Source organism: Ranitomeya imitator, chromosome 2 (genome assembly GCF_032444005.1).
Source record: "Ranitomeya imitator isolate aRanImi1 chromosome 2, aRanImi1.pri, whole genome shotgun sequence".
Taxonomy (NCBI): domain Eukaryota; kingdom Metazoa; phylum Chordata; class Amphibia; order Anura; family Dendrobatidae; genus Ranitomeya; species Ranitomeya imitator.
The window spans coordinates 507,801,742-507,868,271 of NC_091283.1; the positions used below are offsets into that span (position 1 = coordinate 507,801,742).

General features: G+C 44.1%; 2 protein-coding genes across 3 annotated transcripts; one reads left to right on the plus strand and one right to left on the minus strand.

The window, feature by feature from the left end:
- Positions 1 to 15,174: 15,174 nt before the first annotated feature.
- Positions 15,175 to 34,144, plus strand: PGAP3 (post-GPI attachment to proteins phospholipase 3). Of its 2 annotated transcripts, XM_069751651.1 has the most exons (8): positions 15,175 to 15,372; positions 17,559 to 17,656; positions 20,775 to 20,927; positions 21,002 to 21,064; positions 21,192 to 21,253; positions 23,795 to 23,931; positions 24,032 to 24,236; positions 31,794 to 34,144. In XM_069751651.1, exons 1-8 carry the CDS (start codon positions 15,207 to 15,209, stop codon positions 31,852 to 31,854), a joined length of 945 nt encoding a protein of 314 aa, XP_069607752.1. In that variant the 5' UTR covers positions 15,175 to 15,206; the 3' UTR covers positions 31,855 to 34,144. The 2 variants fall into 2 exon arrangements, with proteins under 2 accessions (XP_069607752.1, XP_069607754.1); XM_069751653.1 differs by lacking the exons at positions 23,795 to 23,931; positions 31,794 to 34,144 and having other exon boundaries at positions 24,032 to 24,162.
- Positions 34,145 to 37,650: 3,506 nt separating this feature from the next.
- PNMT (phenylethanolamine N-methyltransferase) lies at positions 37,651 to 56,537 on the minus strand. Its single transcript, XM_069751654.1, has 3 exons — positions 56,360 to 56,537; positions 54,007 to 54,214; positions 37,651 to 42,889 (listed from the first exon to the last, which is right to left on the minus strand). Exons 1-3 carry the CDS (start codon positions 56,511 to 56,513, stop codon positions 42,457 to 42,459), a joined length of 795 nt encoding a protein of 264 aa, XP_069607755.1. The 5' UTR covers positions 56,514 to 56,537; the 3' UTR covers positions 37,651 to 42,456.
- Between the last annotated feature and the right edge of the window lie 9,993 nt (positions 56,538 to 66,530).

Sequence of the window (66,530 nt, forward strand, 5' to 3'; positions counted from 1 at the left end):
CAGCATACCTTCTACTCCAAGGCAGGTTATGTTCCCATGGTTGCTCAGCTCGCAGGACCTGTGATGACGTCTCGGTCACATGACCGTGACGTCATGGCAGTTCCGACGATAAGCGTAATTGTCGGGCGTTACAAACGGCAAACATGGGTGACTATTTTGAAATAAATAAATGTATTATATTTTTAATATTGATGCGGCATATGCAGTGTCAATATTAAAAATTGGTTAACATTAACGGCGGCAATGGATACCGCCGGCAAAGTTAATTAATGACAGGGGAGTATGCGGGCGACGGGCCTTCACTACGGGGAGTAAGGAGCGGGCATTTTAATCAGGCCTGTCACCCACGCTGATTGGTCGCATCAGCCATGTCAGGCAGCTGGCCGGTTCAATCAGCAAACCGTTACGACTGACTGACTGAACTAACCCTTAACAGTAATAGTGTGTGATGCAATGTTTAGTTTGACACAGGTGGTGACGAATGTGAAATGTTATATTTTGTATACTAATGGTTTCCTTATGTTTTCACAGAACACACAGCAGCACCCGCGAGCCTGTCCGACCCTCTGGAGCGGTCCTTCGTGAATCGCCATCTGACCCGTCACAGCCATCCCACAGCGAGAGCAGGTCTGCACCACCACAATCTGGCGAACCGGCAGCCGGTCCATCAGATGTTCCCCTGGCCGAGGCCTCTGTCGCTCCTTCCTTCGGGTCTTCCCGACAGCGTCAGCGGGCCTCGGACAGGGCGGTCCTGCCCGAATTTTTACATTTGAGCACGGTCTTCCAGAATTGTTTCAAGGCGCTGGGCGATAGAATGGACACAGCTCTGTCCAATATCGACCGGCGTCTTGAAACAATGGAATCGGAGCTCTCGAGGCCGGCCAAACATATTTTTAGTGCCATTGAGAAGGGCATGGTGGAACATCTTAGGCCGGAACTCCAGATTTCGGTGATGCAGGCCTGCAACAATGCATACGTCACTGCTCTGCAGCAGGCTCGGGTCATGCAGTCAGCGACTACAATGCCCGCAGTACCATCGCTGGCTACCATGGCTCCGACTCCTGCTGCACAGCACCAACACAGAGCTCCGCGTGCCGAGGGCCACCGCCGCCGCCACCGCCACCATAGAACAGAGCCCCAAACTTCTGCTCCTGCCAGGCCTTCAAGGGCACAAAGACGGGAAGCCGACCCACACCCAGAGGGAGAGAGGAGGAAAAAAAAGACGACCAGCACTACAACGTCGGCTATGGCTGCTCCAAAAACCAGCACACAAAGAACCCAGCCTGGGTCTACCCGGAGCACACCCAGTACTCAGTCTGGGTCTACCCGGAGCACACCCAGTACTCAGCCTGGGTCTACCCGGAGCAGGAGTAGCCAGCCTAGGACACTGGTTGTCCCTCCTCCCTCACCTCCTGCGTTGGCAGTATCGCCACCGTCTACTGGCTGGATTGATGTCGGCATCCCGTCTAGTGTAATAGAGTATGCTGGTTCCTCCCCCTCGTCCTCCTCCTCGTTCTCCTCAACACACACCCAAAGTGGAGGATATCAATCCCCCTTAATCGCTGACATTAATACCCCATAACCTTACCCATTTTTTATTTTTGTGTCCCCAATAAATTTGTTAATTTGTTCAAAAATACTGAGTTTTTCTTTGTCTAAAATAAAGTTTGCACCAAATCACACCGTGCGCCGTATAAACAAATCTTGTGTTTGTAACACCTGATGTGCAATGTCTGACACTATTTTATTAATATTTTTTTAAATTTTTTTTTAGGGCTGTCGCTCATTGTACTATGAGATGTTACAAACACAAAGAGCATTGCACAATATATCAATTTTAAAAGGTACCATCACACAACGATTTCATTAACGATATAGTTGTTTTTTGTCACTTTGCAACGTTATCTTTTCTGAAATCGTCCAACGATCAGGCCCCTGCTGGGAGATTGTAGGTCTCTGCGAATGATCAGGACCTTTTTTGGGTAACTGATCACACGCTGTCATTGTTGGATCGGCGTGTTTGACACCGATCCAGCGATGTCTTTGCTGTAAACAAGGGAATATCGGGTTACTAGCGCAGTGTTTTAAACAATCAAAAAAGTTAAAAATACCAAAAAATACTACATACTTATTACGGTGTCAACCACGTCCCTCGCCGTCATCTTCCCGCAGTGACTGACACTGTCATTCCCGGCCGTAAAGTAAAGCAGAGCACACCGTTGACTTAATAAACGCTGTGCTGTGCTTTAGGGCTGGCACAGTACGGAAAGCTGACGGCGATGGACGTGTCACACACCGGAATGTAAGGGTATTTTATTTTTTTTTTACATTTACAATGGTAACAGGGAAAACATCGTGAGTGCGGCCATGCGCTTCATAACACAATGTTTACCCAGATTACACGGGGACTTGCTCTTTTTTGGTCGCTGGAGAGCTGTCTGTGTGACAGCTCTCCAGCAACCACGCGACGACTAACAACGATCACGGTCAGGTCGTATCACTGGTCGTGATCGTTGGCTAATCGTTTTATTACGGTACCTTAAGAATATTGGTCAGGTGAGGTGGTAGCAATGTTCACAGTGTCGCCACTATTTGACTCTGGACGTATTCTAGCATCCTGAGTCCAATAGTGTTAACTCAGTAGAGTTTTGCAAACATGATCGTCTCCCTCCTTGTCAAGCCAGGTTCCATATGCAAATAGTCTGCAAGATTAAAAATGGTTGACAAGGTGGGAGCCGATCATGTTATATTTCAAAACTATGGAACACACGGCTGAACAATTTGTTTGTTTTGTCACAGTCAATTTGGGTACTGGTGCTCACATTACTAAATTTTGTGGGACACACATTAGTTTCTAGAACATTGGATTTTAAATTTTGTTTACTTTGGAAAAACATATGGGAGATTTGTTTTGTTAAAACGGAAAGGCACAAGAACTTTATTTCAAAACACAACGCAGTAGAAATTCAGGGGACATTACAACATTTAAATAACATTACATAGGCTGGTAAAATGTCATGGACTCCACAGTGTTTACATGACAGTGTTTTTATTGTATCATACCAAGATGAATTAAACCATTTGATCTTGCCATGAAACACGCCCAACATCTGAAACAAAGTATGCAGCAAATCGGTCCCTCATATGAGCAATGTCCAAAGTTGTCCTCAGAGGATGATCTTGATAATCAGGCAATGGATTTGGTATGGGTTCATCAAGTTCCACGTTGACTCTCTCTTTATCAATAATATAATTGTGGAGAACCACACAAGCCTTCACCACCTCATCCACTGTCTCAATTTTCAAATTTATTGCGGATCCTAAGATACGCCATTTGGAGACAAGGATTCCAAAGGCGCACTCCACAGTTCTTCTGGCCCTGGACAGTCTATAATTAAAAATACTTTTTGTGCAGTCCAACCCCCGACTGGAGTACGGTTTCAGTAGGTTGGCACTCATTTGAAAAGCCTCATCCCCAACCACAACAAATGGCATGGCCGGGCCTTCGGTGTTGGGAAGAGGTCGTGGCTGGGGGAAATTAAAATTGTTCTCGTATAATCTTCGGCCCATGTCAGACTCCTTAAATGTCCGTGAATCATTTGCACGGCCAAACGCTCCAATGTCCACGGCGAGAAACCTGCAGTCCGCACCTGCAATTGCCATGAGCACGGTAGAAAAGTATTTTTTATAATTGAAAAACAGAGATCCACTTCTTGCAGGCTTTGTAATCCTAATGTGCTTCCCATCCACTGCTCCAATACAGTTAGGGAAAGAACACAGTTGTTCAAATTTTTGGGCGTTGGACTCCCATGACGCTGTTGTTGGTATTGGTAAGAATTCCTCCCAGAGGTTGTCCCACAATGCGCGGCATGTGTCGGCAATAATACCAGAAAGTGTGGAGACTCCAATACGAAACTGAAAATGCAGTGATCTCAAGGTCTCTCCGGTAGCCAGGAAACTGACAAGAAGAAAAATAAATAAATTTAATTAATTACATTGTTATAAAATAAATTTTCATTTTTAATTCCAATCCCCCACCCCACAAAACCAAAACACGTTACTTTCAAAAATGGCAAGAACATATAAATCCTTCACATTGCATTACGTACCGTAGAGTCACCAGCAGACGTTCCTCGGGGGAAATTGATTTACGGAGCTGCGTGTCCTGCCTGGAAATGGCTCCTTCCACCAGACGCAGCAGATATCGGAAGCTGTTTTGAGACATCCTGGTGTACTCAAAGTATTTCTCCTGGTTGTCATTTAACTCGCCAAACAAACAATGGTAGGCTCCATGACTCTCTCGGACTTCCACTATAGGGTGTAGCCAAAAACGCCGACGACTCCTTCTCCGTAGTTTTTCTCTTTTCCTCTGTTCATGACAGGCAATAGCGTAAGCAATAGCAATGGCAAAATCCAGCTCCATATTGAGGTAGATACTCTCCATGGGACGCTCCATCTTGATGCTGTATGGTAGGAATTTATCTATGCCGGGGTATATATACCACAATTCCATTATACCCACCCACATCTATCCATTGGTGGCATTATCTAGTGTCTAGACACTAGACCCACCCTCTTCTATTCATTGGTGGTATTATCTAGTGTCTAAACACTTAATTGTGTTGAAAAATGACATCATTGTTTGACAACGCATGCGTTGGAAAACGCTGCGTTTTTCGGAAAAACGCAACAAAAACGCACAAAAAACGCTGCGTTTTACGACGCATCCGTTCGACGCATGCGTCAAAAAGGGTGTGTTTTTGTGTGCGTTTCCGATGCGTCGTGCGTTGCGTCGACGACGCTGCATCGAATGACGCTAATGTGAACGTAGCCTAAGCGCGGCCCTGCGCTTAGTAACCCAATGTTAACCCTGGTTACCAGTGAAGACATCGCTGAATCGGCGTCACACACGCCGATTCAGCGATGTCTGAGGGAGATCCAGCGACGAAATAAAGTTCTGGACTTTCTGCTCCGACCAACGATGTCACAGCAGGATCCAGATCGCTGCTGCGTGTCAAACACAACGATATCGCTATCCAGGACGCTGCAACGTCACGGATCGCTAGCGATATGGTTGTGAAGTTGCTCAGTGTGAAGGTACCTTTAAAGTAAGAAAAACCTACAATGGTCACTGAAATCTCTGGAATCTGACAATAGTAATCTTCAATTTAAATTTACTGAATGTCAGTTAGTGAAAATCTGACATTGCTTTTGATTGTGGTTCAACAAAAAAATTAAATGAAAACAAAAAAACAAACAAATGAAAATGGCTTGGACAAAAATGTTGGTACCCATAGCAATATTTTGTTGCACAATGGATTGAAAAAATCACTGCAACAAAGGATTTTGATAACTTTCAATGAGATTTCTGCACCTGTACGCAAGTATTTTGGCCCATTTCTGCTCTAGCCATCCAAGATGTGAAGGGTGCCTTCTCCAGACTCCATGTTTCAGCTCCTTCCACAGATGTCCATGTTACCCTGTTTGTGTGGGTTTCCTCCAGGTGCTGCAGTTTCGTCCCACACTTCAAAGACATACTGATAACGAATTTGTGAGTTAAAAACCATTTCTGCTCATTTTTCCTTTGGTCTGGTTCTTAAAGGAGTTGTCCCCTACATTCTATAATTCTCCCACCCATTTTTCTTTTGTATAGAAGTATTTTTGTAAATACCTCTTGTTGTCCTCTCTGCCTGTGAGTGGCGCCATTGCTGACCGTTCACTTGGCATCATGTGACCTAGGCTGCAGCCGCCGCTGATGTCACATCAAGTACCAGAATGCCTTGCTTCAACTGGGCGTGACCCAGTTGTGCACACCCCTCTTGATTAACTGGTCTGTGGGCGGAGTACGTCACAGCCCAGTATCCGGCGCGTGCTTGTGACTAATGAAAGCAGAGGAGAGGGGAAGCGTGCTCTGGATACTGGGCTGTGATGCGCGGAGAAACTCGGCGCACAGCCCAATCAGGAGGGGTGCGCTCAAATTGGTCACACCTGGGTTATGCAAGTGATTCTGGAGCTTGACGTGACATCAGCAGATGTCAGGGCAGCTTTATCAGGGGTCACATGATGCCAAGAGAGCAGTCACTGATAGCGCCACTAACAGAGAGGACAGCAAGAGGCATTTACAAAGATACTTCCATACATGGGTTAAATCGGTGGGGGGAGTATTGAGCATCATGTGTGGCCATTATACAGTGTGGAGCATCATGTGTGACCATTACACAGTATGGAGCATCATGTGTGGCCATTATACAGTATGGAGCATCATGTGTGGCCATTATACAGTATGGAGCATCATGTGTGACCATTATACAGTATGGAGCATCATGTGTGACCATTACACAGTATGGAGCATCATGTGTGGCCATTATACAGTATGGAGCATCATGTGTGGCCATTATACAGTATGGAGCACTGTGTGGCCATTATACAGTGTAGAGCATCATGTGTGGCCATTATACAGTATGGAGCATCATGTGTGGCCATTATACAGTATGGAGCACTGTGGCCATTATACAGTATGGAGCACTGTGTGGCCATTATACAGTATGGAGTACTGTGTGGCCATTATACAGTATTGAGCATCATGTGTGGCCATTATACAGTATGGAGCATCATGTGTGGCCATTATACAGAATGGAGCACTGTGTGGCCATTATACAGTATGGAGCACTGTGTGGCCATTATACAGTATGGAGCACTGTTTGGCCATTATACAGGATGGAGCACTGTGTGGCCATTATACAGTATGGAGCATCATGTGTGGCCATTATACAGTATGGAGCATCATGTGTGGCCATTATACAGTATGGAGCACGGTGTGGCCACTATACAGTATGGAGCACTGTGTGGCCATTATATAGTATGGAACATCATGTGTGGCCATTATACAGTATGGAGCATCATGTGTGGCCATCATACAGTATGGAGCACTGTGTGGCCATTATACAGTATAGAGCATCATGTGTGGCCATTATACAGTATGGAGCATCATGTGTGGCCATTATACAGTATGGAGCATCATGTGTGACCATTATACAGTATGGAGCATCATGTGTGGCCATTATACAGTATGGAGCATCATGTGTGACCATTATACAGTATGGAGCATCATGTGTGGCCATTATACAGTATGGAGCACTGTGTGGCCATTATAATGTATGGAGCATCATGTGTGGCCATTATACAGTATGGAGCACTGTGTGACCATTATAATGTATGGAGCATCATGTGTGGCCATTATACAGTATGGAGCATCATGTGTGACCATTATACAGTATGGAGCATCATGTGTGGCCATTATACAGTATGGAGCACTGTGTGGCCATTATAATGTATGGAGCATCATGTGTGGCCATTATACAGTATGGAGCATCATGTGTGACCATTATACAGTATGGAGCATCATGTGTGACCATTACACAGTATGGAGCATCATGTGTGGCCATTATACAGTATGGAGCATCATGTGTGGCCATTATACAGTATGGAGCACTGTGTGGCCATTATAATGTATGGAGCATCATGTGTGGCCATTATACAGTATGGAGCATCATGTGTTACCATTATACAGTATGGAGCATCATGTGTGACCATTACACAGTATGGAGCATCATGTGTGGCCATTATACAGTATGGAGCATCATGTGTGGCCATTATACAGTATGGAGCACTGTGTGGCCATTATACAGTGTAGAGCATCATGTGTGGCCATTATACAGTATGGAGCATCATGTGTGGCCATTATACAGTATGGAGCACTGTGGCCATTATACAGTATGGAGCACTGTGTGGCCATTATACAGTATGGAGTACTGTGTGGCCATTATACAGTATTGAGCATCATGTGTGGCCATTATACAGTATGGAGCATCATGTGTGGCCATTATACAGAATGGAGCACTGTGTGGCCATTATACAGTATGGAGCACTGTGTGGCCATTATACAGTATGGAGCACTGTGTGGCCATTATACAGTATGGAGCATCATGTGTGGCCATTATACAGTATGGAGCATCATGTGTGGCCATTATACAGTATGGACCACGGTGTGGCCACTATACAGTATGGAGCACTGTGTGGCCATTATATAGTATGGAGCATCATGTGTGGCCATTATACAGTATGGAGCATCATGTGTGGCCATCATACAGTATGGAGCACTGTGTGGCCATTATACAGTATAGAGCATCATGTGTGGCCATTATACAGTATGGAGCATCATGTGTGGCCATTATACAGTATGGAGCATCATGTGTGACCATTATACAGTATGGAGCATCATGTGTGGCCATTATACAGAATGGAGCACTGTGTGGCCATTATACAGTATGGAGCACTGTGTGGCCATTATACAGTATGGAGCACTGTTTGGCCATTATACAGGATGGAGCACTGTGTGGCCATTATACAGTATGGAGCATCATGTGTGGCCATTATACAGTATGGAGCATCATGTGTGGCCATTATACAGTATGGAGCACGGTGTGGCCACTATACAGTATGGAGCACTGTGTGGCCATTATATAGTATGGAGCATCATGTGTGGCCATTATACAGTATGGAGCATCATGTGTGGCCATCATACAGTATGGAGCACTGTGTGGCCATTATACAGTATAGAGCATCATGTGTGGCCATTATACAGTATGGAGCATCATGTGTGGCCATTATACAGTATGGAGCATCATGTGTGACCATTATACAGTATGGAGCATCATGTGTGGCCATTATACAGTATGGAGCACTGTGGCCATTTTACAGTATGGAGCACTGTGTGGCCATTATACAGTATGGAGTACTGTGTGGCCATTATACAGTATTGAGCATCATGTGTGGCCATTATACAGTATGGAGCATCATGTGTGGCCATTATACAGAATGGAGCACTGTGTGGCCATTATACAGTATGGAGCACTGTGTGGCCATTATACAGTATTGAGCACTGTTTGGCCATTATACAGGATGGAGCATCATGTGTGGCCATTATACAGTATGGAGCATCATGTGTGGCCATTATACAGTATGGAGCACGGTGTGGCCACTATACAGTATGGAGCACTGTGTGGCCATTATATAGTATGGAGCATCATGTGTGGCCATTATACAGTATGGAGCATCATGTGTGGCCATTATACAGAATGGAGCACTGTGTGGCCATTATACAGTATGGAGCACTGTGTGGCCATTATACAGTATGGAGCACTGTTTGGCCATTATACAGGATGGAGCACTGTGTGGCCATTATACAGTATGGAGCATCATGTGTGGCCATTATACAGTACGGAGCATCATGTGTGGCCATTATACAGTATGGAGCACGGTGTGGCCACTATACAGTATGAAGCACTGTGTGGCCATTATATAGTATGGAGCATCATGTGTGGCCATTATACAGTATGGAGCATCATGTGTGGTCATCATACAGTATGGAGCACTGTGTGGCCATTATACAGTATAGAGCATCATGTGTGGCCATTATACAGTATGGAGCATCATGTGTGGCCATTATACAGTATGGAGCATCATGTGTGACCATTATACAGTATGGAGCACTGTGTGGCCATTATACAGTATGGAGCACTGTTTGGCCATTATACAGTATGGAGCATCATGTGTGGCCATTATACTGTATAGAGCATCATGTGTGGCCATTATACAGTATGGAGCATCATGTGTGGCCATTATACAGTATGGAGCACGGTGTGACCATTATACAGTATGGAGCACTGTGTGGCCATTATATAGTATGGAGCATCATGTGTGGCCATTATACAGTATGGAGCATCATGTGTGGCCATCATACAGTATGGAGCACTGTGTGGCCATTATACAGTATAGAGCATCATGTGTTAGGGCTAGCGGAACGCACCAAATATTAAGACAGATAGAGTATGGTGCGTTCGCAGCCCGGGGTCCACCGTGCAGAGATGGAACCTGCTGCCAAGTAATGATGGACTATATGGCGGTACTCATAAGTATACACACGTGGGTTAAACTTCACCCAGCGTGAAGGAAGTGATCCTGTTGCGTCACAGGACCGCGGTACCGCACATAGAGCGCGAGCAAGTAGTCAGCGAACTCAACCCCAACTAGGATTGAAGTCCGATTAGACCCTTGCTGGCACAACACAGCAACTAGGTGTGTAAGGAAACTATATAACAATATTAAGGCACAAGAGTGCATGCGGTGCCGCACTGACGAACGCCACTAACCACCCAGGCTTGGGTAAGGAAAGCACAGAGGAAGTGCACGGCGCCGTACTGGCGGTCACAGCAACTGGACGCTGTAATGTGTGATTCGTGCTGTAGGATAAGTCGGGCGCTAGATAGCAACCATACACCTTCCGCGAACAGACATTCAATAGGGTAGGGGTATCCAAGGACGACTTGCACTCACAACATACACACATTAACAATTGTACACTAGCGCATGGCTGTGCGGTCATGCGCAGTTTATATAGTTGCAGCACAGGAAGTGGCCACAGAAACTTTGCCCTTCCAAGACCTGCCAAGAGGACCAATGGAATGTGCTGCAGAGCCTGAGCACATGACCCTCGATCTCCAACGGGAGATCTTGCCCTGGGCATGCTCAGTGTGTGCAGACAAGGACTTAGTCCCAGAGAAGTCCGCTCGCTGCTGACCAGCACTGGCTTTAATGGCAGAAGCTGAAGAAGCAGCAGTAACTCTCTGTACAGAGTGAGACTGAGCAAGACGCTGGGACCGACGTCCCTGCTGAGCAGACTCCACTGCGGCTGGATAAGAATGGGAGACCGCAGCGGAGATGGCTCGAGATTCCCCCTGTGCAGAAGCGGGAACTCGAGACCTAACATCATGTGTGGCCATTATACAGTATGGAGCATCATGTGTGGCCATTATACAGTATGGAGCATCATGTGTGACCATTATACAGTATGGAGCACTGTGTGGCCATTATACAGTAAGGAGCACTGTTTGGCCATTATACAGCATGGAGCATCATGTGTGGCCATTATACAGTATAGAGCATCATGTGTGGCCATTATACAGTATGGAGCATCATGTGTGTCCATTATACAGTATGGAGCATCATGTGTGGCCATTATACAGTATGGAGCACTGTGTGGCCATTATACAGTATGGCGCATCATGTGTGGCCATTATACAGTATGGAGCATCATGTGTGGCCATTATGCAGTATGGAGCACTGTGTGGCCATTATACAGTATGGAGCACTGTGTGGCCATTATACAGTACGGAGCATCATGTGTGGCCATTATACAGTATGGAGCATCATGTGTGGCCATTATACAGTATGGAGCACTGTGTGGCCATTATACAATATGGAGCACTGTTTGGCCATTATACAGGATGGAGCACTGTGTGGCCATTATACAGTATGGAGCATCATGTGTGGCCATTATACAGTATGGAGCATCATGTGTGGCCATTATACAGTATGGAGCACTGTGTGGCCATTATACAGTATGGAGCACTGTTTGGCCATTATACAGTATGGAGCATCATGTGTGGCCATTAAAAAGTATAGAGCATCATGTGTGGCCATTATACAGTATGGAGCATCATGTGTGGCCATTATACAGTATGGAGCATCATGTGTGGCCATTATACAGTATGGAGCACTGTGTGGCCATTATACAGTATGGAGCACTGTTTGGCCATTATACAGGATGGAGCACTGTGTGGCCATTATACAGGATGGAGCATCATGTGTGGCCATTATACAGTATGGAGCATCATGTGTGGCCATTATACAGAATGGAGCACTGTGTGGCCATTATACAGTATGGAGCACTGTGTGGCCATTATACAATATGGAGCACTGTTTGGCCATTATACAGGATGGAGCATCATGTGTGGCCATTATACAGTATGGAGCATCATGTGTGGCCATTATACAGTATGGAGCATCATGTGTGGCCATTATACAGTATGGAGCACTGTGTGGCCATTATACAGTATGGAGCACTGTGTGGCCATTATATAGTATGGAGCATCATGTGTGGCCATTATACAGTATGGAGCATCATGTGTGGCCATTATACAGTATAGAGCACTGTGTGGCCATTATACAGTATAGAGCATCATGTGTGGCCATTATACAGTATGGAGCATCATGTGTGGCCATTATACAGTATGGAGCACTGTGGCCATTATACAGTATGGAGCATCATGTGTGACCATTATACAGTATGGAGCACTGTGTGGCCATTATACAGTATGGAGCACTGTGTGGCCATTATACAGTATTGAGCATCATGTGTGGCCATTATACAGTATGGAGCATCATGTGGGGCCATTATACAGTATGGAGCACTGTGTGGCCATTATACAGTATGGAGCACTGTGTGGTCATTATACAGTATGGAGCATCATGTGTGGCCATTATACAGTATGGAGCATCATGTGTGGCCATTATACAGTATGGAGCATCATGTGTGGCCATTATACAGTATGGAGCACTGTGTGGCCATTATACAGTATGGAGCATCATGTGTGGCCATTATACAGTATGGAGCATCATGTGTGGCCATTATCCAGTATGGAGCATCATGTGTGGCCATTATACAGTATGGAGCATCATGTGTGGCCATTATACAGTATGGAGCATGGTGTGGCCATTATACAGTATGGAGCATCATGTGGGGCCATTGTACAGTATGGAGCACTGTGTGGCCATTATACAGTATGGAGCACTGTTTGGCCATTATACAGGATGGAGCACTGTGTGGCCATTATACAGGATGGAGCATCATGTGTGGCCATTATACAGTATGGAGCATCATGTGTGGCCATTATACAGAATGGAGCACTGTGTGGCCATTATACAGTATGGAGCACTGTGTGGCCATTATACAATATGGAGCACTGTTTGGCCATTATACAGGATGGAGCACTGTGTGGCCATTATACAGTATGGAGCATCATGTGTGGCCATTATACAGTATGGAGCATCATGTGTGGCCATTATACAGTATGGAGCACTGTGTGGCCATTATACAGTATGGAGCACTGTGTGGCCATTATATAGTATGGAGCATCATGTGTGGCCATTATACAGTATGGAGCATCATGTGTGGCCATTATACAGTATAGAGCACTGTGTGGCCATTATACAGTATGGAGCATCATGTGTGACCATTATACAGTATGGAGCACTGTGTGGCCATTATACAGTATTGAGCATCATGTGTGGCCATTATACAGTATGGAGCATCATGTGGGGCCATTATACAGTATGGAGCACTGTGTGGCCATTATACAGTATGGAGCACTGTGTGGCCATTATACAGTATGGAGCACTGTGTGGCCATTATACAGTATGGAGCACTGTGTGGCCATTATATAGTATGGAGCATCATGTGTGGCCATTATACAGTATGGAGCACTGTGGCCATTATACAGTATGGAGCATCATGTGTGACCATTATACAGTATGGAGCACTGTGTGGCCATTATACAGTATGGAGCACTGTGTGGCCATTATACAGTATTGAGCATCATGTGTGGCCATTATACAATATGGAGCATCATGTGGGGCCATTATACAGTATGGAGCACTGTGTGGCCATTATACAGTATGGAGCACTGTGTGGTCATTATACAGTATGGAGCATCATGTGTGGCCATTATACAGTATGGAGCATCATGTGTGGCCATTATACAGTATGGAGCATCATGTGTGGCCATTATACAGTATGGAGCACTGTGTGGCCATTATACAGTATGGAGCATCATGTGTGGCCATTATACAGTATGGAGCATCATGTGTGGCCATTATCCAGTATGGAGCATCATGTGTGGCCATTATACAGTATGGAGCATCATGTGTGGCCATTATACAGTATGGAGCATGGTGTGGCCATTATACAGTATGGAGCATCATGTGGGGCCATTGTACAGTATGGAGCACGGTGTGGCCATTATACAGTATGGAGCATCATGTGGGGCCATTGTACAGTATGGAGCACGGTATGGCCATTATACAGTATGGAGCATCATGTGGGGCCATTATACAGTATGGAGCATCATGTGTGACCATTATACAGTATGGAGCACTGTGTGGCCATTATACAGTATGGAGCATCATGTGGGGCCATTGTACAGTATGGAGCACGGTGTGGCCATTATACAGTATGGAGCATCATGTGTGGCCATTGTACAGTATGGAGCACGGTGTGGCCATTATACAGTATGGAGCATCATGTGGGGCCATTATACAGTATGGAGCATCATGTGTGACCATTATACAGTATGGAGCACTGTGTGGCCATTATACAGTATGGAGCATCATGTGGTGCCATTGTACAGTATGGAGCACGGTGTGGCCATTATACAGTATGGAGCATCATGTGGGGCCATTGTACATTATGGAGCACGGTGTGGCCATTATACATTATGGAGCATCATGTGGGGCCATTATACAGTATGGAGTATCATGTGTGACCATTATACAGTATGGAGCACTGTGTGGCCATTATACAGTATGGAGCATCATGTGGGGCCATTGTACAGTATGGAGCACGGTGTGGCCATTATACAGTATGGAGCATCATGTGTGGCCATTATACAGTATGGAGCATCATGTGTGGCCATTATACAGTATGGAGCATCATGTGTGGCCATTATACAGTATGGAGCATCATGTGTGGCCATTATACAGTATGCAGCATCATGTGTGGCCATTATACAGTATTGAGCATCATGTGGGGCCATTATACAGTATGGAGCATCATGTGTGGCCATTATACAGTATGGAGCACTGTGTGGCCATATTTTTTTTTTATAATTATTGTTTATGAAACAGTGTGATCAGCAGTGCTAAATGGCTGTGGTTAGCACGTGGAAATGGGTGTGGTCAGAGGCGTGGCCTAAAATGTGCCCCGCTGCAAACTTTGTCCCTCTTTCCCTCATTCAAAAGTTTAGAGGTATGCTGGTAGTGTTTATAAAGGTGTACTTGTTGTATGCTTAATACATGTTTGTATTTATTCCTCTGATATGAACTATCACATTATTATTACACATGGTATTAGAGTGCGTGCAGTGCTGACACTAATATTAGCGCTTGTGGAGCTGAGGCACTGGTGGCCGCAGTGAGTGCGCTCTGTGCTGCCGGCACCTTTGAGCTGGAGTCTGTTTCCGGGGGACACTGCTGACTGCAGTACACACCACGGAAGTGGCTTCAGAGGCGGAAGTGCCGGTTCCCCGGTCATGGCCCCGTTGCTCGTATTTCTCCTGGCCGGGGTTGCACTTGCTTCTCGGGGTGACCGGGAGCCTGTGTACCGGGAATGTGTGTCTGCCTGCGAGCAAAGGAATTGCACCGGGGCCCGACTGCAGGATTTCCGCGCGGAGCAGCCCCTGTACATGAGGCTGACTGGTGAGAGGAGCTCTAGTGACATCTCCAGGAGGGGAGGGGGCAACTCCAGAGGAGGCTGGCTGCTCTATGTGCTACAGTGCTAGCCACAGTCAGTGCCCCATTACAGCAGTGAGGGGGTGAAGTGCCAGCCACTGAGTCCTTTATAATCGAGATGAATGCCCAAACAGAGCTTTATGCCATTGGCAACCACCTGTGCCCCCATGCCTCGGAGGTGCAGCGGCGTGCCCCCATGCCTCGGAGGTGCAGCGGCGTACCCCCATGCCACGGAGGTGCAGCGCCCTGCCCCATGCCACAGAAAGCTTTGTCTACTTAGGGTTTATTCTTGATGTCTATCTTCAGCTTTTAATATAGTCAACTGGTCTGTTATATAGTGAAAGGAGTGACACACATAGATAGGCAAGGTGGAAGTAATAGCAGTAGGCATGGTGAGAGCTTCCAGAATATAGTCAACTGGTCTGTTATATAGTGAAAGGAGTGACACACACACAGGTAGGCAAGGTGGAAGTAATAGCAGTAGGCATGGTGAGAGCTTCCAGAATATAGTCAACTGGTCTGTTATATAGTGAAAGGAGTGACACACACACAGGTAGGTAAGGTGGAAGTAATAGCAGTAGGCATGGTGAGAGCTTCCAGAATATAGTCAACTGGTCTGTTATATAGTGAAAGGAGTGACACACACACAGGTAGGCAAGGTGGAAGTAATAGCAGTAGGCATGGTGAGAGCTTCCAGAATATAGTCAACTGGTCTGTTATATAGTGAAAGGAGTGACACACACACAGGTAGGTAAGGTGGAAGTAATAGCAGTAGGCATGGTGAGAGCTTCCAGAAGCAGTCGTGAAGGCCATGCAGGAGACAGCAGCTCGCTAAGTGAAGACGCTTTGTAATTGAGAGCTTTATACTATATGAAGGCAAGCTCTGTTCATTGAGATGAGTGCAGTAATCACAGAACAGAAGCATTTTTTTATCTTTCAGTTCAAGATATGTTGCATAAGATATATTCTCCTACTATGGGAGCTTTACTGCTGATTTTGCTGCAATTTAGCCTCTTTATTATATTAATATGCTTGCCAGGTGATGAATGTGAACCAATCACAGGTGGCATTGCTGTTGGAATTTGGTGGGACAGCACGGATGCTCAGTAGTTACCACTGTAGCTTTGTAGTCCTGGGTTCAAATCTCTCCATGGACAACATCTGTAAAGAGTTTGCATGTTTTCTCCTTGTTTGTGTGGGTTTCCTCCGGTTTCTTCTCACACTCCAAAGACATACTGATTGTGAATTTATATTGTGAGCCCCAATGGGGACAGTGATGATGATGGAAATACTTAGAGCAACCTGTGGCCAAATCTGCTAAACTTCTGCATTGCTTTCATCACCAAAGTAGCTCCTGTACCATTCTGTGTGTCCATAACACAATGAAGGGGACTAGCTCACAGGCTCTTTTCATTAGCTAAGCCAGCCCCCTTTCCCTTCACAGCTGATGTAGAGACAAAGGAGACTTGCTTAGCTATTGATGTGACCCAGTCAGCTATATCCCTTCATCATGTCTCTTAACACATTGAGGTGAGGGATGTGAAAGCTGTCTCTGGTGTTGAAACCAATGCTGAAGTGGAGCTGAGAACGGTGCACAAATTTCAACACTGTTCTGTTCTAATATTTAGTAAGAGTAATGTTTTTTTCAATTGAGACACGTCCACAGGCTTTTTTTTTTAGCCAGGATAACCCGTTTAATGCCTGAAATATCTATATTAGTGATGAATGAACATGCTCGGATAACGTGTTATGCGAGCATGCTCGAGTGCCAACCGAGTGTCTTTGGCATTCTCAAATAATATGTTCGCGTCTCTGCGGCTGTTAGACAGCTGTAACACAAATGTGGGGATTGACTAACAAACATACCATCCCCACATGCATTGCATCTGTCTAACAGCCGCAAAATATTCAGTCGCAGGGATTCGAACATACGGTATTATTCGAGCACGCCCAAGATACTCGGCTAACACCAGAGCGTGCTCGGGTAACACATTATCCGAGCATGTTCGCTCATTACTAATCTATACCCATAGTAAGATGGAATGCCTGTCATGTGATGGAAATTTTCTGTAAAATTACCTTTTTACATACATTTTTACTGTGTTCTTATGTTGATTGATTCACTTTTGTTTCTCTATCTCCCATTTTTACAGGATGGGCTTGCTTGGATGACTGCAGGTACGAGTGTATGTGGGACACAGTGTCCCTGTATATCAAAGAAGGGTATGCTGTGCCACAATTTCATGGCAAGGTAAGTTCTAGGACAAGTTTGAAATGTAATTTATGTACTAGACTGGAGCAGAGAATCAGACATGTTTAAAGGGACTCTGTCACCTGAATTTGGAGGGAACAATTTTCAGCCATGGAGGCGGGGTTTTCGGGTGTTTGATTTACCCTTTCCTTACCCGTTGGCTGCATGCTGGCTGCAATATTGGATTGAAGTTCATTCTCTGTCCTCCGTAGTACACGCCTGCGCAAGGCAAGATTGCACTGTGCAGGCGTGTACTACGGAGGACAGAGAATGAACTTCAATCCAATATTGCAGCCAGCATGCAGCCAGCGGGTAAGGAAAGGGTGAATCAAACACCCGAAAACCCCGCCTCTATGGCTGAAAATTGTTCCCTCCAAATTCAGGTGACAGTCCCTTTAAATTAACCACGCCCAATATCTCTATCCCCTGACATGTGCTGTCAAGAAAGAATCAAGAGGCTCCCATAAACATAAGCTGGTCAAAAAATATTTGCATTAGTAGGATGGTCAAAATACCGCTATACACATTGGATAGTCTCCTGACTATGCCAGCCAACATTGTCAAGTTTAAAGGGAACCTGTCACCCCCAAAATCGAAGATGAGCTAAGCCCACCGGCATCAGGGGCTTATCTACAGCATTCTGTAATGCTGTAGATAAGCCCCCGATGTATCCTGAAAGATGAGAAAAAAAGGTTATATTATACTCACCCAGGGGCGGTCTGGTGCGATGGGTGTCGCGGTCTGGCACCTCCCATCTTCATAGGATGACGTCCTCTTGTCTTCACGCTGCGGCTCCGGCACAGGCGTACTTTATCTGTCCTGTTGAGGGCAGAGCAAAGTACTGCAGTGCGCAGGCTCCGGGAAAGGTCAGCACCTGTGCTTTGCAGTACTTTTATTGTTGAGATCTACCTTTTGAAAAGGATTAAATGTTTATTATTACCACTGGTCGTCAACAAATGATTGATGAGCAGAACTACTCGTTACTCGAGTTTGCCTAAGGTGCTCGTGTATGCACCAAGTATCGCAGGTGCTTCAGTGACATGTTTGAGTCCTCACGGCGTGGGAACTCCAACATGTCACTCGAGCATCCGCGATACTCTGTGCAAACTCGAGTAGCGAGCACTTGCGCTCCTCACTACTCATGATGTGTATGTCTCCAACCAACCATGTTAGAACTGCTTGAATCTCTCTCCTTAGTAATTTAGTCATATGGCTGTCTGGGGCAGTACGCCCTGATATTTCAGGGAAAATACCTCTGAAATTTTAGAAAAATAATACTTTAGTAAGTGTATGTAGTTATTCAGTGATTCTGCACCTTTCTATTGAACCCGTGACTACACCAGACACTCTGTGAGGTCATATTCCTTCATTTACTATAAAGTAATTTAAAGGCTTTTGTTCATGATTTTGCCTGTTTTACAGAACATAACTAGATCCATGAAGCCCCTCTATATTCTTCATAAATATACAGATGTGAGATATCTTGGCCACTAGTGCTGAACTTAAAAGAAGTACAACATTTTTAATGCCTAAAACTATGTAAATGTGTGTAGTGTACTGTAGGTGTGGGAATATTCTCACAAATCGCCATCATCCTGCATCGCACTGGTCGTCTTCTGGGTCATGTGATGGCTATTCCTACTCACCGGATCACACTTGTGTATGTTTGAGCCAAAGGTCACTTGTATAATGTAAGTATATGCAGCCTCGTTCTGACAATCCATACACTTACATTGTAAAAGCAAATTGTGGCTCACACATAGATCCCGTTGTGATCCGTGGCGTCAGAAATGCCGTCTCGCTACCTAGCAAAGGACTAGAGAAATACTGGAAACCAGGGAAGACAGCAAGTGTGTGTATTACCGCACTTACGGCACACTACATATACATTTACACAGGTTTAGGCAATACAAGTTTGGTGGGAGTGTGTCTTTAATAACTAAAGCAGTAGTTCTGTAATTTTATATAGAAACTTTCTAGTATTTTGCAGATCGTTAATATCTATAAGTTTGTTAGCATGAAGGAGAGGCTATCTGCATTTAATGCAGGAGCCTGGTGTTATTGGAGGTTTTGCAGGCTAGACTATGTGGAAGGCAAAAAAAAGTTGACTAGCACCTCCTAAAATATTATTATTTTATTATTTATTGTTATAGCGCCATTTATTCCATGGCGCTTTACATGTGAGGAGGGGTATACATAATAAAAACAAGTACAATAATCTTAAACAATACAAGTCACAACTGGTACAGGAGGAATGAGGACCCTGCCCGCGATGGCTCACAATCTACAAGAGATGGGTGAGGATACAGTAGGTGAGGATAGAGCTGGTCGTGCAGCGGTTTGGTCGATCGGTGGTAACTGCAGGTTGTAGGCTTGTCGGAAGAGGTGGGTCTTCAGGTTCTTTTAAAATATGAAGCAGATGTGAACAGGTGCCAGCTGCTGTGACTATTATATGCAAATGAAAGAATGCAGCAGTCACTGTGTGTGCCCAGATCTATTTAAACATTGAATCTGTGAAATTTAAATGGCATTATTGCTATATAAAATATACCTAAATAAATAAGGTACTTGGTGTACAAATTGACCAGTTCATGTCTGCCCACCAGCCACAACAATCCGTTTTAATTACGCTGATGAGATGCTAACCATTTCTATCACACATGACTCTCCCAGGCCAATAGATTACAGATTTACATTTATACTATTAATGAGTCTGCAGTTGATTGTCTTCCTTTGAATATTCCTATGTGACGTCTTCACATGAGCTTCCAGATGTCTGCTGCTACTTCTTTTTTAGTTTACAAGTAGCTTTATGTGCTGCTTACTGTGCCACAACCCCTTCATTCTGCTGATCAATGTGGTACCAGGGGGTGTCTCCTATTGATAGCTTATATAATTGAAAAATCCAGGAAAGCAATAAAGTATAAATTCAGCTGTAAATTTCATTATACTATGAAACATGAACTATCATCCAATAAGCTGTCCATAGATAATTTCTTTCAACAATTTGCCCTTGTATGATATTGTTTTTCATTTGCCGTTGATGAATACACCTTGTTAAGCATATGATATTGATAAAGGTACAAACACTATAATCCTTTTTTTTTATCATTTGCAGTGGCCATTCTCCCGATTCCTGTTCTTCCAGGAGCCAGCTTCTGCCCTGGCCTCCTTTCTTAATGGCTTTGCAAACCTTGTGATGCTGAAACGTTACCGGTCCTCTGTACCTGTTTCGTGCCCAATGTACCAAACATGCCTAAATTTTGCCATCGTAAGTACCAGATGTGCGTCATCACAGCTAAATAGCCTTACAGCCAAGCTAATGGACGTTTGATTTTTCCACAGGTTTCCATAAATGCCTGGTTCTGGTCCACAGTTTTCCACACCAGAGACACTGCTATTACTGAGGTAAACGGTGGAAGGAAATGAGATTTGTGCTGTACAGAAACGGTTGCTTGCCCAAATATGCTCGTGCATGCATACAGTGTCCATCTGTCAGTATACCCTCTGCCACATTCACTGTCTGTCCCCACAGAAAATGGACTACTTCTGTGCCTCGGCAGTCATTCTGCACTCCATCTACCTTTGCTGTATGAGGTGAGTCCAGGAAGTGGAGAAAACATTAAAAAAAAAGTCCTCGTCTTCCTCACAGTATTTGAGCTGTTTTCCCCTTTCTTATGTAGTGTTCACTGCAGTGCGTTTTCCTGGTGTGAAATGCCTGTGTTAGCTGGTTCCCCCTTGCTCATATTGATTCTGTTGGATAATTCTCCATAAGGTGTGCTGCCTTATACAGTGGCCTTCTCATGGCAATAGCAATGGCTTTCTTCTGTCTTGAAATGCTTCTCTCTGCTAATTTCCACTTGCTCGCACTCCATCTCCCTCTTTTTTTTAAAAATCTTTTTATCTTCCACCCTCATGATTTATTACGTTTTCACCAACCTCTTGCACCAACATCATTCTTTGCCTACTCTTCTCTTGTCCAACAACCTGCCTAACCTGCTGTCCTCTTGTTCCACAACCTGCTCAACCTGTTGTCTTCTTGTTCTATGACCTTCCTAACCTGCTGTCCTCTTGCTCCACAATCTGCCTGAAGTGCTGTCATCTATTCCCACTATCTTCTTAAGCTGCCTTCCTCTTGCTCCATAGCCTGCATAAGCTGCTGTTCTCTTACCCCACGGCCAATTTCACCATTACCTGCCTGACTTGCTGTCTTCTTACCCCACGACCTGCCAAACCTGCTGTTTCCTTTTGCTCCATGATCTGCGGAACCTGCTGTCTCCTTGACCCTCAACCTGCCTAAACTGCTATTCTCTTGCCCCACTACCTGCCTAAACTGCTGTTTTTCTTTTTCCCATTATCTGCTTAAGTTGCTTTCTTCTTGCACCACTACTTGCCTAACCTGCTTTCCTCTCATCCCACGACCTACGTAAGCGGCTGTTCTTTTGTACGATGACCTGCCTAAGCTGCTTTCTTTTGATGTATGACCTGCTTATGCTGCTGCCCTTTTGCCCCACTGCCTCCTTATGTTGATGTCCTTTTGCCCTGCTACCTCCTTATGCTGCTGTCCTTTTGCCCCCACCTCCTGCCATCCTCTTGCCCCACACCCTACCTATGCTGCTGTCCTCTTGCCCCACCTCCTACCTATGCTGCTATCCTCTTGCCCATTCTGCTATCCTCTTGCCCACAACCTGCCTATGCTGCTGCTGTCCTCTTGACCACCCACCTCCTGCCTATGCTGCTGCTGTCCTCTTGACCACCCACACCCTGCCTATGCTGCTGCTGTCCTCTTGACCCACCTCCTGCCTATGCTGCTGCTGTCCTCTTGACCACTCACCTCCTGCCTATGCTGCTGCTGTCCTCTTGACCACCCACCTCCTGCCTATGCTGCTGCTGTCCTCTTGACCACCCACCTCCTGCCTATGCTGCTGCTGTCCTCCTGACCACCCACCTCCTGCCTATGCTGCTGCTGTCCTCTTGACGACCCACCTCCTGCCTATGCTGCTGCTGTCCTCCTGACCACCCACCTCCTGCCTATGCTGCTGCTGTCCTCTTGACCACCCACCTCCTGCCTATGCTGCTGCTGTCCTCCTGACCACCCACCTCCTGCCTATGCTGCTGCTGTCCTCTTAACCACCCACCTCCTGCCTATGCTGCTGCTGTCCTCCTGACCACCCACCTCCTGCCTATGCTGCTGCTGTCCTCTTGACGACCCACCTCCTGCCTATGCTGTCCTCCTGACCACCCACCTCCTGCCTATGCTGCTGCTGTCCTCTTGACCACCCACCTCCTGCCTATGCTGCTGCTGTCCTCTTGACCACCCACCTCCTGCCTATGCTGCTGCTGTCCTCTTGACCACCCACCTCCTGCCTATGCTGCTGCTGTCCTCTTGACCACCCACACCCTGCCTATGCTGCTGCTGTCCTCTTGACCACGCACACCCTGCCTATGCTGCTGCTGTCCTCTTGACCACCCACACCCTGCCTATGCTGCTGCTGTCCTCTTGACCACCCACACCCTGCCTATGCTGCTGCTGTCCTCTTGACCACCCACCTCCTGCCTATGCTGCTGCTGTCCTCCTGACCACCCACCTCCTGCCTATGCTGCTGCTGTCCTCCTGACCACCCACCTCCTGCCTATGCTGCTGCTGTCCTCTTGACCACCCACCTCCTGCCTATGCTGCTGCTGTCCTCTTGACCACCCACCTCCTGCCTATGCTGCTGCTGTCCTCTTGACCACCCACCTCCTGCCTATGCTGCTGCTGTCCTCTTGACCACCCACACCCTGCCTATGCTGCTGCTGTCCTCTTGACCACGCACACCCTGCCTATGCTGCTGCTGTCCTCTTGACCACCCACACCCTGCCTATGCTGCTGCTGTCCTCTTGACCACCCACACCCTGCCTATGCTGCTGCTGTCCTCTTGACCACCCACCTCCTGCCTATGCTGCTGCTGTCCTCTTGACCACCCACACCCTGCCTATGCTGCTGCTGTCCTCTTGACCACCCACACCCTGCCTAAGTTGCCCATCCTTCCTCATTTGTTGTCGTCTAGCCCACATTGCACCTATAAACCTTCATGGCCACTTTGGATATGGGGAGGGTTTATCCTGAATCGATTGTAATTATATATCTCCTCCCAGGACTCTGGGTCTTCGATATCCTTCTGTTGCCAGTGTTTTTGGTGCTCTCCTGGTCCTTTTGTTCGGGTGCCATGTGTCTTACTTGACCCTTGGGCGATTTGACTATAGTTATAATATGCTAGCAAATGCTAGCTTTGGTGAGTTGAGATTTGTTATATACACCTTATGATTTATATATTTCTGTGATTTTACACTTGTATTGGGCACTGGATCACGTATGTCATTCTTTTTGAACAGGCATGATTAACCTTATATGGTGGCTTATGTGGTGCTTGAGGAGACACTCTCATCAGCCCTACCTCTGGAAATGTGTCCTGGTGGTTGTGCTATTACAAAGCCTGGCACTTCTGGAGTTACTAGATTTCCCCCCTGTGCTGTGGGTACTGGATGCCCATGCCCTCTGGCACTTCAGCACCATCCCTTTAAATATCCTTTTCTACAGGTGAGTGACTATAGCAGATATTTTCAAAGCTGATCAGGATATGTGTATGTTGTTTTATTTTCCAGTCCATATTTATAGGGGTTGCCTCCTCTTGCTGTTTCGGGGAGCACCCGCTCCCCTGCCCCCAGCTTGCTGCTTGCCTTGGGCACTGTACTCAAGTTTTGACGAGTGGCCTGGTCGTGCAAGCAGATGCAGCATTTGCGGTATACAGGGGCATTGAAGCTGGATCCAACTATCAGGTCAGCTTAAGAGCAGGGCATACAAGCTCTATAAAAAAGAGCACCTTGTTTGCAAACTGGCCACCTCTGCAATGTAAGCAATAAAATTAAAGGGACTGTCCACTACTAGGACAACCCCCTTCTCAATCACTGTTTCCCCCCACGTTAAAGAGGATCTATCACCTTCACACATATTAGCATATATCATAGCAAGGAGACTGTATGTATAGATAAACGTGGAATGAATCACTGTTGGAAAATAACTGTATAGAATAATTATGTTATGAGAGAATCGAATTTATGGGGGCGGCCATCTTGAGCTTGGCAGCTCAGCATGTGTTGTTCTAATGAGACACGCCCCCAGATCCAGGCTGGTTGCTAGGCAGCGCCTGCGGCTGCAGAGTAAAGCACCAGCATGTCTTACCAGCTTACTGTCTGGTAGTATGAGTTTACATGAGTGCGATCATTTATAAAAGCTCACTTTTATAGTAACACAGAAAGTGTATATAAATATTATGTTATATATAAATCCTTCTGGTGAATGCGGTCCAAGTGTGATATACAGTACAGACCAAAAGTTTGGACACACCTTCTCATTTAAAGATTTTTCTGTATTTTCTTGACTATGAAAATTGTACATTCACACTGAAGGCATCAAAACTGTGAATTAACACATATGGAATTATATACTTAACAAAAAAGTGTGAAACAACTGAAAATATGTCTTATATTCTAGGTTCTTCAAAGTAGCCACCTTTTGCTTTTGATGACTGCTTTGCACACTCTTGGCATTCTCTTGAGCTTCAAGAGGTAGTCACCGGGAATGGTCTTCCAACAATCTTGAAGGAGTTTCCAGAGATGCTTAGCACTTGTTGGCCCTTTTGCCTTCACTCTGTGGTCCAGGTCACCCCAAACCATCTCGATTGGGTTCAGGTCTGGTGACTGTGGAGGCCAGGTCATCTGGCGTAGCACCCCATCTCTCTCTTTCTTGGTCAAATAGCCCTTACACAGCCTGGGGGTGTGTTTGGGGTCATTGTCGTGTTGAAAAATAAATGATGGTCCAACTAAACGCAAACCGGGTGGAATAGCATGCCGCTGCGAGATGCTGTGGTAGCCATGCTGGTTCAGTATGCCTTCAATTTTGAATAACTCCCCAACAGTGTCACCAGCAAAGCACCCCCACACCATCACACCTCTTGAAGCTCATCAAGAGAATGCCAAGAGTGTGCAAAGCAGTCATCAAAGCAAAAGGTGGCTACTTTGAAGAACCTAGAATATAAGACATATTTTCAGTTGTTTCACACTTTTTTGTTAAGTATATAATTCCACATGTTAATTCATAGTTTTGATGCCTTCAGTGTGAATGTACAATTTTCATAGTCATGAAAATACAGAAAAATCTTTAAATGAGAAGGTGTGTCCAAACTTTTGGTTTGTACTGTATATATACACACAAGCACACATACTGTATATATCATAATACATTAGAATATGCATGTGTTTATGTGCATATATTTTTCGATATTTGTGCCAGGGACATAAAAAAAAAATGATAGGGCCCTAAAACTAAAGTTGTAATTGCTTCCCGCTCCAATTCGCCAATATAAGAAAAAAACATTGGCCCATAGGTGTAGTTGCATGGCACACCTCCCATCGCTTAACCCCTTCACAACATCCACCGTACATGCACAGTACAAGTCGTAAGCGAGTGTATGGTATGGACTCATGCGGTGATGTATTACCGCCTGGACCTGCCTCTAACAATCCTGGGTGGTGCGATTACTGACCTGGTAAATGCCACTGTCAATCTCAGCTGCATTTAACATGCGCCCGGCATGTCCATGCCTCATTCCCTGTACCCAGTGGCGCGCCCATGACTTGATCGCAGGTCGTCGATGGGTTGCTATGACAGCAGTGGGTCTAATGAAGACCTCCGTGCTTGTCATTTAGGTACTCCTTTGAAACAGAGCGTGTGGCCTGGCTTCAAAGGAGACTGATTTCTGCTATAAACAGCAATACTGTGGGACTGCTGTATAAAGCGCAAAGGATCAGACTATCTCAATTTCAAGTCCCCTAAGGGGATTAACAAGTACAGTGAAAAGTGAATTTAAAAAAAACAACAAAAAAACATAAAGTAAAATCACCCCCCTTTTCTCTCATTGAAAATAAAAATATAAAAAAACACAGATTGGACTTTTCTGAAGTCAGCGAGACAATATATCAAAATATAAAAATAATTAACTCAATCAGTAAACACCGTAAACAAAAAAAAAAAAAGTTCAAGAACACCAAAGTTACGTTTTTTTTTTTTGGTCGCTGCAATTCCACGCAAAATGCTGTGACAAACGATCAACATGTCACATCTATTCCAAAATGGTGTTAAAAGCGTTGTCTCGCCCTGCAAAAATCCGCCTTCACACAGCTCCATTGGCTGAAAAATGAAAACGGTATGGGTTTTCGGAAAATGGCAACACAATCCCCAAAAAATATATTTTTGACAACTTCTGATTTATTTTTTATTTTTTCACCACTAAAACACTGGACATGTTTAATATTGCTGTAATCATATAGATGAACAAGTCCCAAAAAACAATGTCAGAATTGTGGTGTTTTTACAATTTCTCTCCACTTGGAATTTTTTTCCCCATTTTTGAGTACACTATGTGGTAAAATTAATGATGTCACACCCAAATTTTAAGAGGAAAATAGGCAGCATCGCCCCACTCCTGCTGCCGTCTGCCTCCTGTGACCCTGCTCCACCGACCCTCCCCCTCCCTGGTAAGCTACCTTCGGATTATAAAACACACCCGCATTTTCCTCCAAAATTTTAGGGAGAAAAGTACATCTTATAATATGAAAAATACGAAATCTCTGGGGAAAAAAGGGTGTCGAAAACTGAAACGTGAAGGGGTTAAAGACAGGGAGAGGGATATGTATTGTGGCAAGTACACAGAATTAGTGCCCATTAGTTTTCACTTAAAAAGGGCTCATGCTGCAGTTGAAATGTTGCATACTTTGGCTTGGAATAGGTAACTTTTCTGTCTCTGAAATGAGTGTTACCTTTTTATTTTTGTACTTTGAGGTCCAATGGTCGCTTGCATTTTGTGGATTAGTGCTGCCTTTGCTTGCGATGACATCTGAGTGCAGACCAACGTTTCATACTCATCTATAGACTTTTATGGGTCCTTGCTATCTGATTATCAGATGCACTCACAGTATGCTGCGATTATTATTATTCTTGGACATAAGAAAACAATCACTGATCTGCACTGCCCCATAGAGTAACATTTGGGCCGACAGCTATCCAATAAAACATCAGTACTCGCCGTCTTTTATGCTCGTGTGAACGAGCCCTCAGGGGAATTGTATAATAGAAAGACATCGCCTCTTCTGTATCTCCATCTGCGCGTGCGCCGCCCCCAGCAGCCATTTTCCCGGAGTCCACCGCAAAGTAAACCATGGAAGTGCGGGGGCTCCAGGCTTTCACAAAATGTCGGTGTAGCCCCTGCACCACCGAACACCCCTTTCTCCCAATCTGGTGTCCACAGCATTGCCCCACTCCTGCCTCCGCCAGCAGCGACCCTGGGAGCCCGCTTCACCGCAGCCACCACCCCCGGTAATCATTAAGACGCATGGATTGTAAGAAGCACCACCATTTGATTAAGAAAAAGGTTTTTTTTTCCTATTTTTCTCCTCAAAATTGGGGGTGCATCTTATAAATTGCAAAATACGGTATATGTTATGTATAAATGATTAGGCAACTTTATTCTGTGTCGGTGCGATTACCGGGATACCAGATTTATAAAAACTGTTTTATAGGAATACGATTTGTATTTGCATCACTAAATTCTGAGTTATCTTCTTTCTTTTTGTTTGCCACTGATGGAGATCTATGGTGGCTTGTTTTTTGCAAGATGACATTTTCAATATATGCGCAATAGACAGCGTCAAAGTGCAGGGCGTTCAATTAAAGCTACATTTATTCTAGCTTAAAGGGAACCTGTCAGCAGAATTGTGCACAGACTACACACAGTGTCAGGTCGGCGCCGTTATACTGATCACAGTGATTCCTCGGATGATGAAATCCGTCTTGTGGTTGTTTCTAAATCTTTGTTTTTAGTTTTGTGTTAATGAGATTCTTGGCCCTAAGGTGGGGCTGGGGTATGTGGTGCTCCATATATTCGTAATGCAGACTGCTGACAGGTCACCGACCTCACACTGACTTGCCCCCTAGTTTACAGAATGAATACCATCACATACTGAATACAAAAAAAGCTTTTTCAGGCAGGTGCCAGCCATACCACCTGCGCTGCAGCATAATCGCATTTATACTGTGCACTTAATCCTTTTTCTGATTTCAAGATTTGGGGGTCTGCAAGACTTCCAACCATAAAGAAACGTCTGCATTGCACAAAGCCCAGGAACCGCCAGCGTTAATTTATCATCGGTGGTCAAGAACAGGTTAAAGGGGAATATGTCCCTATGATTTAGGGATAGAGACCCTGATTCCAGGCATGTATCACTTTCTAGGCTGATTTCTGCAGATCTGATATAGTCACTTATTTTTCTGCAGCAGATCTAGCAGTTCTCTGAATGCTGAGCTCTACATAACCCCGACACCACCACTGATTGGCAGCATTCTGTTGGTGGGAGCACAGTTATATAGAGAAGGAGGACTACATGGTACAAGACATCTAATCCTCTAGTGATAATCACTAGATCAAGCACTGATTTTATTGAAACTACAACAAGCAGCCCAATAAGTGACATAGTGCTGGAAGCCGGGTCTCTGCCCCTACATCATGCTGCTCTCAAGATTACATAGCAAGAATATACTGACAAACTCCCTGTATCTAAAAAAAACAAAAACATTTTTTTGCTTTTCCTTTGCTTTTCAATTGGGTTATTACCAAAACAAAAGAGAATACCAGGTGTCTGAGATAACATGCTTTGTTTGTGCAAATGCCCTCAAGTGTAGGTACAAATCCAGCTCCTGCCCTTGTGCCACCTGGTGATAGCGCTCAATAGGTCTATTGTACACTTAATAAGCTCACTTCAGTGTTTTGTGTTCATCTAACTAGTGGTTTAGTGTAGCTCTGGTTTGAAGGAAAAAATAAAATGAAAAAAAACAAAAACATATATAAATATAACTATCATTTGCTGTGATTTACTGAAAATCATTAAAATAAAACCATAAATACAGCATAGGAATCACACACATGGGCACATCGCTGCCTCCAGAGTTATTGAGGATTACTGTCTCCAATGCCAATTTTTCACAAAGCCTTATTGAAAAACATTGTGGTATGTCTGATCATAGTTCATATTTGCAGAGGGGTATTTCCCTGCACGATGTGCTTGTAGGAGAGAATATCTATAGGTACAGGACATGCTGATCCTGCGTGGCAGCTCAGCCTGTGTGCTTTAACCCTTCGATAAACGGGTAACTTTCTCATCATAGTCCGCAGCTTGTCACGTATCATTGTCAATTGAAATTAGTCGGGATAATTTTTTTTGTAATTTATACCTTATTTTTATTTTATTTTTTTACTGTAATATTAACAGATCAGACCATGAATTTCCACTACTGATCCTTCACCTAATATATGTAGCTCTCCTGGAAGAGCATAGTAATATCACAGTGGAGTTGGAAGATTTAACCCACATGAAGACACCAGGCACCTCTGTTATTAGGGAGAGGGGTTGTACCATCTAAAGTCTGAGGAGGCAAAGTAAAGCTCTTTACTGATGTTATGTAGTTGGAGAATGAAAAAAGTAGTGTCTTTAATTTGAAATGTAAGGACTCCAGAGTGTTTTTTCTTCCAGATTCCATATAAATCCATGATAATTATCAGCATAGAGCATCACATATTCTATTACTATATTATTCTATACTTTTTGTTAGGAGTATGAAAGATATTTGAAGCACCGTGCGCAAATTTGCAAAAAAAGTATTATTTTAGGACTTGTGTGAAAATCTGATGTAGTTTTAGATCAAACTTATGCAGATTTGTAGAATTCTGAATGGTTTACAAATGTATAAGCACCGCTTATGTACATATTACTGACATTTTCACCAGCGGTGACCTGCATTTGAAGAATTGGTCTTAATGGGGTTTCCTCATCATGTTAAATACATAAAATTGCAACATGCTTACAAAAACAAGTGACCTTGCAATTTATACTTTCTCTTCTTAAGCTTGGAGGGATTTTTAATTCTATAGTTTATTGCTTGTTGCCTAGAGGCTGTGGTCTCCTCCTAGGTACTGATGCTGCCGTGACCCCCGCTGCACTCCTCTGATGCTGCCATGTCCCCGCTGCACTCCTCTGATGCTGCCGTGTGCTCGCTGCACCTCTCTGATGCTGGCGTGTCTCCGCTGCGCTCCTCTGATGCTGCCGTGTCCCCCTGCGCTCCTCTGATGCTGCCGTGTCCCCCGCTGCGCTCCTCTGATGCTGCCATGCCCCCCGCTGCGCTCCTCTGATGCTGCCGTGCCCCCCGCTGCGCTCATCTGATGCTGCCGTGCCCCCCGCTGCGCTCCTCTGATGCTGCTGTGCCCCCCGCTGCGCTCCTCTGATGCTGCCGTGCCCCCCGCTGCGCTCCTCTGATGCTGCCGTGCCCCCCGCTGCGCTCCTCTGATGCTGCCGTGCCCCCCGCTGCGCTCCTGATGCTGCCGTGCCCCCCGCTGCGCTCCTCTGATGCTGCCGTGCCCCCCGCTGCGCTCCTCTGATGCTGCCGTGCCCCCCGCTGCGCTCCTCTGATGCTGCCGTGCCCCCCGCTGCGCTCCTCTGATGCTGCTGTGCAAAGTTCCCTATGTGTGCAGCATCGGCGAGTGCACAATTCGGGCCAGCGGCTCGACCACTCCAAACTCTCTATGAAGCTCGAAGATACTGTGCATGAGCTTTTGTTTTTCAGTATCCGTTTTTCCCTGTGTTCAGTGGAAACAAAATTTCTGTTGCTACATGGAAACCATCAACAAGCAGAAAGGACATGACTTTATTTTAATTATTTCTTGCGTTACTACCTAGGACTGCACAAACAATTAACCTATAAGTATTTGATGTTCATTAACACAAGGACCTCTACATAGTTTACTCTTCATAAACCGGACTCCTCTAGCCTGTAACTATGGAGGTACATGTGTCTGCAGCTCTTATGTAGATCTAAGTAGATTTATTTGTTTTGTTGCTGTTTTATTTTAGAATCCTTTAATTTTACCATGCAGTCCTCCTGAATTGCTGTACCGCCATTCTGCCAGGAGATGGTGAAATTGTGTTTGGCATGTCAGATAAGCTCTGTGCTTCTCACTCATTTACAGCTGTTATTTCTGTCCCCATCTAGTTTCTTGAAGGACGACAGCTTATATCTTCTGAAGGTGAACTCTGTACAGAAACTGGAATAGACTGGGAGAGATTCCTGAATGTGGGTCCTACGCCAGCTTGCCCTGTCTGCAGTATTGGAAGTTGAAGTGGCCATGATGTACCATTGTATTTCCCGCTTGGAAAGTGGGAGTCTCTAAAGTGCCTTATTGCTATTGTGAAAGTGACTGTGACATGAGTCTGGTACCCAGTGCAGTCAGTATCCACTTTCCATGTATTTCTTATCCTGCATCTGTCATTGGTGTATATATTGCACACTGCTGTAATCTGGAGGCTGCAACCCAGTCTTAGGGCGCAGTCAGATGACCATCACGTTGCTCGGAATGGCCGGTGGCTCTCCTGACCTGAGCGTGACAAGTTCATAGAAATACATGCTGTCTGGCTCTGGTCAAGAGAGCTGCCGGCCAGTCCAACAATGCAATGCGATCATCATCCACGTTATACGGCGGTCTTACTGTGCCCTTACAGGAACTCTAGATAGGCCCCATACCCTGTGGTGGGATGGCAAATGTAGAGCTTGTCATTGTCATTTTTGCTTCTACTTCTGGTCGAAAATATATGGAGACCTGTGCTTTTTTCTTTAAGGGATATGCCAGTAATAAGGGATAAGCGATCACTGCTACATTTTTGGGATCTGACTGCTGACTCTGATTGGGTGTCTTGTCCCCTGTTTATTTGCTCGTCAGCCTCTATGCGACTGTCGGACATAGCCAAGTACAGGGCACAGCCATCTTTGCCAATCCCATAGATTTTAGATAGAACAGCAGTGTGTATGTGTGACCTCTGCTCAGGCAGAGTACGTGAGATCCCCATTTGGTGGTCTCAGATCCCACCAATCTAACATTTAACGCCTGTCCACACTTAACTTATTATTGCTGCAACACTCCTATAATTATGTAGACATCAGTTCCTGTATGGTGCCCCAAAGAAAGTGTAAAACTGGTGGATTTTATTTACCCTGCAGTTATCTTTGTTTTGTCTAAAAATGTAATTGTTTTGTTTTACTATTCAGTTTCCAGCCTTAAGTGTTTTACCATTGAACCTTACTCACATACCTATATGATTTGGTGATAAATGTTGGGTCACTAGTGGTCTACGGACCCCAGCTGATCTTAAATCCTAGCCCTTGTCTACTCTAATCCGGCAGAGTAATTGCATGAAGCCGAGCTAGTTCCAGCTTCTTCTCTAGAATGTAAAATTGACTGTGTTGCTCATATGTATAGCCATCACTTTATACATCTCTGACCTGATTATAGGGAATAGGAGACCTAGGACCCCCATTCTCATGATTTATGGAGGTCCTAGGATTGCACCCACACTGATGTAATAACATTTATCCTTGTGTTACGGGTAAATGATGAATCTCTATTGGAGAAACCCCTTTTAAATGAGGCAGCAGCAAATATGCCATTTTGGTATGTTCTTTTATTATGGGGTAGTCTCACACCACAGTATTACTTGTACATATTTCTACTTAGTAGTCATTTAAAGCAGGATTGTAATAAGTGTTGGGTAAACAGAATTAATAATTATTGATTATATATTCTAGTGGCCACGTATATGGCTGCTGCTGCTTTCTTTAAAGAGGTGGATAAATGTCAGCCTTTTACCAGAATACTCCTTTAAAGGGAACCTGTCAGCAGGATTGTGCACAGTAACCTACAGTCAGTGTCAGGTCGGCGCCGTTATACTGATTACCTTGGATGATGAAATCCGTCTTGTGGTTGTTGTTTAATCTTTATTTTCAGTGTTGAGTTAATGATATGCTCGTGCTCCAGGGCGGCCTGTGGGGGTCTTCATGTGATGCTCTGATTAGGTATTCATAATGCAGACTGCTGACAGGTCACTGATCCCTCATTGACCTGCCCCCGAGTCTACATAATGAATACCTGTAGGTACTGAAGGATAAAAACCCTTCTGTTGGCACCTGCGCTGCTGCATAAACGCATGTTTAGTGTCCTAGTAATCACTGTTCTTGATGTTATTGAGCAAGTCCGAAAAAAAAAAATCAATGATAATGGTGCCTGCGCAGTAGTAGTTATCGGTGTTTGTGTGTGTATAGAGATCCGATAGCTGCTTTTGCGCAGGCACCGGCGGTGTCATCTTGCTGGAGAAAAAAAAAGATGGCGCTGCCTGCGCAGTAGCAGCTCTCAGCGATCTCTGAGAGCTGCTACTGCACGGGCGCCATTTTCAGATTGATTTTTTTTTTTTTTTGTACTTGCTCAATAACATCAAGAACAGTTATTACTAGGACAGTAAACCCATGATTATGCTGCAGAAGGTTTTTTTTATTCATTATGTACAGATATTCATTATGTGAACTAGAGGGCAGGTCAGTGAGGGATCAGTGACCTGTCAGACGCCATACTGATGAATACCTAATCAGAGCCCCCACAGGAAGACCCCCCACAGGCCGCCCCGGGGCACAAGCATATCATTAACTGAAAATGATTAAAAAACAACCATAAGACGGATTTCATCACCCAAGGTATCATTTTATTCAGTATAACGACGCTGACCTGACACTTTCTGTAGGTTACTGTGCACAATCTTGCTGACAGGTTCCCTGTAAGGATAGAATAACCTGCTGTAATTTTGTTGCAGAGGTTTCTGCTACTGAAAATCTGTTCAATCTGAATAGGGTAATTTAAGCAGCACGTGTCTGGATGTCTCTGCCTTGTTCAGATGAATGTGACAGTCACATGTATTTCTACAGCAAATCTGCATGTGGATATACCCTAATAGGGTTGTTTTATCTTATTTGACTCAGGATATTTGCACACGCTGCGGAATGGTGTGCGGATTTTTCCGCACTGATTTTGGTAAATCCGCAGGTAAACCGCACTGCGGATTTACTGCGGAATTACCGCAGTTTTTGTGCAAATTCCACCTGCGGTTTTACACCTGCGGATTCCTATTATGGAGCAGGTATAAACCGCTGCGGAATCCGCACAAAGAATTGACATGCTGCGGAATATACAACGCTGCGTTTCCGTGTGCACTGCAGATTCTGTTTTCCATAGGTTTACATGGTACTGTAAACTCATGGAAAACTGCTGCAAATCCGCAGCGTCAAATCCGCTGTGGATCCGCATCAAAATCCACACTGTGTGCACATAACCTCATAGAGCTTGCATACGACGTCCTAAAGAGTCGTCCCCTGCTCAGGTCCCTTCTTTGTGCACAGGATTTTGTGAAATTGGAATGGTATAGCCAGAGGGTCCAAAGTCTGTTCCTTTTCTTGTTTCTTCTTTTCCTCTTATTTATTTATTTTTTTTTTACTTTTATTTGCAGACTTTATTTTATGTATGTTATATTGATTCAGGCTGCCTAATATAATCTGAAGATGCATAATGTAGTTTATACCATCTTCTTAAACGTTGTCATTGTGCCAGTGACTGTAGAGTGCCTTAAGGTACCCATAGATATTGTGATTTGCCACCAGTTGTAAACAAAAGGACCGCTATTCCAGTTAATGACCCTTTTCTCATAGATGAACTCCCCCAAGTTTTTTTTTTTTATTGATAGGTTCATTCGTAAAGGGCGTTTGGTAGATTGCTGTACATTTAATTTCTGACTGGTGGCGTTCTTGTTATTTTATCGTCTGTCTTCCATTCCTTCATTGTATCACATGACTCTGACACTCCTGGATTGATCTGCAAGGTAAAGTCTCATTTTTCACCTAGTGTACCTTTTATTTCAGCTTTAGCTGATCTCTCGTGCCATTGAAAGTCAAAGAAAGCAATTTTAGGTTCTCCTTCATTTTTGCATTTAAATTTCATTACAGAGAAAAAAATCAGTCGTATTTTTCCCCAGATTAGAAAAAACTGCCCCAACCCTGTCCACGGGCCCTAACTAGTTTTGCAGTTCATTCCGAATAAAGTGGTGTACTCATCATCTCTTTTCAGGAGCTCACCCTTTCCCTGCCTTCATGATTACCAGGGGACGATATGCTCCTAAAGATTGACTCTTTGGACCAGCGTCATTGACTCCCCTCTGGTCTGAACTGAGCGCTCTCCGACATGGCTAGCAGAAGCAGCATTGGAGGAGCACAAGGACAGTGAGGCTGGCCAGATCCAGTGCTTCCAATCACACTCTCCTTGCCTAGGAATTGGTACACTTTGAGGTGTCCAGAAACATGCAGAAATCATAACATTAAAAATCCCATCATTCTTGAGAACAAAGGATTTTGAATAAGTAACTTGCAAAGTTCCTGTTTTTATGAACATTTTACAGTTTTTACAATTAATGAACATGAGACAACCCCAATAAAGTGAATACACGGTAAAGTCCATGGACATGAGTTGCTATGTTTTAGGATAAAAGACAGACAATTTTTTTTCCTAATCTCTTAGGTATCAGTGTTTGAGTTAATTATGAAGAAATTAATCTAATTCAGGTGGACAAAATTTGAGAACAACTTAAAATATAGTTGTCACCCACCTGTCGTGAAAATGGGAATGTTTCATCACATACGTTAATGGCACAACTACCAGAATTCATGTCCTTCACCTATGTCCAGAACAGTGGTCCACCGATCCTTATTAGTGCTGCGGCTTCTGTGATAGGAGCGATGGCCACGCATGTGCAAGTGTTAGGCTCTGTTCCGAGATCCCATAGCAAATAATGGAGAGAGCCATGTATGTGTGTAAACATTATCTGACATTGGGGAAAGGGGGGACCCCCTGTTCTTGCGACAGGTAGTGCCTATGATGAGACTACCCCTTTAAATAATTCTGGAAATTGCCAAACCCACGTGATCTGATTATGTTTTCAGACAATGTTAATTCCTGAAGTATTCTACTTATTTTGGAGAATTTGGAAACAATTTGTTATTGGGAATAAAGAGAATCTTTTAGTTGGAGGCTGCACCAAGATCAGTTGGAGGAACCATTCCACTTAATGTTGTGTTCATCATTTACAAGTACTGAGATTTCAGTCGATCCCATTTTCTATTAGGACAGGTCTAAATTTCTGGTCTATTTCTACTTTTTTTTTATCCATTCTCAACTCCTCTGAGCGTGCATATCTTTTTATTAGAGAGAAGGGAATAAAATGGTGCATAGCATACACAATAAATTACAGTCAGTTAAACATGATGATTTAGTTGGGATCAGCTGCTCATTTTATGTGTATGGTGGTCTTCACCCCTTTCTCTTCATTAAAGACAAATTCTTGCCCGGCCGAATGATCAGATTTCATTGTTCCCCAGTTAGATAAGCCTCTGCTAGAGATATATGCCAGTGGCATAAGGTACCGTCACACTGAACAATATCGCTAGCGATCCGTGACGTTGCAGCGTCCTGGCTAGCGATATCGTTGAGTTTGACAGGCAGCAGCAATCAGGATCCTGCTGTGCTATCGTTGGCCGGCGCAGAAAGTCCAGAACTTTATTTCGTCGCTGGAATCCGCAGACATCGCTGAATCGGCGTGTGTGACGCCGATTCAGCGATGTCTTCACTGGTAACCAGGGTAAACATCGGGTTACTAAGCGCAGGGCCGCGCTTAGTAACCCGATGTTTACCCTGGTTACCAGTGTAAATGTAAAAAAAAAAAAAAAACTACATACTTACATTCCAGTGTCTGTCCCCCGGCGCTGTGCTTCTCTGCACTGTGTAAGCGCAGCGGCCGGAAAGCACAGCGTTGATTTCACCGCTGTGCTCTGCTTTCCGGCCGGCGCTTAGTGCAGGAAGCAGAGCGCCGGAGAGGACAGACGCCGGAATGTAAGTATGTAGTGTTTTTTTTTTTTTTTACGTTTACGCTGGTAACCAGGGTAAACATCGGGTTACTAAGCGCGGCCCTGTGCTTAGTAACCCGATGTTTACCCTGGTTACCAGGGGACTTCGGCATTGTTGGTCGCTGGAGAGCTGTCTGTGTGACAGCTCTCCAGCGACCACATAGCGACGCTGCAGCGATCGGGATCGTTGTCTAGATCGCTGCAGCGTCGCTTAATGTGACGGTACCTTTACCCTTCTTTCACCATAGCAAACATATGAATAATCGTATTGAGGAGTCAGCAGGATTGGTTGTCTATTCGGACTGCCATGAAAGGTTTATGGGTACCATTAGCCACAAAAGAATCTTGAATTGTACCAATTCACCATCATCAAATATGATGGTAGAATCAGAAGACCCTCAAACACATTAGTTGGTAGCAGTAAAATCATCTGCCTGATGTAAAGTAGGCCATACCCAGTTGATAGCTGTTGGCCATATAGTCTCCTGACTTCCCCCGGCACAAGAACTGGCTCACCCTCTTAATTCTGTGCTCTATGAAAGCTGCTGTCAGATTCATGTGGCAGCTGTTTATCTCCACCTGGAACAGAAGGATCAGGTGACTGAATTCCAGCCGCCGAATCCTTTTGTCCACTGACATAATCTGTCAAGAGCCAGTGGAGGGGCCACCATAGACATTAGGTCATTGTCTGAATTGTCTGACTTTTGTCTAAGGCAGCTGTCAGACGGCCATATGTTCTCTTACGCAAGGGAATCGGCCTATAATGTTAATGACACTTGGCTCAAGCTCTGGGTAGAGTTTGTGCCGAGTGTCATTTTGGTGTCATGCAGTTCCCTCGCATGCGAGAATCGTACCACGGGTGCGAAGAAGATGGAAAACTTAATTTCTACATCTTCTCTGTTGTGTGGGTGCAGTCCGATGTTTTCCACGCACCGATAGACTTGCATGGGTGCACATGGTCCTATTGGACGCACTCATCGCATGCCGCGATTTTTATTTCTCTCTCTGAATCGGCATGAGAAAAAAGCGCTAGTCGGGACTGCCCCATAAAACATTGGATAGCACTCTGCCATGTTATATGCTCGTGTGAGCGAGCCCTGAGTGGGTGCTCCTATGATGAGACGGGGATTGCTTTCCTACAGCATCTTTATCTGCAGAAGATCTCAAGCACAGACATGGGCTTACAACCCTCCCTTTCACTTCATTTATTTGTGTTGTAGATTTTAGGTGCATGGCCGTCCATGTTGCTGGCCATCTGCCTGATGATAGCCTTTTATTACATTAAAGCAGCCTTTCAACTGTCCAGCCCTACATAATTGGGATTCTGTTGCCTTGGTGTGAGAACTAAGCTCTGAATAAAATCTAGATAAATATTATATACACATTACATTCCTTGGTGTGGGTGTATATGTACCGTATGTATACACACTCTATTTACATTTTTTTTTTTTGTAAATTCTTTATTAACAAATGTAGGCACAGAAGCAAATTCACAAAGCTTATGACAATTGCACACGAAATCAGCATATTCTGTTTACATTTTTCATCAATCTTCCATGGGTTAGGAAACTATTTTTGCACTAATTGTATTCTTTTATCAGGCTATTGCACTGGGTTCCAGTTGGTGGTCTGCGCCTGTCTTGTTGGGAGCTGCTCTGAGGTCTGGATATATAGATCTATATATGGGAATCTGTATTTTCTATGAATTATGTAATGTAAATATTCTGGAATATTTTAGGTTGTCGCTCTTTAGCAGGGTGAGGAATGCATGTGTGCCTTACTGTCTTGTCAACCAATCATTATTCATGCTGCTGTGTATTATAGGACTGCTTATTGTGAGTAAAACAATCTACATCTTACATGATTTTTATTTAATGGTATATAATGACAAATAAATGGTGATGACATGTACACATTTGATCTGAGAGCAATGTCTTTTATGTTTTTCCGTGAGCGATCTTCTTGTTAAAAAATCTTGCAGGGGTCCAGCCTCTGAAACTCCCACTATTCCCAAGTATGAAGTGACTGCATTTATTTGGCTTGTCCAGTCTACCCCACTGCACAGGGAAAATCTCTATTCAAATGACAAATCTGAATGGGGGGGGGGACAGAAAAAAGCCTAATCATTGAATGGTTGTCTCTATTCTTATCCTGGTAGACACCTGTGGCTGAGACGTCATTGCTGACGCTCATGTTGTGACGTGGAAGTGGTGCATGAGCAACTCTTCAAAGAAGATCTGTCAGCAGATTTTATAATACCAACTACATTTATTAAGTAGATATTGGACTGATGGGGCAAATGTACTTACTTTGAAAATCTGTGTCAGAATGGCTGTATAATAATTTCTGAAAGCTTGCACTCTATCACCCTAAATGACCAGAGATCAAAAGATCATCCCACCTCACTGCTGCTGAGATCTCATGCTGCTCAGTACAAGTTGCAGATCACAGCCAGGTTCAGTGGGCATAGACTGACGGAATAGCCTCCTTACTTTTTCCACCAACCAACAGTTTTCCAACTGTTGCAAAACTAAAACTCCCATCATGCCTAGACAGCCACAGATAGTGACATGGCATAATGGGAGTTGTAGTTTAACAGCTGTAGAGCCATAGGTTGGGGAGCACTGCTTTGTGACCCAGGTGATTGTTTTTCACGTACATGTTCTGTGCGTAGTTGTCATGGCTAGAACACTGACCCAAAGTAGTCTATGGAGCTGTTCACATGTCTGTATTTCTCCTCGATCCGTGTGTCTGTGCCAAACTCGCGGAGACATATCCGATATCACGAATGAAAAGGGCCAATACAAGTCTGTGGGTCTGCGAAAAAATACATACAGCGCACGGATGGTATTAGCGTGCCTCAGTATTTAGCATTGCAAAGGATAGGAGAAGCTCTGTCATGTATTTATCCATCAGTAAAAAAAAAACCTTTGAAAATGGACCATATACTGGTGACACCAGTGCCATTTTCACAAGTACGTGCTTAACTAAAGACATGTGAATGAGACCTAATGTAGTGTGTATTGTGAAATCTGCTTTAGTTACCATTCAGCCATATATCCCTTGTCACATCCTAGGAAGAAAGAAATGGAATTCTTGTTCACTCGCCAGGGCCTTAATCAGACATCAGTGTTTATTCCTGTACGCCCCGAAAAAGTGTGTCAGTTTTTACCACCAGTTGTTTGAATTTATTTCAAAGTTAAAAAAAAATATATCTTCTCCTACGCATTACTAAGTTAATGACAGACAGCACACGGATGCCCTCCGTGTGCTGTCTGTGACTTTCACGGACCCATAGACTTGTAGTGATACTTTATCTCCGTGATGCCAGTAAAAAGTGGACATGTCTCCATAGTATGAAAAAAATTACATCAGTTATGGGGGTTTTCGACCACATATGGGGTATTGGCACACTCAGGAGAAATTGCACAAAAAAAATCTGCAGTTTCTCCTGTTACCCTTGGGAAAATAAAATGGTAAAAAAATATATATATTTATTTAAGAGCTCTAGGTTATAAACTTCTATGAAGCACCTGGGGGTTCAAGGTGTTCACCACACATCTAGATACATTCCTTGAGGGGTCTAGTTTCCAAAATGGGGTGACTTGTGTGGGGTTTCCACTGTTTAGGCACAAGAGGGGTTTTCTAAACACTACATGGCATCCGCTCTCGTTTCCAACCATTTTTGTGTTCAAAAAGTCAAATGTTGCTCTTTCCCTTTCAAGCCCTGCCATGCACCTAAACGGTAGTTTTCACCCACCCCACATATGGAGCATCGGTGTACTCGAGAGAAATTGCACAACATATTTTGAGGTTCATTTTCACCTATTACCCTTGTGAAAACAAATTTGGAGCTAAATTCAAATTTTGGTGAAAAAAGTAATATGTTCATTTTTTTTTTCTTCCACATTAAATAAATTCTTGTAAAGTAGACATTTGGTAAATGTTATTTATTAACTATTTTTTGTGATATAACTCTCTGGTTTAAAGGGAATCTATCACAATCTCGGACGCTTTTAAACTATTACTATGGGCATACAGGTAATAGAATTGTTAAAATAGTCCTACATGTATGCCTCATAGTTGCTGTCTTGTTGCTGAGAAATAGACTTTTAATCTTATGTTAATTAATCTTCAGGGCGTACTGTACTTGAAAGAAAACTGCCCCATGAACGTTGCCGTACCATGTGACGTGCAGTTGCGACTCTGGAATACTGCGCCCTGCACTCACTCGATTATGCGTACCTTTTTCCACCCTTCTATGGGCTGTGTGTTTATCGTTCTTCTGCGCAGACACTGATGAGTGACTCCTGCGCAGAAGAACAGTGCATCCAATTCCAATAGCAGGGCTGAAAAGGTATGCATAATCACACAATGAACAGTACACATTGTGAACAGTCAGCTTGCACAAAGGGTGATTGTTGTCAGCCTGTATAAATGGTGAATGTAGTTATCGCAGTCAGCCAGCAGAAAAAGTGAGTGCAGTGAAAGCAGTCAGCCAGCAAAAAGTGAACGCAGTGACTGCTTAAAAGGTGGCTAATTGGATTGAGTTGTTGCATCATTCTTAAGAATGAATTCTTGCAAATATTCTTTTTAGAATGACATGTTATTTTTTTCAGTTTATTTTTTTTTTGCATATATACACTGATGCTATATTACATTTTACTTTCCCTTCAGACCCATGTGTTAATTAGAGATGAGCGAATTTGCTCGGTTTCCTGCTTATTCGGCAAGCTATAGCGCTTACCGAATAAGCTGCAGAGGGAATCCGGATACCTGGAGCAAGCGCTATAGCTTGCCGAATAAGAACTGACCCGATCAAATTCGCTCATCTCTAGTGATAAGCAATGTAATAGATTGTGTGATTCAGGTGAAGCGGATTTCACTTTCAAGCTTCTTTTTGAGCCCAAACAAAAAATATCCCGCTCACATCATCTACACCAACTTTCATACTAGGAGTCATAGAATAGCTGGAAAATTCCCTTATAACACACTTTGCAGTAATCAGTGCCTTCTTTACTATGTCTTCAGTGACTGGCACCACATTCAGCCTTGCTTCTCCAGCCAAGTAGTAGGACTCCTCTAAAGCTCCAATCCATAAAAAGTGCCCATTTGGTTTCAGGAGCCCAACAACATTTTCAAGTGCCTTCTGAAAGGCCTCAAGGTTAGGACTGCAAGCCTCAAGGCAGAACGATGATACCAGACAGTCCACAGAACCACTGACCAGCTCTCCTCCTAGTGGACTGGGCTGATGGACATCAACTGGAATCACGCGGGTAACGTGTTCCCGAAGTCGTTTCTGCTTATCTTTCCAGGACTCTCTGGTTGGGAACAAGAAAAAAAGAGGATCAGAATAGATAACTACACAGCAGTATATCCAAATGACATGAAACGTTTATTCTACAGAGGCGAATACAGAATTTAGGTTCTCATTCACATACGATAGTTGGATGGTCCTGCCATCAATTTGTTTGGCCAACTCTGCACTTACTGGCTCTTTAAAGGGATTGTATCATCTTTCTTCTGGAGCACAACGCTCCCCTGTCTCACAGATTCATGCTTGCTGAGGGGATTTGCACTCCTGAAACTTGATGGTTCAAAGCAGTGGCATGGTCGCAGTTCTGGTCCACCCTGTAGCGCTGCAAGCAGAGACAGCATTGCCTCTGCAGTATGGTAGTAGAGCAGGATCACATGCTGATGCAGCATGGAGCTTGTGATCAGTATAGCAAAGAGCTGGCAAGCGACGCTTCTTGCCTTGGAAACCTGTGTTTCTGAGGTGGCCGGAAATATAGGCAATGAAAATATTTTCCCAGTGCTATTTCCCTGACTAAGAAGCGAAAACCTAGAGTAATGAGTGAGAGAATACCAAAGTTTGGGTCTTCAGTGGTTTAAATGGGGTTCTGGTTAAAGTTCAGGTACAGTTCTGGTAACTGAACCTTAAGATTGGGTACCAGAACCCGATTTCCAGGGGTCAGTTCAACCTTAGCTGGGACAGAGCAGGGTTGCCAACTGTCCAGAAATGCCAGGACAGAATGTAAAATAGAGCACTTATTTGCCCTGTCCATTGAAAAAAAAAATTATGGTGTCCCTGTTTTTTTTTTTTTTTTTTCTTTAAAAGCTGAGGAAACTTACTCTTAACCGAATTACGGGCTAAAGACTCCATTCAGTATGGCCTTACAATGTGTCATTAAAAAAATATGAACAGACAGTATTTTTTTTATTTATTTTTTAACCCCTTCATGACCCAGCCTATTTTGACCTTAACCCCTTTACCCCCAAGGGTGGTTTGCACGTTAATGACCGGGCCAATTTTTACAATTCTGACCACTGTGCCTTTATGAGGTTATAACTCTGGAACGCTTCAATGGATCCTGGTGATTCTGACATTGTTTTCTCGTGACATATTGTACTTCATGACAATGGTAAAAATTCTTTGATAGTACCTGCGTTTATTTGTGAAAAAAACGGAAATTTTGCAAAAATTATGAAAATTTCGCAATTTTCCAACTTTGAATTTTTATGCAATTAAATCACAGAGATATGTCACACAAAATACTTAATAAGTAACATTTAACACATGTCTACTTTACATCAACACAATTTTGGAACCAAAATTTTTTTTTGTTAGGGAGTTATAAGGGTTAAAAGTTGACCAGCAATTTCTCATTTCTACAACACCATTTTATTTTAGGGACCACATCTCATTTTAAGTCATTTTGAGGGGTCTATATGATAGAAAATACCCAAGTGTGACACCATTCTAAAAACTACACCCCTTAAGGTGCTCAAAACCATATTCAAGAAGTTTATTAACCCTTCTGGTGCTTCACAGGAATTTTTTGAATGTTTAAATAAAAATGAACATTTAACTTTTTTTCACAAAAAATTTAATTCAGCTCCAATTTGTTTTATTTTACCAAGGGTAACAGGAGAAAATGGACCCCAAACATTGTTGTACAATTTGTCCTGAGCATGCCAATACCCCACATGTGGGGGTAAACCACTGTTTGGGCGCATGGCAGAGCTCGGAAGCGAAGGAGTGCCATTTGACTTTTCAATGCAAAATTGACTGGAATTGAGATGGGACGCCATGTTTCGTTTGGAGAGCCCCTGATGTGGCTAAACATTGAAACCCCCCACAAGTGACACCATTTTGGAAAGTAGACCCCCTAAGGAACTTATCTAGAGGTGTGGTGAGCACTTTGACCCACCAAGTGCTTCACAGAAGTTTATAATGTAGAACCGTAAAAATAAAAAATCATATTTTTTCACAAAAATTATCTTTTCGCCCCCAATTTTTTATTTTCCCAAGGGTAAGAGAAGAAATTGGACCCCAAAAGTTGTTGCACAATTTGTCCTGAGTACGCTGATAGCCCATATGTGGGGGTAAACCACTGTTTGGGCGGATGGGAGAGCTCGGAAGGGAAGGAGCGCCGTTTGACTTTTCAATGCAAAATTGACAGGAATTGAGATGGGACGCCATGTTGCGTTTGAAGAGCCACTGATGTGCCTAAACATTGAAACCCCCCACAAGTGACACCATTTTGGAAAGTAGACCCCCTAAGGAACTTATCTAGAGGTGTGGTGAGCACTTTGACCCACCAAGTGCTTCACAGAAGTTTATAATGTAGAACCGTAAAAATAAAACAAAATTTTTTTCCCACAAAAATTATTTTTTTAGCCCCCAGTTTTGTATTTTCCTGAGGGTAGCAGGAGAAATTGGACCCCAAAATTTGTTGCCCAATTTGTCCTGAGTGCGATGATACACCATATGTGGGGGGAACCACTGTTTGAGCACATGGGAGGGCTCAGAAGGGAAGGAGTGCCATTTGAATGCAGACTTAGATGGAATGGTCTGCAGGTGTCACATTGCGTTTGCAGAGCCCCTAATGTACCTAAACAGTAGAAACCCCCCACAAGTGACACCATTTTGGAAAGTAGACCCCCTTAGGAACTTATCTAGATGTGTGCTGAGCGCTTTGACCCACCAAGGGCTTCACAGAAGTTTATAATGGAGAGCCGTAAAAATAAAACAAAAATTTTTTCCCACAAAAATTATTTTTTAGCCCCGAGTTTTGTATTTTCCCAAGGGTAACAGGAGAAATTGGACCCCAAAAGTTGTTGTCCTATTTGTTCTGAGTACGCTGATACCCCATATGTTGGGGTAAACCCCTGTTTGGGCACACGGGAGAGCTCGGAAGGGAAGGAGCACTGTTTTACTTTTTCAACGCAGAATTGGCTGAAATTGAGATCGGACGCCATGTCGCATTTGGAGAGCCCCTGATGTGCCTAAACAGTGGAAACCCCCCAATTATAACTGAAACCCTAATCCAAACACACCCCTAACCCTAATCCCAACAGTAACCCTAACCACACCTCTAACCCTGACACACACCTAACCCTAATCCCAACCCTATTCCCAACTGTAAATGTAATCTAAACCCTAACCGTAACTTTAGCCCCAACCCAAACTGTAGCCCTAACCCTAGCCCTAACCCTAACCCTAGCCCTAACTCTAACCCTAGCCCTAATGGGAAAATGGAAATAAATACATTTTTTTAATTTTTCCCTAACTAATGGGGTGATGAAGGGGGGTTTGATTTACTTTTATAGCGGGTTTTTTAGCGGATTTTTATGATTGGCAGCCGTCACACACTGAAAGACGCTTTTTATTGCAAAAAATATTTTTTGCGTTACCACATTTTGAGAGCTATAATTTTTCTATATTTTGGTCCACAGAGTCATGTGAGGTCTTGTTTTTTGCGGGACGAGTTGACGTTTTTATTGGTAACATTTTCGGGCACGTGACATTTTTTGATCGCTTTTTATTCCGATTTTTGTGAGGCAGAATCACCAAAAACCAGCTATTCATGAATTTTTTTTTTTTGGGGGAGGCGTTTATACCGTTCCGCGTTTGGTAAAATTGATGAAGCAGTTTTATTTTTCGGGTCAGTACGATTACAGCGACACCTCATTTATATCATTTTTTTATGTTTTGGCGCTTTTATACGATAAAAACTATTTTATAGAAAAAATAATTATTTTGGCATCGCTTTATTCTCAGGACTATAACTTTTTTATTTTTTTGCTGATGATGCTGTATGGCGGCTCGTTTTTTGCGGGACAAGATGACGTTTTCAGCGGTACCATGGTTATTTATATCTGTCTTTTTGATTGCGTGTTATTCCACTTTTTGTTCGGCGGTATGATAATAAAGCGTTGTTTTTTGCCTCGTGTTTTTTTTTTTTTTTTTTTACGGTGTTTACTGAAAGGGTTAACTAGTGGGACAGTTTTATAGGTCGGGTCGTTACGGATGCGGCGATACTAAATATGTGCACTTTTATTGTTTTTTTTTTTTTTAGATAAAGAAATGTATTTATGGGAATAATATATATATTTTTTTTCATTATTTTGGAATATTTTTTTTTATTTTTTTTACACATTTGAAAATTTTTTTTTTTACTTTTTTACTTTGTCCCAGAGGGGGACATCACAGATCAGTGATCTGACAGTCTGCACAGCACTCTGTCAGATCACCGATCTGACATGCAGCGCTGCAGCCTTCACAGTGCCTGCTCTGAGCAGGCTCTGTGAAGCCACCTCCCTCCCTGCAGGACCCGGATCCGCGGCCATCTTGGATCCGGGCCTGGAGCAGGGAGGGAGGGAGGTAAGACCCTCGCAGCAACGCGATCACATCGCGTTGCTGCGGGGGTCTCGGGGAAGCCCGCAGGGAGCCCCCTCCCTGCGCGGTGCTTCCCTGCACCGCCGGCACATCGCGATCATCTTTGATCGCGGTGTGCCAGGGGTTAATGTGCCGGGGGCGGTCCGTGACCGCTCCTGGCACATAGTGCCGGATGTCAGCTGCGATAGGCAGCTGACACCCGGCCGCGATCGGCGGCGCTCCCCCCGTGAGCGCCGCCGATCGCGCTGGACGTACTATCCCGTCCATGGTCATAGGGGCCCACCCCACATGGACGGGATAGTACGTCCGATGTCAGAAAGGGGTTAAAGACCTTGCCTTTTTTTGCAATTCTGACCAGTGTCCCTTTATGAGGTAATAACTCAGGAACGCTTCAACGGATCCTAGCGGTTCTGAGATTGTTTTTTCGTGACATATTGGGCTTCATGTTAGTGGTAAATTTAGGTCAATAAATTATGCGTTTATTTGTGATAAAAACGGAAATTTGGCGAAAATGTTGAAATTTTCGCAATTTTCACATTTTGAATTTTTATTCTGTTAAACCAGAGAGTTATGTGACACAAAATAGTTAATAAATAACATTTCCCACATGTTTACTTAACATCAGCACAATTTTGGAAACAACATTTTTTTTTGCTAGGAAGTTATAAGGGTTAAAATTTGACCAGCGATTTCTCATTTTTACAACGTAATTTACAAAACCATTTTTTTAGGGACCACCTCACATTTGAAGTCAGTTTGAGGGGTCTATATGGCTGAAAATACCCAAAAGTGACACCATTCTAAAAACTGCACCCCTCAAGGTACTCAAAACCACAATCCAGAAGTTTAGTAACCCTTCAGGTGCTTCACAGCAACAGAAGCAACATGGAAGGAAAAAATGAACATTTAACTTTTTAGTCACAAAAATTATCTTTTAGCAACAATTTTTTTATTTTCCCAATGGTAAAAGGAGAAACTGAACCACGTAAGTGGTTGTCCAATTTGTCCTGAGTACGCTGATACCTCATATGTGGGGGTAAACCACTGTTTGGGCGCACGGCAGGGCTTGGAAGGGAAGGAGCGCCATTTGACTTTTTGAATCAAAAATTGGCTCCACTCTTTAGCGGACACCATGTCACGTTTGGAGAGCCCCCGTGTGCCTAAAAATTGGAGCTCCCCCACAAGTGACCCCATTTTGGAAACTAGACGCCCCAGGGAACTTATCTAGATGCATAGTGAGCACTTTGAACCCCCAGGTGCTTCACAAATTGATCCGTAAAAATGAAAAAGTACTTTCTTTTCACAAAAAAATTCTTTTAGCCTCAATTTTTTCATTTTCACATGGGCAACAGGATAAAATGGATCCTAAAATTTGTTGGGCAATTTCTCCTGAGTACACTGATACCTCATATGTGGGGATAAACCACTGTTTGGGCACATGGTAAGGCTCGGAAGGGAAGGAGCGCCATTTGACTTTTTGAATGAAAAATTATCTCCATCGTTAGCGGACACCATGTCGCGTTTGGAAAGCTCCTGTGTGCCTAAACATTGGAGCTCCCCCACAAGTGACCCCATTTTGGAAACTAGACCCCCCAAGGAGCTTATTTAGATGCCTAGTGAGCACTTTAAACCCTCAGGTGATTCACAAATTGATCTGTAAAAATGAAAAAGTACTTTTTTTTCACAAAAAAATTCTTTTCGCCTCAATTTTTTCATTATCACATGGGCAATAGGATAAAATGGATCATAAAATTTGTTGGGCAATTTCTCCCGAGTACGCCGATACCTCATATGTGGGGGTAAACCACTGTTTGGGCACTCGGCAGGGCTCGGAAGGGAAGGCGCGCCATTTGACTTTTTGAATGGAAAATTAGCTCCAATTGTTAGCGGACACCATGTCGCGTTTGGAGAGCCCCTGTGTGCCTAAACATTGGAGCTCCCCCACAAGTGACCCCATTTTGGAAACTAGACCCCCCAAGGAACTTATCTAGATGCATATTGAGCACTTTAAACCCCTAGGTGCTTCACAGAAGTTTATAACGCAGAGCCATGAAAATAAAAAATAATTTTTCTTTCCTCAAAAATGATTTTTTAGCCTGGAATTTCCTATTTTGCCAAGGGTAATAGGAGAAATTGGACCCCAAATGTTGTTGTCCAGTTTGTCCTGAGTACGCTGATACCCCATATGTGGGGGTAAACCACTGTTTGGGCGCACGGCAGGGCTCGGAAGGGAAGGCACGCCATTTGGCTCTTTAAATGGAAAATTAGCTCCAATCATTAGCGGACACCATGTCACGTTTGGAGAGCCCCTGTGTGCCTAAACATTGGAGATCCCCCAGAAATGACCCCATTTTGGAAACTAGTCCACCAAAGGAACTAATCTAGATGTGTGGTGAGGACTTTGAACCCCCAAGTGCTCCACAGAAGTTTATAACGCAGAGCCATGAAAATAAAAAAAAAAAATTATTTTCTCAAAAATGATCTTTTAGCCTGCAATTTTTTATTTTCCCAAGGGTATCAGGAGAAATTTGACCCCAAAAGTTGTTGTCCAGTTTCTCCTGAGTACGCTGATACCCCATATGTGGGGGTAAACCACTGTTTGGGCACATGCCGGGGCTCGGAAGTGAAGTAGTGACGTTTTGAACTGCAGACTTTGATGGAATGCTCTGTGGGCGTCACGTTGCGTTTGCAGAGCCCCTGATGTGGCTTAACAGTAGAAACCCCCCACAAGTGACCCCATTTTGGAAACTAGACCCCGAAAGGAACTTATCTAGATGTGTGGTGAGCACTTTGAACCCCCAAGTGCTTCACAGAAGTTTATAATGCAGAGCCGTGAAAATAATAAATACGTTTTCTTTCCTCAAAAATAATTATTTAGCCCAGAATTTTTTATTTTCCCAAGGGTTACAGGAGAAATTGGACCCCAAAAGTTGTTGTTCAGTTTCTCCTGAGTACGCTGATACCCCATGTGTGGAGGTAAACCACTGTTTGGACACACGTCGGGGCTCAGAAGGGAAGTAGTGACTTTTGAAATGCAGACTTTGATGGAATGGTCTGCGGGCGTCATGTTGCGTTTGCAGAGCCCCTGGTGTGCCTAAACAGTAGAAACCCCCCACAAGTGACCCCATTTTAGAAACTAGACCCCCCAAGGAACTTATCTAGATATGTGGTGAGCACTTTGAACCCCCAAGTGCTTCACAGACGTTTACAACGTAGAGCCGTGAAAATAATAAATCATTTTTCTTTCCTCAAAAATGATGTTTTAGAAAGCATTTTTTTATTTTCACAAGGGTAACAGGAGAAATTGGACCCCAGTAATTGTTGCGCAGTTTATCCTGAGTATGCTGGTACCCCATATGTGGGGGTAAACCACTGTTTGGGCACACGTCAGGGCTCGGAATTGAGGGAGCACCATTTGACTTTTTGAATACGAGATTGGCTGGAATCAATGGTGGCGCCATGTTGTGTTTGGAGACCCCTGATGTGCCTAAACAGTGGTAACCCCTCAATTCTACCTCCAACACTAACCCCAACACACCCCTAACCCTAATCCCAACTGTAGCCATAACCCTAATCACAACCCTAACCCCAACACACCCCTAACCACAACCCTAACCGCAACACACCCCTAAAGGTACCGTCACACTAGACGATATCGCTAGCGATCCTTGACGTTGCAGCGTCCTCGCTAGCGATATCGTCCAGTGTGACAGGCAGCAGCGATCAGGCCCCTGCTGTGCTGTCGCTGGTCGGGGAATAAAGTCCAGAACTTTATTTGGTCGCTGGACTCCCCGTAGACATCGCTGAATCGGCGTGTGTGACACCGATTCAGCGATGTCTTCACTGGGAACCAGGGTAAACATCGGGTAACTAAGCGCAGGGCCGCGCTTAGTAAACCGATGTTTACCATCCTAAAAGTAAAAAAAAACAAACACTACATACTTACCTACAGCAGTCTGTCCCCGGCGCTGTGCTCTGCTCTCCTCCTGTACTGGCTGTGAGCGTCGGTCAGCCGGAAAGCAGAGCGGTGACGTCACCGCTCTGCTTTCCGGCCGCTGTGCTCACACAGACAGTACAGGAGGGGTGCAGAGCACAGCGCTGGAGGACAGACGGCTGTAGGTAAGTATGTAGTGTTTGTTTTTTTTTACTTTTAGGATGGTAACCAGGGTAAACACCGGGTTACTAAGCGCGGCCCTGCGCTTAGTTACCCGATGTTTACCCTGGTTACCGGCATTGTTGGTCGCTGGAGAGCGGTCTGTGTGACAGCTCTCCAGCGACCAAACAGCGACGCTGCAGCGATCCGGATCGTTGTCGGTATCGCTGCAGCGTCGCTAAGTGTGACGGTACCTTTACCCTAACCACAACCCTAATTCCAACTGTAACCATAACCCTAATCACAGCCCTAACCCTAACCCCAACACATCCCTAACCCTAATCCCAACTGTAGCCATAACCCTAATCACAGCCCTAACCCTAACCCCAACACACCCCTAACCCTAATCCCAACTGTAGCCATAACCCTAATCACAACCCTAACCACAACACACCCCTAACCACAACCCTAATTCCAACCCTAACCCTAAGGTTATGTGCCCACGTTGCGGATTCGTGTGAGATTTTTCAGCATCATTTTTGAAAAATCCGCGGGTAAAAGGCACTGCGTTTTACCTGCGGATTTTCCGCGGATTTCCAGTGTTTTTTGTGCGGATTTCACCTGCGGATTCCTATTGAGGAACAGGTGTAAAACGCTGCGGAATCCGCACAAAGAATTGACATGCTGCGGAAAATACAACGCAGCGTTTCCGCGCGGTATTTTCCGCACCATGGGCACAGCGGATTTGGTTTCCATATGTTTACATGGTACTGTACAGCTGATGGAACACTGCTGCGAATCCGCAGCGGCCAATCCACTGCGGATCCGCAGCCAAATCCGCACCATGTGCACATAGCCTAATTCTGAAGGTATGTGCACACGCTGCGGAAAACGCTGCGGATCCGCAGCAGTTTCCCATGAGTTTACAGTTCAATGTAAACCTATGGGAAACAAAAATCGCTGTACACACGCTGCGGAAAAACTGCACGGAAACGCAGCGGTTTACATTCCGCAGCATGTCACTTCTTTGTGCAGATTCCGCAGCGGTTTTACAACTGCTCAATGAAATGCGCAGAAAAAAACGCGGTAAATCCGCCATAAATCCGCAGCGGTTTAGCACTGCGGATTTATCAAATCCGCAGCGGAAAAATCCGCAGAGGACCAGAATATGTGTGCACATACCCTAACCCTACCCCTAACCCTACCCCTAGCCCTAACCCTACCCCTACCCCTAGCCCTACCCCTACCCCTAACCCTACCTTTAACCCTAACCCTACCCCTAACAGTGGAAAAAAAAAATTTCTTTATTTTTTTATTGTCCCTACCTATGGGGGTGACAAAGGGGGGGGGTCATTTATTATTTTTTTTATTTTGATCACTGAGATAGATTATATCTCAGTGATCAAAATGCACTTTGGAACGAATCTGCCGGCCGGCAGATTCGGCGGGCGCACTGCGCATGCGCCCGCCATTTTGGAAGATGGCGGCGCCCGGGGAGAAGACGGACGGACACCGGCAGGATCGGTAAGTATGTTAGGGTGGGGTATCGGAGCATGGGGGGGTGAATCGGAGCGCGGGAGGGGTGGAACGGAGCACGGGGGGGGGGGGTAGAACGGAGCACGGGGGGGTGGAACGGAGCACGGGGGGGTGGAACGGAGCACGGAGGGGGGTGGATCGGAGTGCAGGGGGGTGATCAGAGCACGGGGGGGTGATTGAAGCACGGGGGGAGCGGACAAGAGCACGGGGGGAGCGGAGCACAGGACAGAGGGGAGCCGGAGCAGTGTACCGGACAGATCGGGGGGCTGGGGGGGCGATCGGTGGGGTGGGGGCACATTAGTATTTCCAGCCATGGCCGATGATATTGCAGCATCGGCCATGGCTGGATTGTAATATTTCACCCGTTATAATAGGTGAAATATTACAAATCGCTCTGATTGGCAGTTTCACTTTCAACAGCCAATCAGAGCGATCGTAGCCACGAGGGGGTGAAGCCACCCCCCCTGGGCTAAACTACCACTCCCCCTGTCCCTGCAGATCGGGTGAAATGAGAGTTAACCCTTTCACCCAGCCTGCAGGGACGCGATCTTTCCATGACGCCACATAGGCGTCATGGGTCGGATTGGCACCGACTTTCATGACGCCTACGTGGCGTCAAAGGTTGGGAAGGGGTTTATGAATAATGACCTGAATTTTTTGCCCAGTTTTCAGAGCAGAAACTCTCCATTGAAAACCCGTGGTTTTTGGTTCTGCTTCAAGATCTCTGCAAAAAAGGGAAAAACATTATCTGTGTGAACACATTGCAGATATGTATCAGGTTTTTTCTGCACAGATTTGTCATAAAAACTGAATGATTTCCTAGTAACTAAGTAAGCAAAGTGAATGAGAATCTTGAAGTCTCATGCACATGGTGCTTATTTTTTGACTTGCAGATTTCAATCAATTCTGCAGATTTCACTCATCCTAATAAGTGGGGATAAATCTGCACCAAAAACATGCCTATATTACACTGCATCTTCCTGCCCAGAGATGCAGAAATTTCTGCACCAAGTACTTCACTTGTGCACATACCCCAATATTGTCACAATGGGATATTGATCTGGTATATGAGTCATTGTGTGGCGTTCTTTATTCCTGGATCTGGACGAGGACTTTTGATTACTCACCCTTTGCCCTCTAACTTGCAAACATGTTCAAAATAGGGACGCCAGTCGAAAGCCCCTGGTTCATCACAGAACCACATCTTCAGTTCTTTACGATTCACCTCCAAGTATTCTGCCAAAATAGTCTCCTGAAAGTGCTCGAAGGCACTCAACAACTGGTATATCGTAGGACCTGAACCAATATCGACCAAGGTGTGCCCTTTAATCCCACCTAGGAATACAGAAGCAGTGGAGATTGTTTTAGTCGTCATTTGTGAAGTTATTAAAAGCAAAAGTTACAGTATGGTGATAATTCAGTTTAACAAATAGAATGAGTTCTCCTAGGAAAGCAATTCAAGGGGCAATTAATTGCCTTTACTAAAGGTCTCATATATACAGACACACAAAGCTGACCACACCTATTGGACGACCACTGGTTGGCTATAGATATATTGTGTGTGTATATGTATATACTCAACTGTCGATCAGTGTGTGTGTGTATGTATGTATGTGTGTGTATGTATATGTATGTATATATATATATATATATATATATATATAATCTCTCTGATTGACAGTTGAGTAAACGCCTGTTTAGACAGAGTGCTATGCTCACAGAATGGTGGTTACTATGATCTTTGCATTTGTAATCCATCATCAACAGGACACTGCGCTGATAACTATTTTCATCGATCACAAATTGCCAAAAGCCAAAAAAATCTCTATCTAAAGACAGTTAAATAACTTTTACCTAATTATTTAAGAGGAATAATATAAAATTAGCATTCATTAGTATGTGTTTAAGGACGCTCTGGTACGATACCCATTTTTCTCATTTTATTCACTATTAAATTTAGTGTCCCATTCCTATCAATCGCCATATTATCGTATCAGAATTTGTTTGGTGCAGCTGCAACCTACCCTATTCTATATTACTGTATTGTCTCATATCTGACTGACGCAACTAAAATGCAATCCCAAGCCTCCCCAACATGTTTCACCAGACAACCTGGTGTCACTGGGGATTGAAAGCTATATGGTACCATGTCTGGTGAAACATGTTAGGGAGGCTTAGGATTCCATTTTAATAGCGTCAGTCAGATATTATACAGTAATATAGGATAGGGTAGGTTGCAGCCGCACCAAACCAAACCTGATACGATAAGAGTGATCAATAAGAATGGGACACTAAATCTAATAGTGAATACAATGATATAAATGGGTATCGTACCAGTGTCCTTCAACACATACTGATATATGCAAATTTTATATTATTCCTCTTAAATAGTTTAGTAAAAGTTAAAAAATAACTGCCAAAAATCCCTATCTAAAGACAATTTGTGATTATTGCCCTACGCTGACTTTGTGGATAGCATTTATTTGTGTCTTATAATAACGATTTTTAAGCTTGCTTAAGTCAATGCTCTTGATGTTTGAGCGTCTTTCTAGTTCATCAGGTGGTTCCTTGCTTATTGAGACAGGCTGATAACTGGGAAAGTGTGTTCTTATAAACGCCCATCTCAATTATTGGCCCATCATAAACTATGACACTGACACACTGGCACTGACTTTTGAGGAGTTTGTCAGAACATGTTTGCTGAGAGCAAAAAAAAATCTACCAAAAACTGCATTTAAATTACTTGGAAGACATCAAATACATTTCTATTGTAAGGACGCTTTGCTGTTCATATGTTCAATCCTTTGAAGGTTTTTTTCTGCCCACTTTTTGAAAAACTGGTGGGGAAGGGGGGAGTTGTTGCATTTGAAGAGTCACCTTTTGGATTCTGCTTCAAACTAGGCATATTAAAATACTGCAAGAATTATGCAAAACCACATCAGGAAACTAAATTCTCCCCCCCCCCCCAACTCCCCAAAATATGGAGCTTTTCTTAAAGTGGAACTTGAAGACATTACTTTTGCCACCTTTAAAAAGAGCAAAACTGTGTGCTCATACCCTGCATGGGCCTTGAATCACTCCCACCCATCTTAATGGGTCAGAAGGCAAACTATGCCCTAACCGTTTAGATACTGGACTCTTATATTGGATGAGGGTGGTAGGGAGCTTATCACTTGGAATGGCTTAGTGTGCCATCCATAAAACAGGACAGTACATGGACAATAGCATTCCATGGGGCTACAACAAAAAAAACACACCATCTGTAACAAGCTATACAATAAAGTATGCACAGTGAACATTAAAAGTAAAATTGTCAAAAGAGTTGTATGTAGCCCAACGTTTTACCAATGAATATTATATGCCAAGACAATAATGTAAAAAAAAAATTGAAAGAAAAAATAACTTTTTTGTTGAGATAGTAGGATATCTGCAAACACTCCCAACTAAAAATACATGACTTATCTAAACCGGAGCGCTCACCTTTTGTACAAGCCTCATGAAGTTGCCGCAGCTTCCAACACATAACACTGTCCTCGCTTGAGAAGTCCGCCCGAGGGGGCACATAGTTATTCTGCAAGTAGGCTCTGGGGTTGAATAACTGGTAGGACTCAGCGACTGCCTGGATGCTGCTCATGTTGGAAGAGACAGATAATACAGCCCTCAGTGCGCTCCTCTCACCTTTATAAGCTGGAGTTATCATCCCATCCTATCATTAGTCTGCATTACAGGTACACCTCCCATCACTCTCCATTACAACTGCATCCACCCTTAGTCTGTGATAGCATCTCCCACATTGATTCACTCTTCAGTTTTCCCCAAGGGCTACACCGCAGCACAAGGGTATCTAGAAATGTCATTACTTTATCTGCCAGATGCCAGCCACCACAGAGCTGAAGCACATACGTCCAGATTGCCCTTGGCTTTCTGTACATATTATTCTCTGTCTCAAATGTACATTGATGGGATGACTTTTGTATAATACAACATACATTTATAATTGTGCCGATTGTATATATTATACCCTATACTACCAAGTTGTTCAATTATTCTACAGCAGACCTGGGCAAATTGCAGGCCGCACCCGGCCCTTTGGCTATCCCTGTTCGGCCCACAGTCTAAGGAATAGAGATCAGATGCTACAGTAATGCATCAGCGACTGTAGAACACAGCAAGCACTTGACTTGCATGGAGACGCAGGTTAGATACACACTGTCCATGCCTTTATGTGGGTGCTCCTCACAGTCTGTTCCTGTCTGGCAACATCAGTGTGTGCTTGATAACTGTTCCCAGCTGTACCACCTGAACAACACACCAAAAGAATACACCCCGCTTTGCCTGAGCAGCACACCAAGAGAATACTCCCTGCACTGCCTGAGCAGCACACCAAAAGGGTACTTGCCTGAGCAGCACACCAAGAGAATACACCCCGCACTGCCTGAGCAGCACACCAAGAGAATACACCCCGCACTGCCTGAGCAGCACACCAAGAGAATGCACCCCACACTGCCTGATCAGCACACCAAGAGAATGCACCCCGCACTGCCTTAGCAGCACACCAATAGAATACACCTTGCTTTGCCTGAGCAGTACACTAAGAGAATACACCCTGTGCTGCCTGAGCAACACACCAAGAGAATACACCCCACACCACATGTGCAGAACAACAAGGGAATACAACCCACACCACTCGTGCAGCACACCAAGAGAATACACTCCCATGCTGCCTGAACAGCTCACCAAGATAAATCCCCCCCACTCCCTGGGCAACACATCAAGAGAATACACCCCGCGCTGCCTGAGCAGCACACCAACAGAATACACCCCACACCACTTGAATAGCACACCAAGAGAATAGCCCCCCTCTGCCTGAGCAGCACACCAAGAGACTACACCTCACGCTGCCTGAGCAGTGCACCAGAAGAATACACCCTGCACCACCAGAGCAGCACACCAAGAGAATACACCCTGCACCACCAGAGCAGCACACCAAGAGAATACACCCCTCACCACCTGTGCAGCACACCAACAGAATTCACCCACTCTGCCTGAGCAGACATGGTGAATCACTGCAACCAGTAAATAACTGCCAGCTCTTGACATGTTAATTCCTCATGAAATGGCTCAAATATCATTGGATCAGGTTAAAAGATTTGTAGGCCTCATGCACATATGCCCTGTGAATCTGTGGAATGCTTGGATCCATGTGTCATTAATCCCAAATATATTTTACTATAAGTTGAAACAAACATAAAAACCAAAAACACACCACAGAACCGACCATATGTCCAATATAAAATAATTTTTATTAATATAAATATACAATATATAGGGGAAAACCAATACAGATACAAATTGTAGGCCACAGTGCCTTAATCTACATGGTATAGGAATATTATATACATAGAAAAGCAAGGACATATATCCAGGAAACGATGTGTTATGGATATACGGTAGCTATGTAAACCACAAACATATGAAGTCATAAAAATTATGAAGAGATCACAACCCAGTTATGTGAGCTGACAAGAGAAAAATCTCAAAAAATGTGTATAACTAATAAGTATTCATATGTGATTTAAAAAAATTGTTACCCTATAAGTAAAAGTGAGTACCAAGCTAAAATAATAATCAAAACAACAGCAAAAATGTATACAATGTGAGGCAACCATGTGTCTACCAACATAATAAAACAACCATCAATCAAAAACCAGTAAATAGCAAGTGAATTCTATGTTCACAGGGTAACACAAAGAATTATAGGTGTTCTAGTGAAGAGAAAGTAAATAGTAACAGTGAAGGAGGAAGGATTGGATGTAAATGTGAATAGTCACTCACAATGAGTCTGTGGATCCCCGGCTCCTTGATGGCGTCCTCCCCAACACGCGTTTCGGCTCTTTGCCTTCATCAGGGGGTGGTGTCATTAGGGCCAGAAGGAGTATAAATGTAGAATACCGACCAATGGAAAAAGAGGGTGTGTATGGATATGCCAATAAGGAAAAAGGGGGTGTGATTATATGGTGGTATCGTGAGGGAAACAAGGAAGTGAAAGGGAGGTTTGGCCGCGTCATCGCCAGTGTTTAGATCACGTGCACGGTCATGTGGCCAGCCTATGTATGGTGCCAGTGGGCGGGTAATAACTAAGTCCTTCACTACAGGAGGTTCAAGCCTAGGAGATGAACAGCCGTGTCATCGCGGGCATTTAGATCACGTGAAGTCATGTGATCAGACCATGTATTGCACGGGTGGGTTTTAGATGCGTCCTTAGTTACCTGACAATCTGGCCAAAGTGGGGAGAGCATATAACAGCTCACGCGGCACAGAACGCCAGGAGGTAACCGGGACAACCACATCAAACGGAGGGTGCGGTAAATACCGGACCACTCCCATATATATTAATATTTCATACAGCGCTAGATAGCTTAAAAAGCCTGTAATTCAATTGCCGGCTTTTCCTATCTCCTTCTCAAACCCAACATGATATGAGACATGGTTTACATACAGTAAACCATCTCATATCCCCATTTTTTTTTTTGCATATTCCACACTACTAATGTTAGTAGTGTGTATGTGCAAAATTTGGGCGCTCTAGTTATTAAATTAAAGGGTTAAATCACGGTAAAAATTGGCGTGGGCTCCCACGCAATTTTCTCCGCCAGAATGGTAAAGCCAGTGACTGAGGGCAGATATTAATAGCCTGGAGAGGGTCCATGGTTATTGGCCCCCCCGGCTAAAAACATCTGCCCCCAGCAACCCCAGAAAAGGCACATCTGGAAGATGCGCCTATTCTGGCACTTGGCCACTCTCTTCCCATTCCCGTGTAGTGGTGGGAAATGGGGTAATCTGGCTATTGTAAGATGACATAAAGCCAGATTAATAATGGAGAGGCGTCAATTATGACACCTATCCATTATTAATCCAATAATAATAATAATCTTTTTTTATATAGCGCCAACATATTCCGCAGCGCTTTACAGTTTAACAGTTTCAAACACAAAAGTCATAAGTAACAATGTTAACAATACAATAATTAAAGCAAAATAAGACGACCCTGCTCGTGAGAGCTTACAATCTACAATGAGGAGGGGGAGATACAAAGTACAGGTGTGTATTTACAATTATTATTATACATTTTTTTTTTTTTTTTAATAATAATTTACAATGATGTATTTAATATGAAATGGTTAAAATACACACACATTATTACAAAGTATTTTAAAGGGAACCTGTCACCCCGAAAATCGCGGGTGAGGTAAGCCCAACGGCATCAGGGGCTTATCTACAGCATTCTGTAATGCTGTAGATAAGCCCCCGATGTTACCTGAAAGGAGAAAAAGACGTTAGATTATACTCACCCAGGGGCGGTCCCGCTGCTGGTCAGGTCGGATGGGTGTCTCTGGTCCGCTGCGGCGCCTCCCATCTTCATTACAATACGTCCTCTTCTGATCTTCAGCCACGGCTCCAGCGCAGGCGTACTTTGCTCTGCCCTGTTGAGGGCAGACAAAGTACTGCAGTGCGCAGGCGCCGGGCCTCTGACCTTTCCGGCGCCTGCGCACTGCAGTACTATCCTCTGCCCTCAAGAGGGCAGAGCAAAGTACGCCTGTGCCGGAGCCGTGGCTGAAGATCAAAAGAGGACGTCTTGTAATGAAGATGGGAGGCGCCGCAGCGGACCGGAGACGCCCATCCGACCTGACCAGCAGCGGGACCCCCCCTGGGTGAGTATAATCTAACGTCTTTTTCTCCTCTTTCAGGTAACATCGGGGGCTTATCTACAGCATTACAGAATGCTGCAGATAAGCACCTGATGCCGGTGGGCTTACCTCACCCACGATTTTCGGGGTGACAGGTTCCCTTTAATGAAATAAATACACAGGTTGTTGTAATATTTTGTTATACTGGTAATTCACCTGAAGACCCTTGTCACCTGTAATAAATGTAAAAAAAAACAATATCTCATACCTTCCGATGATCAGTCTTGTCCCACGCTGTAAATCCATCTGAAAGGGTTAACTAATTTTACAAGCAGAAGCCTGCTAATGCAGCCGCCCATGCTTGTAAAAACCCAGCAAATTAATGGAATGTAGGTGAATGACCTGTAGTTACCTCGACTTGCGGTGATGTACCCTCTGCTGGATGTCCTCATATGAACTCGAGCCTGGGAACTTTTCAGAATAATTGAATTACTGGCTTTTAAGCTATCTAGCGCTGTATGTAATATTAATATATATACATATGTGTCTCACTGACATATATATCCCTATACTATGTGTAGACATTTATCTTAGCTATTCTATTCTAACCTGTCAGTGTGATTTTACTGTACACCGCACTGAATTACCGGCTTTTCGCTAGAAAACCGCTGTGTATTTCTCGCAAGTCACACTGTTGGTCCGTGTGTTATCCGTATTTTCCTCGCCCCATAGACTTTCATTGGCGTATTTTTTGCGCAATACGGTGACAAACGCAGCATGCTGCGATTTTCTACGGCCGTGGAAGACCGTATAATACGGATCAGTAAAATACGGCAGATAGGAGCTGGGCCATAGAGAATCATTGCACCGTATGCATATTTTCTGCACCTCTCATACGTCCGTAAAACACGGTAGTGTGAGGCCGGCCTTATACATTTACCCTAAAACTGCTTGAGTGTTGCTTTAGCAATATGCTCTGGGTCATTGTCTTGTTGGAAGGAGAACCTCCGTCCCAGTCTCAAATCACTGACATTCTGAAACTGTTGTTGCTCATGAATATTCCTGGATTTTTCATTACTCAACTCGGACCATTTTCCGTGTCCTTGCTGCCGAAAAATATCCCCATAGCATGATGCTGCCACCGCCATGTATAACTGTGGAGATGGTGTTTTGGGGGTGAATAGCTGTGTTGGTTTGGCACCAGACAAAAATGTTTGGCCACAGGTCGATCCATTATTTTTTCTCTGTGTGGCGGTGAGAATTTATCCTCAGTTTTTGCCCTGTCTCCCCAACATACAGACCCCCAGTACCAGCGGCCAAACATTTTCGTTTGCCTGATCATAGCAACATGGACCTGAAATTACTTGTACTGAAAGGTAACTTCAAATCCATGAAAGACAGGAGAATTTGAGAGTATAAATTTGACAATCTTTGCATACTTTGTAGGAATGAATGTGTCGCATGGATTTGTCTTTTTATATCAATTAAGGAGTTTGCACTTCAGACCATGTGGGGTCATCATAACAGAACCAGACCCCTATCAGAGGACAACAAAACATTCACTCCTTATCTAGGAACTTTCCAATATTTATGGACACAACTGTTTATCACTTATCACTCTCGCATTATGACAGTTCTGTGCTGTGTTGTGTATAAATATGTGACTCTTCAGAATCCGTGTTATTCTATGCCTGATGAAGGGACCTAAGTAGTCTCAAAAGCTTGCAATTTGTTACCATCTTTTCAGTTAGCCATTAAAAGGTATCAACCACTGAGGACTCTCAATTCTAAATAATTTTCTAAACACAGATTGTAATGTAATAAAATAGATAAAAAGCCAAGGGGGGGGGGTTATATTTGCAAGCCACTGTATTCATCCGTTATGATTGACAGACTTTATTTCCTAAACTCTGTGTTACCGATGGTCAGTAGCATAAGGTCTGTAAGCAACAGTATAAAAGCTGTGATTAGTGATCTGTCAAAGGCAGACAGAGTGCAGGTTAAAGCCTGGGGCCTCTAGACAGAATCCTGTGAAAACATTACATCATTGAACCTCATTAAACAAGAAATACAGTTCTGTCATCTATCTCCTTCCTCTCCTCTATTATCCCTTATCTCTTTAATGCCTCAGACTTAAACCATGTAGGGTGTTCTGCTCATCATACACAACATTGATGAGTTCCTGCTTCTTTCTTTTCTTTCTTTATGGATTGTCAGACAAGTTATGAGCAGTGGGATTCCACCCCTGGGACCACTACTCAAATCAAGGATGTTTCTTGGTTACTGTATACAATGTATGTAATGTTGCTGATCCACAAATAGTTCTTGCCACAAGTCTAAATGCAGAGCCAGATAATAGGGAGGGCAAAATAGATCAATCCCTTGGAATGTCAGCAGTGTCGGTGTCATGGTTAGGACAAGATTATGTCTTGTACTCTCAAGGGTTAATGTTCTTAGCCTCTCTTTCAAGATGGGAGGGCTATTTATACTCGCTCCTAACCTGGTATCCTTGTCAGCTATAGGTTTTCTGCAGTCTGTATGCTTGACCTCTGTAGTGTGTGCTGGCTTGCTTTGTGTCTTGCTGTCACCTGCTTTATTCGCTTTCCTGGATTACTGACCCCTGGCTTGGCTTCTGACTATTCTCTGACTCTCCCTGTTGGTATCTTGTAATCTCCTGGCTACGACCTCAGCTTGTTTTCACTATTCTTTTATGCTTGTTCCTTCTCTGTTTCTCCGGCGTCTGGCTCTGCCCCCTGACCGCCTCCCACTCTGTCACATGATCGTAGGTCCTTCTGCTTTACCTGGTCACTCTGTCTCATGTGAAAGGTCCTGCTGGTGTTCATGTTTGTTACCCGGTTTCTGGTTCAGCTCCATTGCTGCTGGGTGCAGTTTCCCCTGCAGCATTTATACCCGGGTATCGTGACAGTCGGACTGGGGTGTCTTGGGCCTACAAGGGAAATGGACTCTAGGGGCCCACCCTACAGCTATATGCAAATACCTGTTAGCCATTATCCCCGTTACAGTGGAGCATTGACAGTAAAACACAGGAGGCTCCTGCACATCTACTGTGCGCTCACTATAACTGGGATGTACAATTTCGGTAGTTTGCATTAAAGGGGTTCTTTGTTTAAAACACACCAATCCATGGGCTCCACAGGATAGGTGATAACTTATTGATCATTTTGGTTCGACCATTTGAAACCGCACCGACTGGAAGAATGGGGAAGTTTTAACCCTGACAGGACACCTTTGTCCCCATTTTAAAATGGAGCTGCAGGTGAGATGTCTGACCGCAGCTCAAATCATTCTCTTTGGGGCTTCCATACTAAATGGGGATAAAAATCTGCCCCCTCCAATCAATAAGTTATCATTTTTTCCAAGCATTTAATAATTAAATAAAGAAACTTCTCCTAATAGAGAACAATTAACTGCCATACACAACACAATCTACTATACCAAGATCAATAATACCATATACAAGGAAGAAATACCACTACACCATGACTGGACTACATATTACCACCACACAGTGACAGAATAACGCCACATAGTGCACAAGGGAGAAACACTGCCACACCGTGACCAAACCAGATATTACCAGCATATAGCGACCAAATAATTACACATACAAGGATGAAATACCGCCACACAGTCACCAGATCACATAGTGACTGAATAATGCCACATTCAAGGGAGAAATACCACCACAACATGACCAGACCACATATTACCACAATACTGTTATTACCACGGTTACATTGTACAAAGGAGGTCTGTATATACAGGGTTGGACTGGGGTGTCTGGGGCCCACCAGGGGAATGGACTCTAGGGGCCCACCCTACAGCTATATGCAAATATCTGTCAGTCTTTATCCCCATTAGAGTGGAGCATCGCTGTAAAACACAGGTGGTTCCTGTACATCTAATGTGCGCCCCGTAACTGGGATGTATAATTACTGTAGTTTACATTAATGGGGTTCTTTGGTTAAAACAAGTTATCACCGATCCATGGGCTCCATAGGATAGGTGATCGCTTAGGTCCGACCATTAGAAACTACACCGATCAGAAGAATGAGGAAGTTTTATCGTTGATAGGACACTTATCCCCATTTTAAAATGGAGCTGCAGGTGGTATATCTGACTGCAGCTCCATTCATTCTCTTTGGGACTTCTAGAAAAAAACAAGTGTAGCCACTGAGGGAATGAATAGATCAGTGGTCAAGTCGAACATGCGACTCCAGTCTAATGGGGATAAAAAGTTCCACATTTTTCTGAATGGGTCCAAGCAGTCAGAACCCCACCAATAAATACGTTATCACTTATCCTGTGGATAGGTGATTACTTTTATCCACAGGAAACCCCTGTAAGTGCATCTCTGCCACTGTGTTCCAAGTAACTAATCTCTAATGAAAATAAAGAATCTTCTCCTAATTAATATCAGAGAGAACAAATGACCGCCATACACAACACAATCCCCCTATACTAAGACCACATACAGGAAGAAATACAACCACACCATAACCAGACCACATAGTGACTAAATAATACTACATACAAGGGACAAATACCGACACACAATGACGACCACATATTACCACCACATAGTGACCGAATAATATGACATATTACCAGCATATAGGGACCAAATAATACCACATAGAAGGAGAAATACTCCCACACCGAGAAATACTCCCACACCGTGACCAGACCACAAATCACCACAACATAGTGACCGAATACTACAATACCGATTATGAATAAAAAACACAATACTAACAACACTGTTATTACCAACCAGTGACATTATACACAGGAGCTCTGTATATAGTGTCAGTGTACAAGTAATACAATGATCACCAGTGACATTATACACAGGAGCTCTGTATATCGTGTCAGCGTACAGGTAATATAGTGATCACCAGTGACATTATACACAGGAGCTCTGTATATAGTGTCAGTGTACAGAAAGCAGTGATCGCTAGTGACATACACAGGAGCTCTGTATATAGTGTCAGTGTAAGGTAATACAGGGATCTCCAGTGACATTATACACAGGAGATCTGTATATAATGTCAGTGTACAGATAATGCAGTGATCACTAGTGACATTATACACAGAAGCTCTGTATATAGTGTCAGTTTACAGGTAATACAGGGATCACCAGTGATATACACAGGAGCTCTGTATATACAGTAGTGTCAGTGTATAGGTAATACAGTGATCACTAGTGATATTATACACAGGAGATCTGTACACAGTAGATAGTGTGTGTGTATATGTAATACACTGACTCACCAGTGACGTCTGTAATTAAAGTCCTTCATCTTTGCTCTTCTTCTTCAACCAGCACAGTCACTTCTTCCAGCCAGGGCACGGTCTCTGCAAAAATAACACAGTCATCAATAGCTGATAGCTTCCAGAGCACTTTCCCCACTTTTTCTCTGACTTCTACACTGTGTCAGATGAAGATAAAAAGTGGCATAGTACCGCCCTGCACAGTAACAGGACCTTCCTTTTGTTCCCTCCATGGAAAACTGTTTCCTAAAAAGTAAATTATATTACAGTAGTAATAATGTCCCTAATTGGACCCTAAAGAAATTATGTTCCCCACTTTTTACTATAAACTAATATAGCATGTTCCTCATTCTGGCCCCCAAACAGTAATTAGGTCCCTCATCCTGGCCCCCTTTATTTAATAATCTCACCCAGCCTGGCTCCCTATATTTTATAATATGCCCCAGCCTGGCCCCCTTTATTTTATAAGCCCCAGCCTGGTCCCGATATCTATCCCACTTCCCCAGCTATACATACTGGCCCTCATATGTCCCTTGCCCTGCCCCACCATATATCTCCCCTGGACCCCCATATATCCTTCCTGGTCCCTTGTCCTGACTCCCCCATATATATGCAACCTGCCCCCCCATATACAGTGGGGCAAAAAAGTATTTAGTCAGTCAGCAATA

Coding starts and splice junctions, on each gene's coding strand:
- PGAP3 (XM_069751651.1), top strand. CDS start 15,207: ATGGCCCCGTTGCTCGTATTTCTCCTGGCCGGGGTTGCACTTGCTTCT. Junction 21,065..21,191: donor GAGACACTGCTATTACTGAG/GTAAACGGTGGA, acceptor CTGTCCCCACAG/AAAATGGACTACTTCTGTGC. Junction 21,254..23,794: donor ATCTACCTTTGCTGTATGAG/GTGAGTCCAGGA, acceptor ATCTCCTCCCAG/GACTCTGGGTCTTCGATATC.
- PNMT (XM_069751654.1), bottom strand. CDS start 56,513: ATGAGCAGCATCCAGGCAGTCGCTGAGTCCTACCAGTTATTCAACCCC. Junction 54,215..56,359: donor TCATGAGGCTTGTACAAAAG/GTGAGCGCTCCG, acceptor CTGTATTCCTAG/GTGGGATTAAAGGGCACACC. Junction 42,890..54,006: donor TGCAAGTTAGAGGGCAAAGG/GTGAGTAATCAA, acceptor GTTCCCAACCAG/AGAGTCCTGGAAAGATAAGC.